This window comes from Lissotriton helveticus, chromosome 5_1 (assembly GCF_964261635.1).
Source record: "Lissotriton helveticus chromosome 5_1, aLisHel1.1, whole genome shotgun sequence".
NCBI classification, from domain to species: domain Eukaryota; kingdom Metazoa; phylum Chordata; class Amphibia; order Caudata; family Salamandridae; genus Lissotriton; species Lissotriton helveticus.
Window position 1 is genome coordinate 1410431447 of NC_136065.1, and position 72089 is coordinate 1410503535.

The following is a 72089-nucleotide window of genomic DNA, read 5'->3' on the forward strand; positions in this document are numbered from 1 at the left end:
TCAGACTTTTCAGAGGCCAAGTGTCAACACCTCTGCCTCCAAACTATTCAGCCAGGCCCTCAAATGGCATAGGCCTGTCATTCTAGTAGCATGCCCAATGTTTATAGCTATTGATGGGGAACGCACAGATGTGCTCACCAGCCTCCATTGTGGAATGGAGTCCAGTTTAAAGGCACACATAGAGTTTAAGAGCAGAGAAATGCCCACTTTCTAGAAGTGGCATTTCTAAGCTATTAATGACAAATCCACTTTTACCACAGGAGAGGGTTTACAATTGTGAATCCAATGATAGGAAACATTATGAGGAAGCTCTACTGCAAACCAATAATGCAGCTTGAAGTAATTTCTACCATCCCCCCATGTTGACATATGGGGAGAGCAAATTTAATAGGAAGTGAAAACACACATTGGTATTCTTCACTATCTGGGCAGGGAACACACATGTGCATCTGCCCTGCCTTTCACCTACCACTTATTTCACCCCTCAAGACTCATCCTAGGGGTTATCTAGGGGCAGTGAAATGTTCCATCATTATTGGCCATTGGTTTAGAAAGGCCAACCTGACCATAAGTGCATGTGTGCACACACAGGCCTGCAATAGCAGGCTTGACACATGTTTAGAACCATCATATGTGTCAGTGCTCACAAAAAGGCCTGCAATGGAGCTATTGGCATTGTAAATGACAAAATTGTTATTTGTGTGTTGGTTTTGAAAACAGATAAATAAATGGCATTGTCATTTACAGTGCCAATAGCGTAATCTCTCACAAATGTGAGACCTATTGCATTTGCACCCACACACACACAGAGAGCCACACAGAGCCACACACACACAGAGCCACACACATATACAGAGCCACACACACATACAGAGCCACACACACACACACAGAGCCACACACACAGAGCGCCACACATACACACACACAGAGCGCCACACACACACAGAGCAACACACACATACACACTAACAGAGCGTCCCCCCCCACACACACACACACACAGTGACACACACACACACACAGTGCCACACCCACACAGAGCGCCACACACCCACACAGAGCACCACACACACCAACAGGGTGCCACACACACACACAGAGCGCCACACACACACACACACAGAGCGCCAAACACACAAAGTGACACACACACACACACAAACACACACACACACACACAGAGCGCCACACACACATACACACAGAGCGCCACACACACACACAGAGCGGATGAGAGGCATTATAAATGAAATACATGTGAGCGAAAGGCTATGGAGAGATGAGAGACACTGTTGGAGTGACAGTGAAGAGCCCCAATAAAGATTGCTGTGTGCCAGTGCACTGTAAGGTTATCATTTACTATGCTCTAAAAATGAATACAATTAAATATATGAGAAATGTCTTGTAGAATGCACTTCTTTTACCCAAATTGTCTTGGGAGGAGTTCTCACACACACAGTATATACCCATCATCTATTTGTACTGTCTTTAATGTCACAGCGCTACATCTCATCTACATAATGCTACTGCATCAAGGGTCTCTTCCATTACTGTTAACTGTGGCCTCCAGGGACAGGATATAACAATAACGTTCCCAGGCACGACGCGTATCCATGACAACCACCTCTCCTCGGTCCGGGAAATCTAGCAAGGCAGCAGTAACATCCCATTAACTCTGTCAGGCAGTCATTTACAAGTCCACTGCAGTGACATAAACTAAATACATTTTGCTCACTACAGTTGAGCTCAGAAGAGCTCTGAACCACGGTCGGATTTATCAACTGAAAACTCTCCCCAGCTGTATTACACCCACTCTTACCTGCTGAGGCAAAAACTATCGCATTCAATCTCCGGATGAAGCATGAAAGCAGATACTAGAGAAACCACTTGTCCACCACTTACACGGACCACCCGTGCATTCTCCCCAATGCTGGTTGTCCGTTGCAGCTCTTTCAACGGCTGTCATGCCATTTGTCTGCAATGTTTGTACTTCCGAGTCTCACAACAACCAGTCCAAAAGCTGAACATTATTCTGGGAGTAGCCTGGGTGTGGGGGCGTACTACTAACGTTAAGGTGACCAAGGATTGGAGCAGCAAGAGCACCTTCACCAATCCGAGCATGCCACAGACAATTCCGACGTGCTGGTTGGTTGTGGAGTCCGACAGTGGTTTAGTCCGAGCCGTCCTCCTTTAATTGGCGGGTACTGTTCAGTTTTGAGCGTGTCTGATTCGGTTGGTGGTATTGCGGTCAGTTAGCCACGTACCGGGCAATGACAGCCTCTCTTGGGCAGTACATGTTACGCTGCTGTCGTCTCCCATTCTGGACATAAAACATAAAAAAAAAGTGCTCGCCATTTGTCAGTCACTAAGCCCCGTCCTATTCGGATTGGGGGGCGTGTGTTGGACTAATGACGTCACAGAGAGAAAGAACAGGCAAAAACACGCCCCCCAATCCAAAAAAGACGGTGCTTAAATTGACAGACAAACCTCTTCTCCAATGGCTGGCCGCCGTTTAGGAAGCCAGCCAATGGCCCACTACAAGAAAACATAAAATCTCGCCAGAGATACTGCGCAAGCGCAGCCTACGCTAGCCAAGACCTAAAAACATGTGTAGGAAGGGTACATGCACTTTCCCACCTCATTTACAGTGGTAAAGTGCCCAGAGCCCTAAAGCCACTTAAGGACAATCAGCAAAGCCCAGGGCGAAAATACAAAAAGTTTACGGAAACACTACCGTAAAAGTATGAAGTCTAACATCTGTCCCCCCGGCTCTTAGCCCCCCAGCCGATAGGTTGTATTGTTACGGGAATCTAATTTTACTTTACTTTAGAATACTAACCTCGAGTGAATAACCTTACAGTAGATTGCTTTAGTAGAATGCTGGGTCAAAGGTTTACAGATGGCATACTAGAGGATACGATTCATGAATATTTTGAAAACATGAAGGGGTGAGAGATAGCCACGAGTGACTTACCTAAAGAGGAGTTGATTGCAGAGAAAGTAAAATATGGGAAATTGGAGGAAGTATGCAAATTAAGTGAAAGCAGGTTGTCTCTGTGAAATCTTAAGTGATGCTCATTGCACATAGGAGTGGGGATGAAAGATGAAATGTTGTTCAGTGGTGGTCTGCTCTTTAAGGTAGACTGATTCCCCTAGGGGGTTCAGGAAGAAGCTGAACAATATAACATATGAGGGGCACTAAGGAGTGTGCAAAAGTGATGAAAGAGTGATAGGTGAATTTTGGTGGTAAGACCTAAACCTCATAATAAAAAGAGAAATTAGAGAATTTGTGGAGTGTTGCAATAGTGAGAAAATAAGGAAGTTGACAACACCACCCAGGGTAGGTAGAGAGTATCCATAGTTTATTATGAAGAAGTTAACTTAGATATATTTTGATTAGGATCAACAAGATCTAGGAAGGAGGCATTTAAAGAGCATCATAAGGTTAGTTTACCTTTTTTACTCAGTAACCGAATACAGAATTGGTTAAAATAAGCAATACATCAAGTTAATTAAATTGTGGAAGCAAGTTATTAATTGCAAGTACTCCATAAGGAAATTCTCATAGAGAATGAGGTCTGTTTGACTTCATGTGGAAATAGAGAATACCTGAAACTGAAGGGCATTAAAAATACACGTTATATTATTCAAAGACTTGGAAGTTGAAAGTCGACAAACATGACTGGAAGGAATCCTTGTAAACCTTTCAAGGGAAGGAAGTGTAATACATGTCTCTTTGTGGGGGCACTCACGAGACTCTTGAAGGTGAAAGAAGCTTTGCAAAATTGCGTAAAGACTACAGTTTGAAGGGAATGGAAACCTAAGCAGGACTGCAAGATACAGAGTGATGGAGAAGGAGACAAAAAGTTGAGTAGAATACACTAAAGCGAAAGGAATACATCATTAGGCTGAAGTACCCTGATGAGAATGTGGAGTAATATAGCCCCTGAAGTAAAACTACTCTCAATGGTGTTGACTATAGATAATATATTGCAATGATTGTTATGCAAAGATAGGGCGAGCTTTATTAATTCACATCAATTTACCTTCTTGTGTAAAAATGGAGATGTGCAGTATTCTACAACTTGTACTGGTAGAATATAGAATGTGGAACATAATAAGGTGGAGTGTGATGATGGTCCTTGAATGTTGTGGCAGTTGATGAATGGACCAGACCACTGAAGGATTTATCGTGTTGCTTCCATTGTGACCTTGACCTTTATCGCTACAATAAATGTAGTTACCCTGCGCTATCCAGTGTCCCAATCTCCTTCCCAGCTACACTACGCAAATACCATTCCAAGATGGCCACCCACTGTGTTGGTTACTAAGCAGCAATCACAGCATGGTATTGTGCATATTGTCTCATTGTTTTACCATTTCGAGGTGGATGATACATTCCTTATTAAAAAGGCAGCCATATTGGAACTTTAAAACCATGACAAATCATTCACAATACCATAGCAAAAGGCTGATCCATGGTATGGTTAATTTCTATGTATTTTTCCTTTTAAGCATGTGTCCACCATGTTTAGGCAAAAGCAGTTTTTCTTTTTTTCTACTTTTATTCTTTCAATGTATCTTCCTTATGCTTGCTTGCTTTATGTGTGTGCTTGATTTTGTATGGGTGAGTGGCAAATACAAGCCTGAGTCAGTGGCTGAATATTTGGATGTGCGAGTGAGAGAGGGATGAGTGACTGAGTACATGTATGATGAGTAATTGAGTACCTAAACTTTTGTGACTGAAGAAACACTTTCAGTTATAGACCAGACCTATTGTCCTTGTTTGTTAATTTATGACATGTTTTGGACTTTAACATTTGCTATTGAGAGGATGGAGCTGCCTTTGAAAATGACCTATTTGTGGTTATTTGTTCAGTCTTTTACTCTGCAAGCACACATTCTGCATGTCGGCCATTATTTTGATGCACTGCCTTTTCTTTCTTGCAGTAACACACTCAGTACAACAACACAGTGCTATGAAGTATATTGTGTAAGAAAAATGTGAATCTACACATTTTACAAGGACACAGTTTGCCACTTGATATTTAAGGATGGTTTCTAAAATGGTAAAATTGAAACTCTTGCATATTTAGTGTGAGCCGTCGGGACTCTTTAATGCATTATAACCATATTATGATTGTGTACAGTCCTTTCTATATTATAAATGTGTGTATGTTTGCTTCATGGTGTATATTTATCTTTGAACACAAACATACAATCACAATCTATATAATAATCCGGGGCTGTTTAGAAGTGAAGGTCTCAAAAGAATGCACATGGCTTAGTGTCTCCTGGAAGAATGGAATACAAATGAAGTGAAAACAACATAAATTCTTTAGTTATGACATACAGTAATATTGAAATGTCAGACGCTTGCAAAGGTTACTAAAATAATTGATGTAAATTGTGGTATTCCATTTTAATCAGGAATCTGTACTGGCTTGTGTAGAGTGAAGGGTTTCAATGCCATCTTTCTCTATTGTAGAAAACTTTTGCCTCCATTTCTTGTTTTTCCTTGACCAATTACAGGCAGGTGTTCCTTTTTCTGCTATAATTTCCAGCTGGCTTTTCTGCATTCCCTTTTCTCCTCTGCCTCCAATGACACGCAGATGTTGAAGCATAATTATAACCATCTGGTGTGCAAAGGATAGCTTTGATGAGCAGCGTAGATGAACACCTGCCTGTTAGTCCAGAAAATGTGGCCTAAACTGCTTTGAGGACCATATGTAATTATGATTTTTTTTATTAATTGTGATTTTTATAGCCATAGCAGTTCTAAAAACATTAATGAGAGTTGATGGCATGCTGTCAAAAAATACATAGTTATAAGCTGAAAACGGCAACTACAGTTTAAATGGATCTATATCAGCATATAGATTTGCAAACAGGCACAAATACAGCTATATTTATATATATATATAATATATATACAATATATATATATTATATATATATATATTCACTGAAAAAACATAGGTTTCACAATCGTTATAGTTAGGAATTAGCATTTAAAAAACCTTTGAAATTCACTAAAAAAACCATAGGTTTCACAATTGTTATAGTTAGGAATTAGCATTTAAAAAACCTTTGAAATTCACAGAAAAAACCATAGGTTTCACACCAGTTATAGTTAGCTGAACATTTAACTCATACAAAACCATTGAAATTCCCACACATATAAAAAACACACAGAAAAAAACAATGGTCACAGGGATGTTATAGTTAGACTCAGATTTCACTCGTACAAAAACCAGTAAAATTTTGCAGTTATAGTTACTTGAGCTAACTATACCGTATGCCCCTGCAATGCACTGCATATGTCAAATGTCATCACTGATGACATCATCAAGTGAGTGTAAGTGCTTTTAAGAGCTTATGGGTATTAATGTGGCAGCCAGCCTGTAGGACCACTATCGACGGCCTGTTGATGGCGATCCCACCTGTATCGTGATGTGCCCCTAAGTGCATGTGGGAATGGCTGTATGGTTGAGTGGATTTGTGGGTGTGTGAGTGGGCGTACAAGAGATTGTATGGGGGTGTGGGAGTGGTTCTGTTGCTGAAGTCATCAATTATGTCATTTGGAATGTCATCAGCGATGTCACTGACCATGATGTAATATGTGAGGTCCTAAGCAGTGCATTGTGGGGGCGTAACTTATAGTTAGCTCAGGTAACTATAATTGCTGGTTTTGTATGAGTAAAATCTGAGCCTAACTATAACGTCCCCGTAACCTTTGTTTTTTTCAGTGAATTTCTATGTTTTTGAAAAGGTTATTTCCTAACTCCAACACCCCTGTAACCTTTGTTTTTTGGGTGAATTTCTATGTTTTATAACTAATAGTCGTGTTTGCGGAGTGGTGGAGAAAGGGGGGTCTCCGAAGAACCCTCAGCAATCCCGCTGTGTGGGACTTATTAGAGGTAACAGGAGGGGTAGTTGGCTCCCAAGGACCCTCAAGAGCTAAGGGGATGTTATCCCCCAACTCATAGTTAACAGGAGGCACGTTTGAAGAGTGGTGGAGAAAGGGGGCATGGCTTCGAACAACCTCTCAGCAATCCCACTGCCTGGGAGTTACTAGAGGTACCAGGAGGGGTATTACACCCCCATTTTTTTTTTTTTTTTTTTTTATTAAATCTGTTTATTGTTATTTGTAAATTCAACAATACAAAAGGAACTGCTTTACAATCAGAATTGATCTTCAGTCATTCACGGGGACTAGGACATCAACAGTGTGATTCATAGGAGGCAGCATGACAGTACAATTAAAGTGATTTTGAGCAGGACACAAGTGCCAGGGTGTGCCTTCCGAGTAGTAAACAGGAGTTAGCTCTTCACCACTTTACAAGGAAAAGGACAAGCATTGCATATCCATCCCAGCCCTCAAATGATTAGCATGTGCAATAGAACAAAACAACTAACTACGACACTGTCGCCAGGTTACATTACCGCTTGCCCCAGTTCTCAACCCCACCAGCCCAGACCCCCCCTACTCCACTCCCACCCAGTTGACCCGTAAGATTCTTCGCCAGGCGTTGCATCGCCGCCGTGCCGCGCATTGCACCGAAGGATGTGTCTGCCATGGCGTTGCCTACTCCCCAGCCCCTCTCGCTTGTGGCATCAGTCTAGGACCCCGCCTCCCCCTCCTCCACAGCGTTTCCAGTCTCCTGCATAGTGTTTTGCATGTGTTCCCATCTCTCTGCCATAGGCTCCTGATGGAGACCCATAGTTTCCTCCCTTCGGATGGCTGTCCATTCCGCGCGAGCCCATGATGAGAATGACAGGATCCACGCCCTCGTGTTGGATGGGTCCCTCGCCTTCCATCTCCGGGTGAGGAGACAGACTGCCGTCACCATTCCCAAGTCAAGGAATCTGGACGACGCCTTGTCCCTGGGTGGCCTTTTAAAGTGGTGCAGGAGACACTCAGGCCAATTGCAAGGGATGATGCGGCCCGTGCTCCGTGTAAGTAGTGGATGGATGTCCCTCCAGTAGGTGCCAAGGCTCGGACAATGCCACAGAATGTGAAGGAGATCTGCGTTCACTTCCCCGCATCTAGGGCAAGATGTGTCCGCTCTGTGAAATTATTTATTTATGAGGTCTGGGGTTAGGTAGGCCCGGTGCACTATGTATTCTTGGATTTGGCGGAACCTCACATTTCTGGGAATGCGGACCGGGCTTTTTAGAATCTTTTCCCATTCTCTGTCTGCGAACGCTCGCCCCATGTCTCTCTCCCATTTCACCCGTAGTGGGGCTAGGTCCTGCTCTGTATGCGTCCATAGGGACGCAGCAAACCATTTGACTAAATGCCTGCCCCTGCCCATAACGTGTAGGTACTGTACCGTCAGATGTTGTGCCGGTTCTTCCGCGACATCGCCACATTTAGCCGCCATGTGCGCCGTTAGGGACCTGTGTATTAGGAAGCCCCCTGGGGGGAGCCTAGCGTCCACAACTAGCGTCTCATAGGGTATCAATACTCCATCCTGGTACAGGTCGTCCAGCGTCTGGACATCCATCTCGTGCCATTGCTCTAACATGGAGTGCGTGAGCGTCCCCCAACCGCCGGGCGAACCCTCCAGGGGCACAGCAGGCACATAAGAGCGCACCCCTCTCGTGAGGTGTAGTGCCCTGCGAAAGCATTTGAATGCTACCGCCAGCAGCAGTGGGGTGGGGTGTATTGGCACCGCCAGTGGATGGAATAGCGCAGTGATCCTCTCCAGTGTATACGATGGGTCAGCTGTAGCGGTATCCGCCCTTCCTCTGTCTGCAAGCCAGCCGGCAACCCATTGGAGCTGTGCCGCCAAGTAATAGTGTTCAAAGCAGGGAGCCGCTAGCCCGCTCCTGTCTGTGGGCAAAAACAATTTCCCAAGTGCGAGGCGGTGTCTAGATGCACCCCAGACAAAGTCTAGTAAAATCCTATTGAGATTAGAGAAGAAGGATGCGGGCAGGAAGAGTGGGAGGTTCGCGAAGTAATAGAGGAGGCGAGGAAGCATCACCATTTTAGCGAGGGCCACTCTGCCTGTGGGCGACAGTGGAAGCGTAGACCAGAAGCTTATCTGAGCCCTGAGCGCCGTCACTGCTCGTCCCAGGTTCCCGTCTAGCAGGTCTGTCTGCTGGCGGTAATTCTGGATCCCCAGGTATTTAAACGTAGCCTCCTGCCATTGGACTCTCGTGCCGTGGAGACTGTACTCCGGGTCTGCCATGCCCTCTCTAAACGCATAGAGGCACGACTTGCCCGCATTGACCCGGAGCCCCGAGAGGTCAGCGAAACGGCTCAGCAATCGGGCCAGTGAGTCCGGTATGTGGCTCACGTCCCGGACAAAGACCAGTAAATCATCAGCGTACAGCGACACTTGATGAACCCCGTCGCCCAGCGGGATACCATCCGCCAGATGTTGTCTCATGGCCGCAGCCAGGGGCTCTATTGCCAAAGCGAAGAGGAGCGGCGACAGGGGGCAATCCTGCCGGGTACATCTACCCACCACCACCGCCTCCGAGACATACGGTCCCATCCGAACACGGACCACGGGGCTGTTGTACAGAAACCCTACCATCTGCAGGAAATTGTCGTCTAACCCGTACGCCACCAGCACTGTCGACAGGTATCCCCACTCCAGGCAATTGAAAGCCTTTGTTAAGTCTAGCACCAGACATCCCGCCCTGGGCCAGGCCGACGTTGCTTCCGCAGCTACCCAGAAGTACCTCCTGAGGTTCAGGGATGTGGACCTTACTGGTACTAAACCATTCTGATCCGGGTGCACTAAATGCGGAACCACCGGTGCCAGCCGCTCTGCAAGGAGTTTGGCAAACACCTTGTAATCGGTGTTCAGCATCGCCAGCGGGCGATAGGAACCTAAGGACAGGGGATCTCTGTCTGGCTTGGGTAAGGACACTAAGAACGCTTCCCTCAGGGAAGGCGGGAGCCGGGCGGCGTCCACTGACGCCCTATACATCCGGAGGAGCTGAGGCGCCAGGATATCGCTGTGTGCTTTGTAGTATTCAGCCGGTAGACCGTCCGGCCCCGGCGTCTTTCCGGACGCCAGCGCTCGGATTGCGTTCCCCACTTCCTCTGAGGACAGCGACGCACCGAGTTCCTCGTTTTGGCTGCCCTCAATAGTAGGCAGGGCGACCGACTCCAAAAACCCCGCCAGCCGGTGTGTGTGGCCGGTACTGCGCGACCGGTAAAGCTCCCGGTAGTGGTCCGTCAGTGCCCGGTGGATTTCGCGCTGCGTGTACACCACCGACCCATCGTTTGATCGGATGGCACCAATCGGAGCCATGCGGTCTGCTTTTCGGACCAGCCAGGCTAGCAAGCGGCCAGCCCTGTCCGCCTGTGAGTGTGTTCTGGCCGTGTGGGCCGCATAATTGTGGCACCTCAGCCGTTCAAGTAGGACCGCGTGCTCACCACGGAGCTCCCCCAGTGTACACGCGTGCTCGCCGGCACCCTCCCCCTCTCTTTCATAGCGCAGAAGTTCAGACTCGATACGGGTTAGAGACTCAGACACCTGCGCGCGGATATTCCACATGGCACCCAGGCAGTGCCCACGGATAGTCACCTTGTGGGCGTCCCACTCCACCCCCGGATCACTCACTGTGCCCTCATTATCTTCAAAATAAGAAAGGATGGCGGTGCCCAGAGATGACCTAAATTCAGCGTCCTCTAACGCTGCAGGCTGTAGTCGCCAGGTGGGCACCGGGGGTCTATCCGCCTCCCAGTCGAGCTGAAAGCAGAGAGGATTGTGGTCTGAGTGTGTCCTTCCTAAGTACTCAGTCTTGGACAGCAGCAGGAGTAGGGACGGGGAACACACTATGCGGTCCAGGCGGACGTAGAGGCCGTGCACAGCCGAATAATACGAGTATATTTTGTCCGCAGGGTGCTGTGTGCGCCAAAGATCATGTATGTCCCAGTGTACTAACCAGTTCCTAAAGGCCTGTGCTGTTGATGTCGCTGCCACTGCGCGCAGGGGTGGGAAGGAGCGGTCTAGGTGTGTGTCTAAAACCATGTTAAAGTCGCCGTCTAATAACCAGGGAAGGCCCGCATATCTCTGGAGAACAGGGTTGAGGGACGCCAGGTAGGCGGGTTGGTCTGTGTTGGGGGCATAGATGGAACCCAGTAGTATCTCCTGCCCGTTAAGCCTCCCCCTAACAAGAGAGTACCTCCCGTCAGTGTCTACTTGCGCGTCAGTATATGTAAAGGGAACGCCAACTCTCACCCATATCAGGGTACCACGCGCTTGCGAGGAGTAAGTCGTGCCATGTACCTGCCCCCTCCATCGCCTGCGGAGCCTGTCCAGCTCCACCTGGGACATATGCGTTTCCCGGAGGAGCGCGATCCCCACCCTGTGTCGCTGCATATAAGCGAATATCGAGTATCTACGCGACGGGGTATGCATGCCGCGGACGTTCCACGTCATGATGGTGGTGCTCGCCATGGCGTGTGCTGTAGTGTAGCCATCTGGGAGGTTGGGGGGGTCGACTGGCTTGTGCTTCACTCGACTGCCCATGGTCCAGGTCGTTGCTTGTGTTCCCTGCACCCAGCGTCGCAACTGCCTCTAGGGCCTCCTGTCGCTCCTGCCGCATTTTCTCCGGGCTTGGGGCGGCCTGTCCTAAGCCTGCGCTCCGCCGGGTCCCACTCTTCCTCCGCCGCCTCCTGGAACGCTGCTCCTGCCAACCATCTTCATCTGGGCCCGTCGGTCGCGGCCCCGACCATTTTCCCATTTCCTCTAGCCAGTCCCAAACCTCTGACGGGGCCTCGAAGAAGCGCGAGCCCTTCTTGGTGACCACTATCAAGCGGGAGGGGAAGAGTAGCGAATAGGGCAGGTCTAGTTCCCTCAGATGCTTCTTCACTGCCAGATACGAGCCACGCCTCTTCTGCACTGTCGCCGTATAGTCCGGGAAGAACAAGACTTGGCTGTTGCCCACTTTGAGGTCTCCCATCTTCCGAGTCTAGCGGAGCACCGCATCGCGGTCTCGATAGTTGAGGAGTTTAAATAGGAACGGACGGGGCCGAGTTCCAGGCCTCTGGGCTTGCGCTGGCTCCCTATGTGCCCTTTCCACTACAAATTGCGGCGACAGTGTTCCAACTGGCAGAAGAGCCCGCAGCCAGTCTTCCACGTAGTGTTCGGGGCTCTTCCCTTCTTCCCCCTCTGGTAGACCCACTACCCGAACGTTGCTGCGCCGGGAGCGCCCTTCCGCGTCCTCCGCACGATCCTCCAACACGTGAACCCTGCCGATGAGGTCCTGCAAAGCAGAGGCATGGCTATGCACCACCGGCTGCAGTTCCTGGACTGTTTGGCGCTGCGCGGCGACTGACTCTAATAGTTTGCGATGGTCCGCATGCAGCAGTGTGAAGTCGGAAGTGACTTTGTCGAGTTGCGCTTCCAGGAAAGTCTTGGTTTGTACTAGAGTATTCCCAATGCGCTCCACCGCCGCCAAGACCGTGTCCATTTTGGCTGCCAGAGCTGTTACAGGCTCCATCTCCATCTGCCGCTAAGCCTGTGGCGGGTCGGGGCAGCCCGGGCCCTGTAGCTTTGACTGCGGCTTGTCTCTCAGCCTGCCCATTGCGAGCTGCTGCGCCGTGGGCATCAACACTCCCGGCGGTGGACCAGCAGCAGCGGCGGCGGGGTTCCCAAACCCACCAGGCTTTCTGCACTCGCCGGGGGGCCGATGTAACGTGTCAACCAGTGATCAGCGGGCCCAGGCGCGCCCACCTCAGTAAAGTGCGTCGTTGAGTCTTTGGAGGACAGTCCAGCGTCGAGTCTCAGATTGTGTGCCTCACTCCCAGGGGGTATGCAGGCAGTTCTCACAGGCGGCTCACCACCGCAGCAATGCAGAGGGGTCCCCCCCTCTCGGGTCCTCACCACCGACTCAGCCTGAGTGTCCCGATATGTCAACAGGCGACATACACAGAGGGGTGCGGTCCGTAGGCGGGGGCCTCACCTCCTGCGGGCAGCCAAAGTTGTCCCTGGGGTAGGGTGGCGCGCTCAGCTGCCCGCCTCGACTTCTTCGCCACTCTGCCTCGGCCTTCGCTGCCCCCACCGCACCCCTGCTGCTCTCAAATGCTCCACAGCCAGACTAGAGACAAGCGTGTGATCTACACCCCTGCAGCCGGGGACGTGTGCTGATGAACGCGTGGAGGCCTCCAGTCGTGGGCATCTGTGATGGGCAGCCCGGGGCTGTGCGCTGGTTGGCACCGAGACCACGGTGTGTGCCCCGTGCTGTAAACTGTTATGGGCTGCAGGCAGTAACGTCTCGCTGGAAGCTCCCCGAGACAGCAGCACAGGTAGGCTCTTCTGCCCTGCAGTGATTGCGCAGTGTCTGGGCTGGACGACGCTCGGGGACGGAGAGTCCAACATTAGATCGGCAGGGGGGGCAGGGGCCTCTCACTACGTGGGCTCCCAAAATGGCGCCTAAAACAAAATGTCACCTCTTTGACTCAGTCCATTGACCGTCTCACCCCAGCATTGCCGCTTCCGTCCACCGCCGGCCAGCCGTGCCTCTCGGCTGATCCCGTGTCTCTAGGCACCTCGCAGCCCCCGCCGGTCACAGCTCCGCATCAGCGCTGGGTCCCCTCCCGATCACCCGCCTCCGGGCCCCGCAGCTCACCTCGGGAGCCTCAGCAAGCGCTGGCTGCTACTCGCGCTGTGCTGACAGTAGAGGAGCGGGACTCTCCCCTTCCGCTGTTCGTCCCCGGGGCCTCGCCAGTGGCCGAGTCTTCACCTCCTCATCTCGCTCCGGCCCACAGCGATGCCGCCGGGCAGCCGCTCACCCTCCGGCTCCATGTACAAGCGGCTCCGGGCTCCCCCTCCTAGCCTGCCGGCGGCTGAACAGACCAACCGATCACCCGGTCCGGGGGCTCCTCAGTGCCTCCCCAGAGGGCTCTGTAGTTCGCAGCTGCGGTCGGGGTTCCTCCGCTGTCTCCGCGTTGCCGGAGTCAGGGCCCCTCCTCTCTTTTCCGGGACCCAGGCGACCTTCTCGCCCTCGCCACGTTTGCCCGCGGCACTCACACAGCGGCGTGTTCCCGGCTCCCCGGCTGTGCCCCACGGCTCCGGACACACCGATGAGGTCCCCAGGCGATCCCGCAACCACTCCGCCTGGCACTGGTAAGCTCAGTTCACTCCGTCCGGGGAAATGGAGGATAAGTTGGGGCCTCACTGGCAGAGCTCTAGCAAGTGGCGTCCGCCATGTTGCCCCGCTGGCCACGCCCCCCAGGGGTATTACACGCACATGGACCCTCAGGAGTAAAGTGGACTTCACTCCCCAACCAGTAGTGCACCAGGAGGTTTGTTTGCAGAGTGGTGGAGAAAGGGGGCAGGACCTCTGATCACCTCTCAGCAATCACCCTGTGTGGGACCTACTGGAGGTAACAAGAGGGTGTTGTTGGCCCCCAAGGGCCCTCTGCAGCCCGGGGTACGTCATCCCCAACCAATTGTGCACCAAGAGGCGCGTTTGCAGAGTGGTGTTAAAAGGGAGAAGGGCTTCCGGTGACATGCCGGTTGGCATTTAAAGAAAATATTTATGCATAACAGGATGAGCCCCCCTCCCTTTTTAGATTTTGCCCAGGGAAGGTGGTGTTCCCCTGGGTTGCATGGGGTCTGTGTAGCCCCCCACAGCATTCAATTTGAGAAAAGCCCTGGGAAGGTGGCACTCCCTGGGGTTACTGGGGGGTACGAGAGGGCCCCTATTTAAAAACAAATAAGCCCCGGCGAGGTCGTGGTCCCCGGGGAAGCAGAGAGATCGAACAGGCCTCCACTGCATTCATTTGTAAAGAAGCCCCTGGTAAGTTGTGGTCGCTGGAGCATTGATAAGCCCCAGGAGGCCCCCCCCACATTGTTTTAAAATAAAGGGCGACGTGGTAGCAGTCTCCGGGGCTGTGGGGGTCCAAGGGGCCCCCCATTTAAAAACAAGTCCCAGGAGGTAGTGTTCCCTGGGACAGCAGAGAAAGCCATAACAGCCTCCCCTGCATTCGTTTGTATCAATGCCCCGAGGTGGTGGTTCCCAATGCATTAATAAGCCCCAGGAGTGGGGGCCCCGGTGCTCCCCTCCTTTGTTATGCACATGCCCCCGGAAAATGGCCCACATGGGGGCGATTATTAAAGAAACACAGGAGCCCATGCTCTGTTTTTTAAAAACTTTTTGGGCAGTATCCACGGATCCCGCTGAACTTTTAAAAAACAAATGATGCTTGTTTGGCCCTGCGGGATCCCTGCTGAACACCCCCTAAGAGGCCTAGAGGGTCACACAATTGTAAGGGGTCGCGGATCCTCTACGTCTATATATATATATATTATATATATATATATGTATCCCAAAACCATCCCCCGAAGAAGGACGCGGAGGCCAAGGGGATTACAGGTCACACAGCACATTTATTTCTCCTCCTGCAATGGCGGTGAATGCATTTCGGCGTTTACTGCCTTCTTCAGCACCCAGCACTGCAGCATGTCCTGTTACCAAAATGTTCTTTCCTGCTTGCAAATATGTACCAGCTGTTAGCGCCCCTCCCCTTAATGTGGTCGACACATCCTGTTAGAGTCTTTTGTGCAATACATGACTCCAACTCCCAGCAGGCACTGTATCGGCTCGACCTGGTGGATGGCATAGGGAAGTGAGGTAGACTGTAGGTCCTCGCTGGCGTGCAGGTAGGTGGTGACAGGCTCAATGCTCGGGGGGGAAGAAAGTCAATTGTCGTGGTCTCTGGTCCCCTTTGAACCGCTACAGCCAGCGCATCACAGGCAAGCTGCTGGGTCGGGGTCGTCAATGCGGACTCATTACCCCTTCGAGGTAAAATACCTCGCTCATCCCAACGTCTGTTCTGTGTTTGCTGGCGGTCACTGGAGATTATCGATCCCTCGATACTGTCTGAAGGCTGAAAGCAGCTGGATGCCAGATTGATCTCCGTGTCTCTTGATGCAGCAGGGCCGTCCGTACTGTGTCTCTGGCAGGCACAGAAAATATCCCAAAACCATCCCCCGAAGAAGGACGCGGAGGCCAAGGGGATTACAGGTCACACAGCACATTTATTTCTCCTCCTGCAATGGCGGCGAATGCATTTCGGTGTTTACTGCCTTCTTCAGCGCCCAGCACTGCAGCATGTCCTGTTACCAAAATGTTCTTTCCTGCTTGCAAATATGTACCAGCTGTTAGCGCCCCTCCCCTTAATGTGGTCGACACATCCTGTTAGAGTCTTTTGTGCAATACATGACTCCAACTCCCAGCAGGCACTGTATCGGCTCGACCAGGTGGATGGCATAGGGAAGTGAGGTAGACTGTAGGTCCTCGCTGGCGTGCAGGTAGGTGGTGACAGGCTCAATGCTCGGGGGGGAAGAAAGTCAATTGCCGTGGTCTCTGGTCCCCTTTGAACCGCTACAGCCAGCGCATCACAGGCAAGCTGCTGGGTCGGGGTCGTCAATGCGGACTCATTACCCCTTCGAGGTAAAATACCTCGCTCATCCCAACGTTTGTTCTGTGTTTGCTGGCGGTCACTGGAGATTATCGATCCCTCGATACTGTCTGAAGGCTGCAAGCAGCTGGATGCCAGATTGATCTCCGTGTCTCTTGATGCAGCAGGGCCGTCCGTACTGTGTCTCTGGCAGGCACAGAAAATATCCCAAAACCATCCCCCGAAGATATATATATGTATGCATGTATGTATATGTAGATGACCATGTCATGAATGATGTAATATGTGACATCATCAGCAGTGGATTGCGGGTGCGCGATATATACTTAGTACAACTAACTATATAGGAGCAATTTCAATGGTTTTGTATGAGTAAAATGTCCAGCTAACTATAACACCACTAAAACCTATAGTTTTTTGAGTGAATTTCAAAGGTTTTGTAAAAGCTAATTCCTAACTATATAACTCCTGAAACCTATGGTTTTTTCAGTGAATTTCAAAGGTTTTTTTAAATGCTAATTCCTAACTATATAAGGCCTGAAACCTATGGTTTTTTCAGTGAATTTCAAAGGTTTTTTTAAATGCTAATTCCTAACTATATAAGGTCTGAAACCTATGTTTTTTTCAGTGAATTTCAAAGGTTTTTTAAATGCTAATTCCTAACTATATAAGGCCTGAAACCTATGTTTTTTTCAGTGAATTTCAAAGGATTTTTAAATGCTAATTCTATTAGCGGATAACGTTTAAATATATTAATATCCTAGTGGGACCACCTGAGCAGCCCTAGGGGGTCAGGGTGTTCCTACCCTGACCCCTTTTTGTGTTCGACACGTTTGTTTTTCTGCTTTCTTGTGCCTAATTCCTAACTATATAAGGCCTAAAACCTATATTTTTTTCAGTGAATTTGCATGGTTTTTTAAATGCTAATTCCTAACTATATAAGGCCTGAAACCTATGGTTTTTTCATTGAATTTGCAAGGTTTTTTAAATGCTAATTCCTAACTATATAAGGCCTGAAACCTATGTTTTTTTTAGTGAATTTGCAAGGTTTTTTTAAATGCTAATTCCTAACTATATAAGGCCTGAAACCTATGGTTTTTTCAGTGAATTTCAAAGGTTTTTTAAATGCTAATTCCTAATTATATAAGGCCTGAAACCTATGATTTTTTCAGTGAATTTCAAAGGTTTTTTAAATGCTAATTCCTAACTATATAAGGCCTGAAACCTATGGTTTTTTCAGTGAATTTCAAAGGTTTTTTAAATGCTAATTCCTAACTATATAAGGCCTGAAACCTATGTTTTTTTCAGTGAATTTCAAAGTTTTTTTAATGCTAATTCCTAACTATATAAGACCTGAAAGCCCACCAGGAATCTCCAGTATGCACCAGGGGACTGAATTGCAGAGAGGTGTAATTAAGCCACGGCCCTTTTTACACCTCTCTGCAACGCAGCCCCCGTGCATGTTTGAAGAGGGGGAACTGATTCCCCCTGCATACTGGGGTCGCCTGGGGGCCAACTAGCCCACCTGGAACCTCCAGTATGCGCCAGGGGGCTGCATTGCAGAGGTGTAATGAGGCTATGCCCCTTGTTACACCTATCTGCAACGCAGCCGCCTGGCGCGTTTGCAGAGGGGGAACTAATTCCCCTTGCATACTGGGTGTCCCTGGCAGCCATCTTGTGCCTTGTTCGAACCAAGGCACAAGAAAGCAGTGAAAAAAAGGTGTGAAACTCGCAAAGGGGCCAGAGTAGAAACACCCTGACCCCCTAGGCCTGCTCAGGGGGTCCCACAAGGACACCCAAGGCATAAAAAAGATATATATATTTTTTTTAAAGTCTCGGGGTACAAAAAAACAATAAAAAAAATATAAAACAACAATAAGAATAAAAAAACAGTTCTTTTAAGAACTACCTCCAATTTATATAAAAATGCTACATTTTTTAAAAACTCTGTCTTTCTTTTTTTCTCCAGGGTACGCGTACCGGTACGTGTACCGATACGTCTACCGGGGCGCGCACCCCCTCAAAAAAATAAAAAAATAATGAGTGTGTGTGTGAGTGGTGTGTGTGTGTGGGGGGGTGGGTGTGGGGTGTGTGTGGGGGGGTATGTGTGTGGGGTGTGTGTGTGTAGGATGTGTGGGTGTGTGTGTCGGGTGTGTGTGTGTGGGTGTGTGTGTGTGTGGGGGTGTGTGGGTGTGTGTGGGGGTGAGGAATGTGTGTGTGGGTGTGGGTGTGTGTGTGTGTGAGGTGTGTGTGTGGGGTGTGTGTGTGTGTGTGTGGGGGGGGGGTGTGTGTCAGAGGTGTGTGTGTGGGGGGGGTGAGGTGTGTGTGGGGGATGTGTGGGGTGTGTGTGTGAGGTGTGTGTGTGTGGGGGGGAGTGAGGTGTGTGTGGGTGGGGGTGTGTGGGGTCTGTGGGTGTAGGTGGGGGTGTGGGGGTGTATTGTGTGTGTGTGGGTGTGGGTGTGTGGGGTGTTTGGGTGTGGGTGGAGGTGTGGGTGTATGAGGTATGGTGGGGGGTGTGTGTGGGGGGGGTGTGGGGTGTGTGTGTGTCGGGGTATGTGTGTGGGGCACCCCCTCAAAAAAATAAAAAAAATAATGAGTGTGTGTGTGGTGTGTGTTTGTGGAGGGGGTGGGTGTGTGTGTGTGTGGGGGGGTATGTGTGTGGGGTGTGTGTGTGTAGGATGTGTGGGTGTGTGTGTGGGGTGTGTGTGTGTGTGTGTGTGTGTGTGTGTGAGAGGAGTGTGTGTGTGTGTGTGTGTGTGTGAGGTGTGTGTGGTGTGTGTGTGTGTGTGTGTGTGTGTGTGTGAGGTGTGTGTCAGAGGTGTGTGTGTGTTGGGAAGGGGTGAGGCGTGTGTGGGGGATGTGTGGGGTGCGTCTGTGAGGTGTGTGTGTGTGTGTCTGAGGGGGGATGAGGTGTATAGGTGTGTGTAGGTGTGTGGGTGGGGATGTGGATGTGTAAGGTGTGTGTGTGGGTGTGTGGGGTGTTTGGGTGTAGGTGGGGGTGTGGGTGTGTGAGGTGTGTGTGGGGTGTGTGTGGGTGTGGGGGGCATGTGTGTAGGATGTGCGTGTATGTGTGGGATGTGTGGGTGTGTCTGTGACGTGTGCGTGTGTGTGTGGGGGGAGGTGTGTGTGTGTGGGATGTGTGAGGTGTGTCTGTGAGGTATCTGTGTGTGCGTGTGTGTGTGTTAGGGGGGTGAGGTGTGTGTGTGAGTGAGTGTGTGTGGGATGTGTGGGTGTGGATGTGTAAGGTGTCGGTGTGGGGGTGTGGGGTGTTAGGGTGGAGGTGTGCGTGTGTGAGGTGTGTGTGGGGAGTGTGTGGGTGTGGAGGTGTGGGGTTGTGTGCGTGTGGGTGTGTGTGGGACGTACTTGTAGGTACCTAAAACAGCCACAGAACCAAAAGCTCTTTTCAGAGCTACCCTACCTGTAATCACTCAAAATTATTATTTTATTATTTATTATTATGATTATATAATTTTTTTCACTATTTTTCCCCATGGTACGCTCCCCGGTATGCTCCCCGGTGCGCGTACCGGGCGCTCCCCCCGCGGGACCCTTTAATGGCCCCCACATAAAACCTAGGGAGTCAGGGGGGTCTACCCTGCCCCCTTTTGGTCATTTCCCCCTTTGATTTTTGCCACCTCTTGTGTCTCAATCCTACCGAGACACAAGATGGCGGCCGCTGCGGACTGTTTCGAATGTTTACAGACACCCGAGAACCAATCAGCTTCCCGTGCGCAAGTCGCGTGGCGCGCCCGGAGCGCTCCCCGGTGCGTGTACCGGTGAGCGGCCATAGATATTTAAATTTTTTTGAACCTAAATTACTCAAAATCCTCTGGAGCACATATCTTGAGACATAGCAAAGGCACATCGGGCTACCAGTCCCTACAATTTTGCCAAGTTTGGTGAAAATCCATTCAGCCATTCGAGCTAAAAGTGCGACAGACCGCCCTATGGAAATTAACATGGGGAAAACACGTTTTGGGACCCCTTTTATCTCAGCCCCCGCTTGACGAATCCCCCACAAACTTTCAGGGAAGGACCGGAGCGCCGCGAGGCAAAGTTGCTGAAAAATTCAGGCAGATTCCTCAACCGGTGCCAAAGTTATTCCCAATAAAATGTTGCGATTTGGCGACCGCCAGTAGGTAATATATATATATATATTCACTGAAAAAACCATAGGTTATAGACCATATATAGTTAGGAATTAGCATTTACAAAACCTTATTTTACTCACACAAAACCATTGAAATTCCATATATAGTTAGTTGCACTAACTATATATCGCGCACCCGCAATCCACTGCTGATGATGTCACATATTACATCATTCATGACATGGTCAGTGACATCACTGATGACATCACTGATGACATCTCAAATGACATCACTGGTTTTGTGTGAGTAAAATAAGGTTTTGTAAATGCTAATTCCTAACTATATATGGTCTATAACCTATGGTTTTTTCAGTGAATTTTCAAGGTTTTGTAAATGCTAATTCCTAACTATATATGGTCTATAACCTATGGTTTTTTCAGTGAATTTCATTGGTTTTTTAACAGCTAATATCTGTAGCTGTAAAATGTATTCTTCTTTAAATCCAAAAATATATTTTATATGTTTATTAATAACTTTTTTTTTAAATATTTTTTTTTCTTCGTTCCCGCTTCGCGAATCGGGAAGCTTCCCGTTAGCTGACCTTGATGCCGCGAAATAGACCGCGAGCCGGTAAACGTTTCTTTACCGCAACTGCCGCGTTAGAAAACAACATCGTGACGCCTCCCGTCCGCATGACGTTTCGCGTTGTCGCGTGATACGTCATATGACGTGCTACGTTAGCGAACTCGTACGCTTACCGAGTCGCAAAGCACAGGTTTCTGGAAGCAAACCGGGAGGCCCTGCAAAGCGCGTAACGTAAACACAGCAGGTCATGTGACTTGGTAATAACACTTTTCATTGGTTCATTTCACTTTCGGTTTCCTAATGATGTAAGACTAGGTCATATGATCTAAAATGAACACTTTTCATTGGTTGAGAACTATTTTTTTTCCCAAATGGTGAAAATCCCTCCTTCTTTCCTCACTCTGACTTTCATCATTGTGAGAGAAAGACCCTTTGTTACCAGTGAGCAATGGCTTCTTTACTAGCTTCAGCTGGTGCTTCCCCACCACCTCCACCACATCCAAGGAAGAGTGGACCACCTGCTAAAGTTATAATTCAGCAAGAAGAGGAAGAAGAGGAACAGGACGACCTAGATAATCTCCCTATTATGGCCAGAAGATCTGTTGTACCGGAAGTAACGGGACCAGAGGGCAGGGAGATGGTGCCAAATATACAAACGAGATTTCGTGAAGTAAAACAAGTCTGCGTACATTGCAGTGGATTCATTTGCTACGGAGAAAGTAGCATCACTCTGATCAACAGAGCTATTGACAATCATGCTCATGTTTGTCCGAAACTCCCCAAACAATAAATTCTTTTTTTTGTTTTCTTGCTCCTGTTGAGCCCTTTACAATGAATCGTTTTCGTTGCCCCCTCCGAAAAAAAAACAAAAAAAATATAAAACTGTTCAGAAAAATTCAAAAAAAGTAAAAAAATGTTCAGAAAAATAATAAAAAAAATATAAAACAACAAAAACAATTTAAAAAAAAGTTCTTTTCAGAACTACCTCCCCGTTATTAAAAAATTGGTACAATATTTGCAACTGTGCCAACCTCTATTTCTCTTAGTTCGCTTCCGAGTTCGCTCCCCGGTACGCGAACCGGAAGCGAACCAAAAAATTTTTTTTAAAAAAAAGAACAGTAAGTATAAGGGAAGGAAACAGACAGTTATGTTAAAAGAAAGACAGCTATAGGGGAGTAAACTAGAGATACTATTACCCGTAATCCACTGCTGATGATGTCACATATTACATCATTCATGACATGCTCAGTGACATCATCAGCAGAGGATTGCGGGTAACAGTATCCCTAGTTTATTCCCTATAGCTGTGTTTCTTTTAACATAACTGTCTGTTTCCTTCCCTTATACTTACTGTTCTTTTTAAAAAAAATTTTTTAGATCAGTCAGAAACAGTGAAAGTAATGAAATATAAAAGACTACGTAGAATATGAGCACTGTATGCAACAACTTTGACACTTACAGAAGCCTCACCTTCTCCATGCCTCCTACACAGTTCTACATGTACATCATAAATGCAAACAGAACAGAATTAATTATACATGTTAAATGGTTTATTTTTGCTGTTCTCAGAATGTATCAAATTTCACTAAAACAGTGACTTGAAGGTATTCATCATATAACAGCGGGGAAAAAAAAACACAATCAAAATGATTGTGTTTAAAAAACCCATACAACATTACAAATCAGAATTCAGAACTCCTTAAAGTTAACTTACTTTCCATGACGGCCAAGGATGTCCTATGAACAGCTTACACTCTGTTGTGCTGTTATTACTTTCAACCCGCCACTTTCTGAAAGAAAACCTCCATCGTTTTCAAAAACATGTTACATACAATAAATGACTTCTTGCTCTCTACCACAAGTTTCAACAAGGCCAAATCTTGTCAGAGCCATGTATAACTCTTGGATTTCTTGTTAGCCAATCCCGTCTTTTCGCATTTCCGCAACTTTCAGAATTAAAATGTTGAAGATCATTTACACAATCCTGGACTAGTAATATCTTCCCCTTCTTGCTCAATCATGTTCTACATTTCCTATCACACTGATACTGCTTACTATGAAGCAGACTTACACTACCTTTATGACTAGTACAATTATTTAATTCTCTACATCACTTTTAATCACAAAGCAATGTAAAACAGTAGACAGCATTGCAGACTTACATTCCCTCTACTCCATGTTTTGATTGGCTGCTTCAATTAGCTTATAAAAAGAAATAGTTTTTCTGAACTCATTCAAAGTGCACGTATTTCTCAATAACGTCCAGTGTTATGGTAAAAAGTTATGTCTCTGTACTACACTTATCCTCAAGGCCAAATAGTGTAGGAGCCATGAGAACTTCTTGAAATTCCTCAGAGCACATCCCGAGATTCTTTCCCTAAAATTTTGGTTTTAAAAACACCAGGTAAGAGTTTTTAAGGTCATATGGCAATTTTTTTTTGAAAATTAAAACAGAATCATTGCAGAATGACCAGCCATTTCTACACTTTAAATAAGCTGTATAATGTCCTGATGTTATTGAAGGACCATCATGATATATAATTGCTACAGTTACAAAAGTCCTTCCTGATATTGACAACTGTGAAGCCACAAAATTTTTAATTAAAGTTGTCAATTTTGTTCCATCAGGCCTACATCGTTGGAACATTAAAATGACATACTGGCCATATGTTCGTATAAATAATGTGGACATCATTTCAGATTTACATTACCTACACTCCATATTGTGATCAGCTGCTTTTACTAGCTTATTAAAAGAGACTGATTTACTGTCTGGCAAAGTTAAATATATAAATCTTTCTGAGTCTACACTAGTACTACTTGATACCCTACAGTTCTCGCAGTCATGCTGCCATTGATAAGAAAGCCCAAACAGGTGATCTACATCTACACCTTCAGCATGCAATACATCAAGCATATACATTAAAAACTCCTGACAATCTTGCTGACTATTTTGAGAGAATTGTGTTTGGCCTGAACATCTGTCTAACAGATTTCGAATTTCAGACACACTTTCTATGTTTGTTCTATCAGTGCTACATTTCTCTAACACAGAATTTAACAAACTGCAAAATCTTTGATCAGAATTGACCACAATCTCTTCTTTTACATTTTGTAGAGAAAACAAAACATTAACCACTACATTAGCATAGCAGTTGACACCAGAACTGTTTTCAAATTGAAAACCAACAACATCTTCAACAGAATCCTTTTTGTTTCTGCTTATAATTTCAGGTTCATCGACTTTTCGTCTTTTTGCTACAACCTCCCCAGTATTGGTCACATTTCTTCGTTTCCGGCCTACCACACGTTTCTCAAACAAAGGATACTGAGGCAAATGTGGCGCATACTCTCTTCTCAACCTATTGTATTCCTTAACACAATCTAGATCCGCACAAATGTTTGTGACATCACACTCAATCAAGTACAATCCCGATAAAGTCCTAACTCGTGACAATGCCACATATGCCATACCCTCCTTGAACACAGAACTGCCAATATTCACCAATGCACAGTCTACACTTAAACCTTGCGATTTATGGATTGTCACCGCATATGCCAAGCAAACAGGAAACTGCTTACGACGAACATATAAGTCTTTTACAAGCAAAAATCTAGCAGAACAACGAGCAATTAGCTGTACTTCCTCAATGCCATCAAATTTAATTTTTAAAAATTCAATTCCATCTCTATTTCTGTATTTCACAAAATCAACAACATTACCCATTGATCCATTTACCAGACCTCTTTCAACATGTAAATTCCTTCTTAAAATTATACGGCAGTTCAAGCACACATTCAGAGTCTTTTCAAAACCCGCAGTTTTAGATATACTCTTCTCTAATGAATCCAATTTTGTTTTCAGATTCTCAGACAAAATAATTGTTGATCCCATATGCTCTACTCTGTCAATAGCTTCCAATTTCACAATCTCTTGCTTTTCTAAATGCAACATTTTGTTGTTGAATTTGGCACATTCTGCAAGAGTTGGCATCAAACATATTCCAGATTTTTTCTCAGTAACTTTCTGAAAAATATTCTCAGGCACAACATCTTCGTCTGGATATAAATTTGTCAGTAATCGTGCATGTAAAGCTTCTTTCCCATGCTCGGTCACTTTTCCAATTCTAACATCTTGTAGAATAGTCTTGTAAACTTCATCCTTTGCCTGACGCATATTTTCATGCAGTTCAGCATAATTGAAGTTTAACCATATATTGACGTTGCCAATACTCCCTAAGCACTTCCTGGTATCTTCATGCGTGAGCATTTTGAACACAGGTTGCCCTTTCACTGGTGTCAGCTGCAGAAGATCTCCGAAAACAATGATGTGTTTGCCACCAAATAACACATCATACTCTGTTTTGAGAACTTCTTGCATTCTCAAATGCACAAAGGCAAGCATGACATTGGAAACCATGCTTACTTCGTCAATGATAAGAAGTTTCATTTTCCTCAAGACTCTTGAAACTTCAAAACAAGCATCTCCAGATAGCTTGTGATATTCTAATTTGTTGTCATGCTCCACTGGCAGCATCAGTAAACGATGTAAAGTAATCCCTTTAATGTTATGTGCTGCCAGTCCAGTTGGAGCGGTGACAACACAAGACAGCGATGACTCTGTCCTTTCCTGCAAATAACATGAAATTGCTTTAATAAGGAAACTTTTTCCAGTTTCCGCTTCTCCACTCACGTACAGTCGGACAGGCTTCAACGACGTACATGAGCACTCTTTCTTGTCATGACTTAATCCATGATCAATTTGCATGGTAAGTTCGTCATATATTTTCCTCTGCTCAACGTTGAGTTGTCTTTCCAACTCTTCTAAGTTAACCGCATCCTCCTGAGCATGTGCCATGGCTCTTTCCACTTCATTCATAGCAGTGGCAGCTTCATTTTCGATAAGAGGTCCTCCTAGTGGATCCTGACTCAATGAAGCAGAACTCTGACTATCCTGAGAACTGTCTCTGGCAATCTCGGCTGCAATCGTTGCTTCCTGCTCAATTTCCACATTCAACATTTCTACATATTTGGGAAAAGCAGGACATTCTATGGTCTCCTTGGCAGCATTGAATGAGTCTTCGTAACAAAGGAAATCTCCAAGCAGTTCCTCTTCTGCACGCCAAGGCTTAAAAAGTTGCAAAAGTGCTAAATAGAAAAACTCCTTTTTTGCAGGAGATTCGCCACTCAATTTTCGATGGTTTATCAAGTGACATTTTCTTTGCTTGACCAGACATCCCTCACTTCCTATTACAGCATACACTCCTTTCTCAGTATCTTCTTTGATGTTCCTCTTGAATATGTAATTTTGCAGAACCTCATACAGACAAACATTCTCGAGGTGACTGCTTCGATTTGGATAATATGTATCCAACATGTTGCTCTTCAAAATGTCGGTACTGTTTGGCTCCTTTTCCGCCAAATACTCAATTTCCCGCTCAGGTTTCAGAACTCGATTACGCGTTGCAGCAAGACCAACACTCGCCCAAACGATACTCCTGGACTTGGCATAGAGACTTGCTGAAGACAACCGGTCAGAACATTCGTAAGCTCCGATTTCTCGATGCGACAACATCTTCAGACTGAAACTGTACAACTTCTTGCTGAGGCTCTTTTCATGGGAAATGTCCTCCCACATATCCTTCAATTCTGTCTTCTCTTTTTTGGTGATGTAAGATGTCACATACCGAGCCACAGCCATACAGTTATCAGCCACAAACTGTATATCCATGTTAGCATTCCACATGGACAAAATCACCGGGTTGTAGTCGTTGATGTACTTAGACTCTTCGTTCCTCTTCAAATTGTATGTGTTTTTAGGTGATTTCTTCATCACATTATGTCGCAGCGAAGACATCAAACTGTTCACTCTTCCTTTAGAAATCACCGATCGTGGAAAGCCGAAACGACATTTGGTGTAGAACTTGTCTTTGTTCCGGAATTTACGACGACAGTACTTTCCACATCGATGGCTTTGGAAACGTAGAACTTTTTCTCTTAGGCTTTTTTTCTCCTTTGCGTTTGGAACAGCACACATAGAATACTGTTCTATGAAACTCATCACTGAGTCGTCTGCATCCGTTCCAAATTTAGGTGCATCCTTGATCCACAGCAACATATGTATATGAGGAGCACCTCTTGCTTGGTACTCCTTCCTCCAGAAGAAATCCAACACCTTTCCAAGAGGTGGATTCTTCTTATTCATGATGAAAGACATCATACCTTCAAATCTATGATTGAAGTACCTACATACATTGACTGGATCCAAAGAGCACAGTTCTCCGGGTGTCTTGAATTCGATGTTTTCTACGTTAGCATTTGCCTCTCGTAGAAATTCAAGTAAGTCTTCCCAGCCATACTCAGCACAGCTCAAAGTGAGGAACCATGTGGGAGTTCCTAAGTTCCTCAGCATACATTTTAAATCACCATGACGACGGTACCAGTACTCATTAGTACCACGCTAGTACTCATTAGTACCACGCTGACACGCCATGAGATTAATCAGGTGAGAATCCAAAATACTGTCTTGGACATTGACTTTATCCATAAAGTCACTTGCCGAGATGTTTTGCATGTGTATACCACTTTTCAAGATGTGGTTCACTGCATATGACAGTCCAGACAGATCGCTTTCAAACAGGAGATGAAACAAATAAGGAATGCATTGTCGAAACCTAGGATCTCCTGCATACAATCGCAAAGTCCGGTATTCAGAAGCAGGAATTTGATGAGGTCGCTCATCATATCTTCCTCCCTGACCTGTTGGAAAAAGCTGTGGGAAACACCGAGCTTCCAAACTTTCCTCCCAAACTCTAATGGGACTCCCTTTCGCTTGTTTCATTTGAAACAACTCAATAGCATTCCCCATGACTTCCTTGGAATGCAAAGGATGAACACTATAATGTTCATATATTTCTTCACTAGTACAGGGTTCTACTTTCTCAATTTGACCAGCACACAAATCGCTATCCTCTTCCTCACTTACTTCCTCTTCTGCAACATATACATTTTTATAGTATTTATTATATTTTTTCAAATACAATGTTGCCCTTTTGACTTTCCTAACATCTACTAAATCTTGCCATATTTTCTTATTCTTTGTCGGAACCCCATTAACTAAGATAACAAGAGGTTCCTCTTCCACTTTTTCTACTCCAATTGTGTTAATGTTTTTCTTCAAATCTAGAGGCAAATAAACAACTCTTCCCTTTAATCCTCTCTGTAAATCTGATGGAGGCAATTTCCCTGTCTTTGGCTCCATTCTTACAATAGCCTGAAAGGGATGGATACTTTGAATCAAAATAGATTCATAAGTATTTAAATCCTTCAATTCAGAAGGAATCTCAACCAATTCCAGATTATTATGAACTGCTCTAGCAGGCATCTGGTTTTGATTTAATTTGTTACAACAATAAGTACACACACGTTGATCCAATCCCAAATCAAAACAATTTTCTACCATCAAGTATGTTGTAAAATCCTTCCATTCACTATTATTTTCCCTTTCACTTTTTCCATATAAATCCACTAACTTAGTCTGATTCTTATAATAAGTGCGTCGACAACACACACAAGTGAAATTTGGCCTCTCACTTGATTTCACCTCAAACGTCGCAATTTCCCTCTGGAAATTATCTGTACTGGTAACCTGTACACTATCTTCCACATTACTCTCTTCTTCTTGGTCAATTTCAACATTCTCCTCTTTACTTCCAAAGTAACAAAACTCAATTTCTTCACATATATTCTTCACATCTATTTCAGAACCATGCAAAAGAGCAGCGCATAATTGTTTAAGCATAATTGCTGGACTCTTAGCATAATACAACATTCTAACTAATTTCCTCACTTTATTATGATGCACTGCTAGCATCCTGAAATGATGAAAAACACTCTGGCATACTCTCCTGGAAAGACAAGCCAGTGAATGACCATGCAAACCTATCACTTCTCTCACTCTGCAAGGATCTAATTCTTGCAACAACTTCATTTTCTGCTTCAAACTTTTCTTACTAAATGACCGTATAAAATCACAAAGCAAATTGATGGAATCCTGTCGTACACTGCAAATACTACTACACTTCCAGGTGTACACAGGACCCTTAGGACGTCTCCCTAAAACCTCATTACCTAACACCTCTTCTATCTCTGTTCTCACAAGTTTTTCTTTTTCAACTGGACAACCATCTTTCACTTCATAAGCTCGACCACTGGTGTCAACTGCATGCACCAAATCATTATCCTGGAAATAACTCTCCTCATTAAAAAATGCCTCAGAGCTTGAACTATGCATCCATTCTCCAGAAAAAACTTCACAAAAATTACTACGATTAACTATTCTCTTCCATCTACTATTTCTTTTGAAATCATAAATTACCTTGTTTAGCTTCCTAATTCTATTGATTGTCAAAATAAATAACTTACGTTTAATTTCAAATGCCTGATCAATAACTTTCTCAACTATTTTTTTTCTCTTATAAAAAACCACTTTCTGCTGACCTTTCTTAATATTTTTTAACAAATTCCCAATTATCCTGTTGCGGAACATTCGTTTACGAATATCCCTAAACTGTTGTTTCCTTCTACTTTCATGCATAGAGTTATCTCTTACTCTAGCAGTAACATTTCTCATTGGCCTTTCCTTACCATTTGAATTCTTTCTCCTTTTCTGGACTGAAACATTTTCTGTAGTAATATTTTTTTTACTACACATATTTCTTATGACTGTTTTTCGACTCTTACCCGGTGCTTTCTTGGTGACTTGACAAATCTTTTTGTTAGAGGACTGCTGCATTATTCCATGGTCCTGCTGTCTTTGACGTTTTGCAGCCTTTCTTACTCTTTCTTTGCTAGGCATCCTAAAATCTTGAAATAATCTGCAGTTGAATCTGTGGTAAAATATAATAAAAAATGTTATTAACCACTATTACCCAACAGTAAATTAATAACAGTCATCAAAAACTTAACACACTACTTAAGTATATAATATACTGAAGCCTATCTCCAATTTTTCACTGAACAGGACTCATCTCTTCTTAACCTTGGATAAACCTCACCTACTCTGTGTCCCCTGCACATAATTAAATGTAAAGGGGCAGATTTATATTAACTAGCACATCCCCAGGGATGCACCAGTTAACGTGCACCGCTGCTCTGCCACCCACGGTGTGCCGCATTTACAATCAGATAGGACAAAGCTACATCAAAACCCTGCGCCTGCTTGAAGCAGGCATAGATCTTGACGCAGGTAGGCTGAAAGCTAAAGCAACAACTAAGTGTCGTGTGCAGAAGTTACAAAAAAGGAAAAATGGTGTTTAAACCAGTAATGAGACCATGCTAACGTAATACAGAGTAAAAATATCCAGGATCTACATCAGTTTGGGGTTCACGAACCTGGCAGGTACAAGGCACTGAGGCTTTCCACCGTGCATGTCTCATCCCAAAACATATGTTGTTTGTGAATGAAACAATTTCCCAGACCAAATGCTTTGGATTGGCTACTTCTAAAAAATTAAACACCCCTACTATCCCGGAGTTAGAGGAATATGATGGTTGGAGTAATTTTACTCGTTGTCTATTAAAGATTTACAGGCCCTACTCCGTAATTCTTCCTTTAACATTTCCAGTATAAATCCAAAAGGTTGACTGCTTTGGCAACGTGCCTTATCCACGGTTTAATAACGCTGCCTTTTGCTTTATATAAGTTTTCAAATTGTATGAAATATATACCAATAGGTCGTTATTAACCTTTAGGTACTGGTTTTCTTCATGAAGTCTGGTCGCTTCCATACACATACAGATTTTCAAAGATGATCAAGAACTTTATCTGAATGGAGAGGAATGCACTGAGACGCCAGATCATTCACTAATGTGTAGGCACATACAGTTACACGGTTCATGCAACAAACACCGACCAAATATGGCTTGCGTGTTGCAAGGCACACCAGTTCCTGCTATCATCCCCACGTTCAAGTTCTTGGAAAATGGTAGTTATTTGATGCTCAATAATGAAGATTGTTCTGGGTTAATTAAAAGTATTCATTTTATCGTAACAGTAAATGAACGGGTTATTTGCTGCAGAAATGTTCTATTTCCTCCCACACATGAACATAGGGAGTTTTCAATCTGGCCACAAATACCAACCTTGGGAGCACATTTCAACGGCATGGCAAGAATAAGAGCTATTTTGTCTCAGAGAGAGGTGGCCTTGAGTTCGGCCCGTGAAACTTTCGTGCTTCACACAGCGAACACCCGTACAGAGGTGCAGACCCTTTTAAATACAGATTCGCCTTTCCATTTCAGCAAGATGGTTCGGACTATCTCTAACGCGTCCTCCACAAAGGGCCTGGCGCACTTTTTTAAAGTTGTTACCAGTGGTCTCGTGACTTCATTTGAGAAAATCTTTGGAGTCATCCCTGCTTTCTTACATTCTATTTTTTCCACTCTGCTTCGTGGATTCCCATTTTTACTTGCATTACCAGCGGACGCTCTTGTGCTTTTTTACATTTTTAAATATGGATGTCCCTCCTGTGCAAGCTCCCGCCCTGCAGCTGCTGACACTGTTCCGCAATCGCATGCTAGAATATTATGGCACAATGCCGTTGGCGATATTAAGCACGGCATATGGATTATCTTTTCTATGCTGATGTGATTCCTTCAAATCTAAGACACTAAAGTATCGGCACGCCCTAAACCAACACAAAGAGACCTTCTTAGCAAATAATATATTATGTGTATTAGGGAGGGTGAGATATAAGCAGCCGCGGGCCGTGGAGGGAGTTACGGTGGGGCAGGGATGCGGGGAGGGGGAGGGGCAGGGTGGAGCCCTCTCCACCCTGCCCCTCCCCCTCCCCGCCTCCCTGCCCCACCGTAACTCCCTCCACGGCCCGCGGCTGCTTATAAGTGTTGCTAACTCTTATTCATTTACAGCATGTTAACATACTGTCACCATTCGCTTTTTATGTACTATTGATTATGCTGGTAATTTTGCTACTGATAATATGTGTACTTGTATAATCTAAGATACTACGCCTGAGAAGACGGCATTAGTAAATAAACATTTCAAATACACATGTGTTCTTCTTAACTCCATGTTCTCGTTTCTAAGAAATATATAACGACCGACTGTTCATGAGTTCCACGTATCCTGAGGTACTATAAGTTCATATTCTGGATTGTCTAAACATTGAGAGTTTGTTATATCCAATGTGACACTGTACCTAGCTTGCTAAGGGGTTTTGATTACTAAGGTGAGTTTTGGGACACCCTAATTCGCCGAGGTTCCAATCCTCTGTCCACAGTTCTGTGTCAGAACAGAAACCCTGCGACAGGGGCACCCCTCAACCTTACTGGAGCTTCATCACACTTGCGATACAACTCCAGCAATGCGCCAACTTTACGGCACAAATACGTCACGCATCTGTGCTGTTTTTGCCCCATGATGCGCCGCATTGTAAATGCAGCACACCATAGGTGACGGAACAGCGGCACAGAATGACTAACACATCCCTGGTGATGCGCCAGTCATCATAAATCTATCCCTATGCTTCTTATCTTGTTAGAGATAAACCGCCATATGTATCATCAAAGTTTTTTGCATTTCCTAAATAGCGAACTTTAAGGAATAAATAGCGATTCTTTACCATTCCTAGTTTGCGATGACCTATTTGCTAATTACAAATTACCCATTCATTTCCATGCAGCAGGAGGCCCATAGGAATGAAGGTGCAATTTGCGATTAGCAATTACCTCATCGCAAATTACGAATTTTTCCGACGGTGCAGGGGTGTCTCAAGAACACCCTGCTGCACCCCTGAAAAAGAAATTTGGGGTCATATGGCGCACATAAATTTTGAAAACATTCCTTTACCTCAAAAACGATTTTCAACTCATAATTTGAAAACACTGCACATGGGGAAATGACTTAAAATGTCCTTAAGACACATAAAAGCATTTTTTGATTGCCTTTGCAGCATGTTTCAGTCACCTTTAACATGCCTATGTAACGGAAACATTCAAAATCTAAATTTGCCATGCACAGGTGGGAGCATATTTACAAGCAATTTGCTCCACAGACAAACTTCTTACATTGAAATGGGAAAAATAACATCAGAGACTCTCAATTACCTTATAAAGAAGCAGACACCATTATGTCCTTCTCATCAATATTAAAACCATTGCTTTTTCTCAAAAACGATTTACAAGTCATAATTTGAAAACACTCCACAGCTCCTATGCACATAAAAGCCCTGTCAGTACTAATACTTCACATTTTCTCCAATTACAATTTCTCAAAGAAACAAAATCTATTTGTGAAACACTTGAGACAAAGCAACATTTGAAAAACACAACTTTCTTCATAATTTTCTCCTTAAAGCACACTATTTTCTATCTAAATTAAAGAAATCTTTTCTCACCTTAGCAAATACTTTGAGTTTCAAAACAGTCTCAGAAACACACCAATTTGTCTTCAGCAGAGCAAAAGGTATGCACTCCAGAGTCTGCAGCTATCAAAAGCACAGAAATGCTGTAATTCCTCACACATATCTCTCATGTCACCCAATCAAAACTCTTCCCTCACTTTTTTTCAAAGCAAAACCCTTCCCCCCTCTGCCCCCTCTCTGCTTTTTCTGCATAGCAACCACCTCTTGCAAGACCTCTCACACAACAATGTTGCAATTGAACTCTGAACTCTCAGTGCACCTGCATATCCAGAGCATTCTTTCATTTAATGATTTTTTCTTCGCCACTCAAAATACATCTTTCAACGAACTCATCCATGCACACTAACTTTCTGTTTTCAGCAATCAAAATCCACCAATCACTCTTACTGCTTCATTAACACAGAAACTCCTCAGTTTTTTTCATTTTACACTCTCATTTTTTCAACTGCCATTTCATTGCCACACTTCATCTGACTGCAGCAGAACCTTCTCTCACCATGTTTTCTGTCTGGATTGTTGGACATAGTTACATATATTGGGCTCAAAGGTACGCTGAAAACAGGAATTTACCTAACCTCTATTTACAAGATGTGGAAATTAAGTGGTTTGGCCACAGAGGATTAAAATGTCACCAATTGATACCATTGGTGAAAACCTTTATGCATTTGCCAAAACCTGACCTGTTAATTGTGCACTGTGGAGGTAATGATTTGGGCACTTTGACTGGGGTAGGTCTGGAAATGCTTTTAAAGGACACCTTTGAGCAATTGATGGCACTTTTTCCTCAGACTGCCTTGGTATATTCAAATATATGCCAAAGACAGAAATGGAGGTGGTCGAACCAATTTTGTCCACAAATTGAGAAATCGAGGAAGCATGTAAACAAATCTGTTTCAGCTTACATGAGAGACCATGGAATGGGCTCCCTGTACAACAATAACTTGCGTTACTACATGCAAGATATCTACAGAGGAGATGGAGTTCACTTCTCAGATGAGGGCAACAGAGTTTTCACTCTGAATTTAAGACTGTGCATTGGTACCTACTTATAAGTACCTAAATGTACCATAAACCCAAAAGCTCTTCTCAGAGCTACCCTACATCTGATCACTCACAATTATTATTTTACTCTAACTTTTTTCACTAATTTTCAAGAAAGTACGCTCCCCAGAACGCTTCCCGGTTCGCGAACCGGGCGCACTCCACGCAAAAAAACTAAAAAAACTGTATATTTTTTTTTGCCCTGCGAGACCCTTTCAAAGCCTCCACATCAAACCTAGGGGGTCAGGGACGATCTACTATGCCCCCTTATGGTCATTTGCCCTTTTGCTTTGGCCTCCTCTTGTCTCTCGATCCTACCGAGAGACAAGATGGCGGCCGCTACGGACTGTTTGGAATGTTTACAGACGCCGAAAAACCAATCAGCTTCGCAAACCTCCGTAACGCGAAAAGTACGCGAAGCGGAGCGCTGTTACAGATATATATCTTTTTTTGAACGTTAATTTCTCAAAATCCACTGGAGCACATATATTGAGACCTAGCAAAGGCACATCGGGCTACCAGTCCCTACAATTTTGCCAAGTTTCGTGCAAATCCATTCAGCCGTTCGATTATTATTATTTTATTTTTTTTTGCCCCGCGGGGCCCTTTTAAAACCTCCACATCAAACGTAGGGGGTCAGCGAGGATCTACTATTCCCCCTTATGGTCATTTGCCCCTTCGCTTTGGCCTCCTCTTGTCTCTCGATCCTACCGAGAGACAAGATGGCGGCCGCTACGGACTGTTTGGAATGTTGACAGACGCCGGAGAACCAATCAGCTTCGCTTCACAAAGCTCCGTTGCGCGAAAAGTACGCGTCCTGGGACGCTGCCCGGTCCGCTGTTACAGATATATATCTTTTTTTAAACGTTAATTTCTCAAAATCCACTGGAGCACATATATTGAGACCTACAAAAGGCACATCGGGCTACCAGTCCCTACAATTTTGCCAAGTTTCGTGCAAATCCATTCTGCCGTTCGGGCTAAAAGTGAGGCCAACCGCCCTATGGAAATTAACATGGGAAAAACGCGTTTTGGGACCCCCCTTTTTTCTCGGCCCCCCCTTGACAAACCCCCCCAAAATTTTCAGGGGCTGCTCAGAAACAAAATGTGCCATTTTCCTGAAAATTTCAGCCAATTCCGTCCACAAACGCCAAAGTTATTAGATATAGAATTTTCAAAAATCCCATAGAGAAAAAATCCTAACTATATATACCTACTGGCGACCGCCAGTAGGTAATATATATATATATATATATATATATATAACATACATTATGGTATTAATTTTGTTACACATCTTCCATTATTTTTACATGACAGCCCACTTGGGCGATACCTAATTTTATTCATGAATTTACACTAAATATTAGCCCATTGAGTGCTAGAATGTACTTGGTCAAATTTCATTTAGAAAGGCATATCGTGGTGTTACTTGTATTTATGATTTACTATCATTCCAAGATGGCGACCATAAATTGGTCGGGAATGACTGATGTAAGTCATCTTTCCTTGTTTACTAGTTGGATATGTAAATAGCACAATTGCAATGATCACATTTACCGTGACCAAGCCTTAGTGGCGAAACGCGTCGGTAGGGAGCTGCTGATTTCGTGCCTTTAATAAAATCATTTCAAGCATCAAAAGTAGCCTGCGATTTTCTTCAAAACGGGAAAAAACGGTTCGTGCATATCGAGGGTGTCCGGCACCCACACAGGCTCGCCGTGGCGAGAGACGAGGAACAGCCGGGAATGGTTGTTTGTTTATGTTGTTTAATGTTTCTGGTTTCCCGTAAATGGACTCCGCATCAAGAACCTCTAAAGCAAAAAACGGCCAAGTACTGTGTGTGAGGCGGCGGAGAGCAAGTTCTTTGAGCAAGTTTCGAGTTTGGCAACGTTGATCTACAAACGTACCAGCAAGACGGCGACAAGAAAACCCGGAAGTGAACTCCCGTTCCGCAGCTCCGCGGTGAGTAACGCGGAAGGTGCCTTGACAAGGGGGTGCGGGTTCGCTGCGAACTTGCCTCATTTACGGTAACGGAGTAGACGGAAAGCGGAATCGCACACGCTTTCATCTACATTTGATGCTATACGCGCTGGGAGCAGCGCTACAATTACAAGCACAGGCAAAAACGAAGGATGGCAGCTCGCTTTGAAGCTAAAAGAAAGGAGATATCGGACCGGTTATTTTTTACAGACCCTACAACTGGAACTAATACTGAAGGTCAACAGCAAGGAGAACATTTACTCCTGACTAATGAAGTTAAATTACAACAACTTTTTGACAAATTAGACAAATTGCACCGCAAGGAGATAGCCAAATGGTGGGAAGCAGAATCACTGCAGAAATACTTGGATGCACAACGAGCACCAAGAGGACTGCGAATCTATACCATCCCCACTTTTGAAAACCCTGACCCAGAGATGCTAGAGGAGTGGGCAGGTAACTCTAAAGACTGCTCAGCAACAATGATGCGAATCTTGATTAAATATGCTATAAAAGATAGAGCAAAATTACTAGAACAAATTGATCAAGTACTATCTGAATTGGCCACATTAACTACCCAGGAAAAAATTCAAGAGTTCATGACTAAACTCGAAGGGCGCCTCAAGAAATTGGAAGATGAAATAACAGCAAGGAAACAACGCAAATTTATAAGGGATTTCAAGGATTACCAAACAGGCAGAACCTTAACATTTCACAAGAAATATGATTACCTATTCCAAAAAGCGAATACCAATTCAACTGACAAAACCAAAGCCAATATTACAGTGGAAGGTGACAGTACTGCCCCTGAAGAAAATGACGTATCCAATGGCAATGTTTCTGATGCCACAGGGAGTGCATCGGGAACACCAATACGTGGAGGGGGCAGAGGCAAGATTAACTTCTTGACACAATTTCAAATGCTGAATAAAGCTAAACAAAATCAACAAGGCGGACAAGCGGACCAGGATTTTCACAGGGGCCGAGGACGAAACTTTCGAGGAAAAGCCGGAGGATTCAGAGGAACCAAAAAGCAAGGAGAAGAAAGCAAAGGAGATTCCAGCACACCCGCACCAATGCAGACAAGAGCAAGAAAAGGGACAAGATGACAGTAGTCAACCTCTCTAAACGTGAGTTAAATAACATTGAAATTGACTTATTGACTCTTGGTTTATCGTTTTGTCCGATGCGTAGAATGGATTATGTAGAAACACGCATAGACACCTTTTGCTTTATTCAAAAATTAAAACTAAGAAAATGGTTCCAATATCATACATCTAATCTGTCTAGAAATGTTGTGGTAGAAGCTGCAGAAGGTTTACCTGCCCCTGATGTGGAACATATACAAGGTGCAAATAGACTTGATACTATGGGTGACAATGCCTCTAATGCAGATAACGAGGAAGCGGCAACAGCAGTGCCATGTAAAAGTGGTTTTAAACCCAAATCAAGATTTGTACCAGTGATCCAAAGTGATGCAATTGATGTCTTTGAACGAAGTGTTACTAGAGATTTGAAAATGATACGCTACTGCACTGAAGGCTTGGCAAAATACAACTTATCAAGGGAACAATGTGAGGCAATAGATTCCCTTAGAAATGATGATTCGATTGTAATTCGCCAATCGGATAAAGGGGGAAATGTTGTGGTGTGGGGAAAGACTGAGTATTTATCTGAAGGCCTCAAACAGTTAGGAGATACACAATGTTATTGTAAAGCAACTGTTGAGGAATTACAAATTTCTCATGAGACATATGATGGAATGCTGCTGAATTGGTACGAAAGTGGTATTTTGGAAAAGGGTGAATATTTGGGTTTGAGTTGCAAATATCCGAAAACACCGGTCCTATACCTTTTGCCAAAATTGCATAAAGATCCATTAGTTCCACCTGGAAGACCCATTGTGTCCTCCATGGGGTCACAATTAGAAACAACATCTAAATACATAGACTTTTTCCTGAGACCCTTTGTAATGTCTTTACCTGCATACCTTAGAGACACTATGCATTTCCTGAATTTGATTCACGACCTGGCTTGGGAACCTGATTATCTATTAATAACCATGGATGTGACCAGTCTATACACATCTATCAAACATGAAACTGGCATCCAAGCAATAAGGCATTTTTTGAGAGCTAGATCGATCAACACTTTGGCACACAGTGAAATGCTGATTGACATGACAAATTTTTGCCTAACTAACAACTTTTTTTTATTTCAATGACCAACTGTACAGGCAAACACAAGGGACGGCGATGGGCACCTGCTTTGCCCCCAGCTACGCAAATTTATTCATGGGCTGGTGGGAGGAGCAGGTGTCCAGCAGCCAAGGTGACCAGGGGGAAAGGGTGATACTCTGGACCCGTTTTATAGATGATGTCTTCTGCATCTGGAAGGGAGATGAATCAAGTGCCAAGAGATATATCGCTAATCTCAATAACAATGAGATTAATATCAAATTAACATCTCAGATTAGCAAGGAGAAAGTCATCTTTCATGACACTCAAGTAGAGGTCAAAAATAACAAACTATCCACTAGCCTCCACAGAAAAGAAACTGCGGGAAATAGTTTACTATTTGCCACCAGTGCTCACCCTTACAGCCTTATCCAGAGTATCCCTTACGGGGAACTGCTAAGAGCTAAAAGAAATAACAGCAGCAACACCAATTTTGAAACTGAAAAACAGCTGATGATAGACAGGTTTAAAGAAAGAGGATACTCTGCAAAAACTATCAAACAAGCTGTTGATAGAGTAGATAAGGTAGTAAGAACAGACCTGTTAGTCCCTAAACAAAAGGTTGTGAATGAAGAAGAAGAGACAGTGAGATTTATCACCACATATTCAGGGCAAGCACATTTGGTGAGAAAAATATTGACGAAAAACTGGCCAATCTTAACCACAGATAATTTTCTGAGTAAGCATGTAATGGAACATCCACAGATCACTTTCCGCAAAGGGAAATCCTTAAAAGATGACCTTAGCAAAAATATGATTTCATCAAAAAAAGGAACACAGGATAAGAGTATGGCTGGTTTCGAGTGCTGTATGAAATGTAAGGCCTGTAAAGGTAGCTCCAATTGCAAAAAAGTGCAAGTACCGAATAGTTCCAAACAATTTTCCATCATGGGGCGCTTTGATTGTAACACTGAATATTGTGTGTATTGTCTGATCTGTCCCTGTGGGAAATGTTATATTGGGAGTACCAAGCACAGGGCAAAGATCAGGATATTGGAGCACAAACGAGCTATCAGGAACAACAACGAACAGTACCCTGTTGCTCGTCACTTTAAGACATACCACAACCAAAATGACAACTTATTGAAATTTGTGGTACTTGATGCAGTCAAAGAGAATGTAGGAGGGGGTGACAGACTGCGCCAGTTGAGAATTCTGGAATCGAAATTTATTATTAACTTTGAGACTCTCCATCCAGTTGGGATGAACTGTAGTGAAGAACTGGCAGTCCACCTATGATGAATTGTAAATTGTAATCGGTGTTTGATATCTCATTTCAGTTTTTAATATGTATATAAGTCAGATACATCGGATTTTAAAACACACATTTCTTTCTTACATAAGAACATGGGACGACTAATATCTGGAGGACTTGATAATTCTTTTGATTAAGGACAGCCACGACTGAAGTGCCCACTTGGGCGAGACTCATGAATTTCATGGATAAATCTGATTATTAAGATTTGCATTTTGTGAGCCCATAGGGGCAAGATTTATGTTGAAAATGTTTATATTAATTTTGTTACATATCATATATTATTTTTACATGACAGCCCACTTGGGCGAGACTTAACATACATTATGGTATTAATTTTGTTACACATCTTGCATTATTTTTACATGACAGCCCACTTGGGCGATACCTAATTTTATTCATGAATTTACACTAAATATTAGCCCATTGAGTGCTAGAATGTACTTGGTCAAATTTCATTTAGAAAGGCATATCGTGGTGTTACTTGTATTTATGATTTACTATCATTCCAAGATGGCGACCATAAATTGGTCGGGAATGACTGATGTAAGTCCTCTTTCCTTGTTTACTAGTTGGATATGTAAATAGCACAATTGCAATGATCACATTTACCGTGACCAAGCCTTAGTGGCGAAACGCGTCGGTAGGGAGCTGCTGATTTCGTGCCTTTAATAAAATCACTTCAAGCATCAAAAGTAGCCTGTGATTTTCTTCAAAACGGGAGAAAAGGGTTCGTGCATATATATATATATATATATATATATATATATATATATATATATATATATATAAAATTTCTATGGCAAAATGAAACCCCTCATTTTGTTCCTTTTCAAATTAAATGTATTAAGTGTTACCACTTTATTCCAATCTAGATGACTTCAGGTGTGCCATACTTTTGTCATAAGTAAGACTGTTAGCGTTCTAGTTGTTCTTTAGAACACTCTGGGACATTCTGTCATTGGGCTATAGTTGGGCTACATCTGGCTGATATTTGGGCTACATTTGGGCTCTTTTGTTTCTGGTGGCCATCTTGGGAGACTGCATATCAGAATTTTTTTAATGAAATATAAGAGGATTTGAGAAGTCACTCAAAATGTGCCCTAATTTTTCTTTCTTCAGCACTAATCATAATTTCTATGGCAAAATGAACCCCCTCATTTTGTTCCTTTGCAAATTAAATGTTTTAAGTGTTAACACTTTATTCCAATCAAGATGACTTCAGGTGTGCCATACTTTTGTCATAAGTAAGACTGTTAGCGCTCTAGTTGTTCTTTAGAACACTCTGGGACATTCTGTCATTGGGCTATAGTTGGGCTACATCTGGCTGATATTTGGGCTACATTTGTTTTTTTTTGTCTCTGGTGGCCATCTTTGGGCTCCATTGGGCTCCATTGGGCTCCATTGGGCTCCATTTGGGCTCTAACATATATATAGCCCAATGTAGCCCAATATATATTTTTTCAAAGTTAATTTTCGTAAAAACCACTGGAGCATATATCTTGAGACATAGCAAAGGCACATCGGGGTACCAGTCCCTACAATTTTGCCAAGTTTGGTGAAAATCCATTCAGCCGTTCGAGCTAAAAGTGCGACAGACCGCCCTATGGAAATTAACATGGGGAAAACACGTTTTGGGACCCCCCTTTTATCTCGGCCCCCGCTTGACGAATCCCCCCCCAAACTTTCAGGGCAGGACCGGAGCGCCGCGAGGCAAAGTTGCTGAAAAATTCAGGCAGATTCCTCAACCGGCGCCAAAGGTATTCCCAATAGAATGTTGCGATTTCCCTATGGAAATCAATCCTAACTATATATACCTACTGGCTACCGCCAGTAGGTAATATATATGTATATGTATATATATATATATATATATATATATATATATGTATATATATATATATATATATATATACATATATATATATATATATATATATATATATATATATATATATATATATATATATGTGTGTATATATGTATATGTATATATATATATGCACGCTCCTTCTTCTCCCATCTGGGTGATTAAAGCACTCGCAGGGGTGTTGGCTTTTTCTGCAAAATAATATTTATTGTATTCTTTCAGCCACAACATGACGTGTTTCAGCTACTGCCTTACTCTTATGTCGTTTGAAAATATACCATGGGAGAAGGAGTATAAGTTGATCGTCCTAGACATCACTAGTTTGTACACTCGAATAAACCATGGACATGGACTGGAAGCTATCGCACATTTTTTGAATAAAAAATCTTTGAAGTACACGGAACATAGCAAAATGATTCTACAATTCACAGAGTTTTGCCTAATGAATAATATATTGGTGTATGGGAATGTATACTACCGGCAGATCTCTGGTAGTGCGATGGGCACCTGCTTCGCCCCCAGTTACGCGAACTTGTTTGTGGGCTGGTGGGAGGAGCAGGTGTCCAAAGCAGGAGGGGGAATTGACATGAGCAAGGTAATTGCCTGGTACCGCTGTATTGATGATTTGTGTATTGTTTGGAATGGGACAATTGAAACAGCTTATGAGTTCATTACAGATCTTAATAGCAATGTCATCAATTTGGAATTTGGCGGGGAAGTAAGCTCTAGCTCGGCAAATTATTTGGATTTGAAAGTCAGTGTGATTAACAACAAACCTATTGTGTCATTGTACCGTAAACCTACGGCTGGAAATTCGGTACTTCATGCGGATAGTAACCACCCGCTCAAGCTAGTTAAAAGTATCCCATATGGGGAACTTTTACGATTAAAACGTAATTGTACACAAGAAGCTGACTTTAAGATCGCAGCTCTAGCCAGCCTGCGGAGGTTTGAGAACAGAGGGTACAACCGGGATTTTTTGGAAACAACCCTTAAAAGGGTGGAAAAAATTCCTAGAGAAAGTCTCTTAAGAGAGAAGAATAAGAAGAAAGCCAAGGATAGTGACAATAAATTTAGGATGATCACCACATACTCCAATGGTGCCAATGAAATTAATAAGATCATGAGAAAGCATTGGAACATCTTGAAAGCAGATGAAATCATTGGTTCTGATATACCACCTGTCCCTTTAATCACATACAGAAAAGCTAGATCGCTCAGGGATAATCTAGTACAGAGCCATTTCGAAGAAATCCCAAGCACAAGTAACACTCTAAGGGATCTTAGAGGGTTTTATCCTTGCGGGAAATGCAAGGCTTGTGCAGGCAGTAGACGAACTCTAAAGTATGAAGTCACAGGGCTTAAACAACCGAGGTCCATAAAGAAGTTCATCACATGTAGTACCACTTATGTGGTCTACTGTTTGGAGTGTCCTTGTGGGTTAAAATACATAGGGAGCACTATTAATTCCATCAAAATGAGAGTTCTTGAACATATGAGGGCTATTGCTAAGAAGGACCCGACCTAACCTGTCGCAAGGCATTATGCTGAACAACATGATAGTAACAGGGAACTTCTGAGGTATTATGGGATTGACACAGTACCAGCACACATCAGGGGAGGTGACAGGATCAGGAAATTACGCAGGCTAGAGTCAAGATACATAATCGACCTTGGGACCAAGGCCCCTAGGGGGATGAACATAGGAGAAGAACTGTCAATTCATTTGGGAGACTAACAATAATGAGTAATTTAGAACTGTAAATGAAGAAATTACTGTTATGATATCTAGTGAACATGCTAAGTTTATTTTTGTGGTCACAATAGCACTTTTGGAGGGGACTGGCTTTGCCGATACACGGCCGTATTAATTCTCAGATTAGAAGTTGAGGCGATACACGGCTTTATAACTAAACAGCTCCAAGTCACTTTGTATAACTATGGGAAAATAGACTCAAGTGTACGAAATATACACATGGGGTTTAGGAAATGTGATTTAATGTTTGATTGGCAAATGATTTTTCGTTTTACCATTTAAAGCATACAAGGAACTGTATTGAGACATGTTAAGATGGCGCCCGCGATGGTGTGGGCTCACAGTCCTCCCTTTGTTTTCTGTCTCTGAGTGAAACATGTGACCTAATGAGGATGGTGGGGTTTTTAAAAATGGCGCTTTGCGCGAGAGAACTAAACGACATAAGAGTAAGGCAGTAGCCGAAACGCGTCATGTTGTGGCTGAAAGAATACAATAAATAATTTTTTGCAGAAAAAGCCAACACCCCTGCGAGTGGTGGCGAACTATATAAGGCCTGAAACCTATGTTTTTTTCAGTGAATTTCAAAGGTTTTTTAAATGCTGATTCCTAACTATATAAGGCCTGAAACCTATGGTTTTTTCAGTGAATTTCAAAGGTTTTTTAAATGCTAATTCCTAACTATATAAGGCCTGAAACCTATGGTTTTTTCAGTGAATATATATATATATATATATATATATATATATATATATATTTATATATATAATATATATATTATTCACTCCTCCGAATCAACGAAAGTAATGGGTGCACACGCGCTGCCTTTCCACAATTGAATTTATTATTAGTTATTCCAGCATGAAAACAAACAAACGATCAACGCGTTTCAGTGCTCCTGGCACCTTGCTCACGATCACTTTTTTTACATTTTTTCAAGACTTTTAAAGTAACCAATGACATTGGATGTTACCTCACATCCTGTTTCACTCTAGGCATTGTGGTATTTGTAGTTTTTATTAAAAAGAGTCTGTTTTGTGAAGGTGAACCAGCTGGTTGGAAGCTTGTGCACCAGTCATGGGTTTTTATTTATTCATTGCTTCATGAATAATTGTTTTTTTTTTTTAGTTTTGATCTTTAATCCATGTTATGAATGTTTATATCCCTCCAGTGGGATTCATTGTTGGTCAACCAGTTTGTTAGAGCTCCATTTTTCACCTTTATGTCTTTTCCATTCCCTCCAGTGGGATTCGGTTTACTTACTGATTCTATGATTTTGTGTGGTGTCGCTCATCTCTCTCTGTCCTTCACCAGCTCATTTTGGTCTCTTATACGAGGTGAATGTACAACTCCTCCGATTGGTTCAGGCCATGTGGGTGTAGAGTTCTGAAATTTAGGATGTGGCGCGATTCTTTTTTGCGCATGATTTTCTCACGATCTCCTCCACGTATATTCTTAGGTATCGTTTCTATTCCAAAAAATTTTAGTTTTTGCCAATCTGCATTGTGCTTCTGCTCCATATGTTTTGCCACCGCATTCGCTCTGTCCTTATGCGTCGTTGCTCTGGCATGTTCCATTATTCGTTTTTTCAGCTCTCCCTTAGTGCTTCCCACATACATTAGGGGGCATGGACATACAATGCCATAGATTGTGAATTCTGTCGTGCAGGATATTAGTTGTTTTATCTGCCATTTTTTGTTGTGAGGTAGCGGTATCTCTTTGGTGGGTTTGGCAATTTGACACATTTTGCAGTTATAGCATTTTACGAAGCCTGTGGTTTTTAGCCAGTCTTTCTTTTTACTTGTGTTGCAATGGCTGTGGATCAGTTGATCTCTCAAGTTTGGTGCTCTTCTGTAAGTTACCACCGGATGTGAGCCCACTATCTTTCCTACTGTGTCGTTGATTCGGAGGAGTGAATAATATATATAATATTGAACGGCGAGGTTCCGCCGTAGGGAACGCACCCACATCGAGCGCTCAGAGGGCTGGGAAACCAGGAACCGGCGTGTGAAGATATATATATATATATATATATATATATATATATATATTATCCGCAACTTGGCTCGGTTCTGGTGACCCCTGGCGCTCTCCCACCGGTGCGTTTTCCTCAGCAGAGCCCTGCTGATTCTACATCAAAACACTCCCTTCACAGGAAAATGAAAACGCACTCGAAGAAATATCCTCGAGTGCGTTTTCATTTTCCTGTGAAGGGAGTGTTTTGATATATATATATATATACACACACACACACACAAATTTGGATTTTCCTTTATAGTTCACAAACTACTGCATGGATTTACACCAAATCACCTAAAGGCACTTTTCTGGACCAACAACTATATTTCTGCCAAATTCGGTGTAATTCCGTTCAGCAGTTCTGGCTGTAGCCGTGTCTAAAGGTCCTATGGGAATGAACATGGCCAAAACACCATTTTTGATCCCCCTTTTTCTAAGTTCCCACTTGACAGATCACCTCAAACCTTTTCAAGCACAACAAGAATCAGAAGGAAGCTTTTTTGGGAAAAGTTTGTGAAGATTCGTTAAAAAGCGTCAAAGATATCGGCAAGTCAAAAAATTATTTTTCTTTGGAAACTAGGTCCTAACTATAACTAACTACTGGTGACTGCCAGTAGGTAATATATATATATATATTATATATATAACATATAATAATATATTATTTATATACTAATATGTCTATATTTGAGTATCAAAAATGCTTCAACTGTGGACTTCTAGGGTGTGCAGGCATTTTACTATTTCACTGCATCTGTATGACAGTGGTGCAAAAATTATCATCTTTTGTTGTTATCAAGTCAACAAAAGCCATTGATTTACAAAACCTTTGAAATCTTCCTACACCTTGACATTTTTTATCTTTGTTACTCTAAGAATAAACTAATCTACATTCCTACTAGCTAACCTCAATGGAGGAATAATGCACCTAATCCATAAAATACACAGTAATTGTGCTACATAATTAGTGCATACCCCCTAGACTTGTAGCCATTTCATCAATGAAGCCCCAGTAGTGCAACGGGTAAACAAGTATCACTGACTTGCGTACATATATGCATCAACGCCTCTATTAAGTATAGGACTGATGCATGTGCAGCCATTTCTATAAAACATGCTGCTTGCACAAACAATTAGCACCTAGACAATGCAAAGTGGGACATATACATGCATGTGAATGAGGGAATGCCTTTGCCTATGTGCCTGTGACATATCACTAGCCCAAAAGTATATAATCATTATGCTGACTACTGTTCTTTTCTGATAGGTTTATTATTGTTTATTTATCCAACTAACATCTTTTTTATAAGTATGGTACAGTTTATGTATTCCTTCTTAAACAAGAAACAATTGTAATTAGGGCTCCCAGTTTTCTGGTATTTATTTTTTTGACATCTCTATCTGTATTTATCCATATTATTTTTATTTTTTTTCATCTGGATTTATCCATATTTACTTTGGGTTTTGTGAAAAAATAAATCTGAAACTGATATGTTTCTACTTTTATGTAACGAATGCCCCTTTACTAAAATTCCTTTCTCTTTTAGCCCCTTACCTATCACTTCACACAGGTATTGGCCTGGCAGTCATGGCAGAGAGTATTTAGAATCACTCAAAAAACAACCCTATTTCCATTTGAATGCACAATTAACAATAAATACAGACAGGAAGAAAACACGTTTTCTGTCTGCTTGTAAAAACAGAAAGCAGGGAGCCTTATTGCATACCAATATGGTTCCTGTCACATAAGCACTGCATCAGTATTTATTGAAAGATAGTTTGTCACAACTTCATTGATCATTTCACATTTTCAAGGTATACATCTAAAACACAAAGATACCCCATCTAAGTAGATTATTTTGGGGCTCTTCACAAAATTGGAAACAGGGTACAGACAAACTTCTAATTGAAACCTACTACTGCTAAAAGGAAATAGTAGAAATTCCAGCACCAAACAAGGCCACTGATACTGCAACACCCTTCCATAGAAAGTGATGAAAGTAGGGGATTAAAAGAAACCTATAGGAATTAATGTTATGTTCAATTAAATTATTTAAAAGAGTTGAAAATGTAAATGAAGATCATGTCAAGATACATAAAATATATAACAAATATAATATATTTATGTAGTTAATGACAAAATATATATTAACAACCTTTTTCAACTTTAAAATTAATGTAATATTAATTTTAGAGAAATAAAGTTAAATTACTTTTAAATAATTTTGTGCATAATTTCATATTTATTAATGCATAAAAAACCTAAAACGAATTTGGGTGCACATTTTTTAAACTTAAACTTCAGAAAATTAATGTAATTTAAATATATCTAAATGAATTGAAGATTTTATTCAAAATTAGGTTAATAGTGCTGTAGAATGTATTCCTTTTGCTCTTAATTTAACCCTTTCCATGGTGGGCGGCCGGAGTGATTTACTATTGTTTTGGGTCCCTTTTTGGCTCTAGTAACTTTAGAAATGCAGTTTGTGAATAGCAATGGGCTTACTCTTTTGTGGGTGAGGGCATATCCCCCATTAACTCCTCTCTAACAGTTCCTAAAACCCTCCCCACTCTTCCCTAATCCCCTCTGCCATAGTTATTTCCTATTTGATAAGCCAATCCCCTCTGGCCCTCCCACATTTTCTAATAAAACATATAATTATGTATAAGGAGACCCTCTCAGTCAGGGAGGAGATCTCTGTAGCGAAAAAGACAGTAGGTGGAACCGCCGCATGCAGGTAAGTTAGTGAATAGCATTTGTAGTAAGTTTAAGGCACTATTGTACAACTACAAAACATACTAAAAAATGCTGTTGGTGTACAGGCCTTAAAAAACGTTGCCATGTGTACTAATTGCTGGCTGGAAGATTAACTTTACAGGAGGATTTTAGATTTCTCCATTCTTATTCAAAGTATCAGTGTAATTCATTACATTTCTTCTTCTAATGCTATTGTCTCACTATAGACGGTGCTTAATTTGCTGTATTTGTTGCCTTCCTCCTTGTCACAGTATAAATAGGGAGGTCAGAAACATACATTTTTCAATGGCAGCTTGTGCAGCGGGAAAAAAAAGGCCCGCAGCACAACCTTGCACTGTGTGGCAGGCACCTACCCATAGTAGAGGGCCAGGTGAGAAGGTCGAAATGGAAATGCTTTCAGAAAGTGACCTCCTAATCCCGAAGGCAGAGCAGAGGCTGACTCCGCCGTCATTATGGATTGGGATTTTCTCCGACACACTCCTTGAGCCCATTGGTACAGCATCAGTTGGCCCCTCGTTCCCGATGCCTCTGCCTGCAGCATCGTAATGTGGCGGGTGGACCGCAGGGGCAGATTTTGGGCTGACTGCAACCGATAGTCGGTCGGTAGCAGTCCGCCCGACCTAGTAAATGGACCCTTTTTGATTATAGGGACTGCAACATAGAGAAATGTGCATTAATTTAGAAAAAAGGCGACAGAGATCATTGTTGCATATACAATAACGTCTATGCCTCTAGCAAGCTCCTAATTGTATTGATTCTATGTGGCCTTAGCATTTATCCATTCTGGAAACCCTGTAACTTCACCGATGTGTTCTCTTTTCAAATGTGATCACCTTTGAGAGTTTTACAATCTCTTTGATCTTTAATGACCTTTTCTTGGGTGAACTCCTGTAAGCTCTTAAAGGTAGGCAGTATATGTCCTTCGGACTAAGTGGCCTCCCTAGTGTGGTAGACTCAAGTTCATCTTTGGGCACTTACATTTATGTTTTTGCCAGAGCCTGCTATCTCCTCAGCCTCTGCAATGCCCTATCCATTGTTGCAGGATCAGCACCTTATGAACTACCCTGAAGGGCTATCTTTGCTTAGCAAGTCCTCTCATGGTAACATGCTTTTGTCTTTTGACAGTTGCTCACAATTCTATAAGGTCATTCACAAGAACACACTTCATGGGAAGGTGAAAACCAGTTACTGCTCTCTTCTGGATAATAAACCCCTCCCAACATGAAAAGGTTCCCACAACAGTTGGCGGATACCCAACATTAGTGTGAATACCAGCTTGTCTACAAAAGTGGCCATCATGGCATCTTTGCCACTCAGGGCCATATGTAGGTAATCCCATTTTACCGATTCTAAAATACCGAATTTTACTGATTCGGTATTTTAGATTCGGAAAATGGGATGTAGGTAAAAAATCTGAAAAATATACCGAATCGGTAAAAATCGGACTCTCCGATTCGTTATTTACCGAATCGGTAAAATCCGAATCGGTAATACCCATGGTGGCCCATAGGAATGAATGGGAATTACGGATTCGGTATTTAACGATTTGGTAAATACCCAATCGGTAAATACCGAATCGGACATACAAAATACAACCAATTGAGCTTGTCAACCAATCAGGTTCATCCACCACACCCCCACAACAAAGCAACAGAGGGACCAACCAATCAAATGCATCTACCCCACCCCACAACCAGGAAGTGGCCACACCCATGCAGGTGCAGAGTAACTGAACATTCTGGAGAGCTGTGAGACACTGAGCAACTGACTGCCCTGAGCTGAGCTGAAGTGCATGATGGAAACCCAGGACTCACAGAGGGAAGGAGCAGAGAGCAAAAGAAAACTAAAATTCAGCACAGCTGAACTGCAGGTGCTGGTGGAGGAGGTTGTGAGACACCACACCCAGCTATTTGTAAAACAGTCTCTGCAGGTTGCAGAGGCTGTGAAAAGGAAGACCTGGCTGGGAATCCAGTCAAAGGTGAATGCCATCGGGGTCACAACACGGGAAATTGATGACCTTAAAAAACGGTGGTATGATCTCAGGATCATAACCAAAAAAAAGCTGGTAGCACAGAAAAAAGAAGCCAGTGCCACAGGGGGAGGAAGGAGCAGGGCACCTGCCCTAATAGACCTGGAGAAGCTGGTGGAGTCCACCCTGGAGCCCGAGAGTGTCCATGGGATAGGAGATGCTGACAGCTCAGTCAGAGCTACATCAAAACAAGGTAAGCTGCATGGACATCAATCCTCCCCCCCTTCCCTGTCCCCCTTCCCCAATGTGGTTGTGTGTTTCCAGTACAGGTTTTAGGATTTACCTGCAATGCATCATGGAAGACGTAGTCATAGAAACATACATCACTACATTCATCACAGAAAACAGCAAGGCATGCCACACACTACATCCATGAGCAGGTGAGGACATTGTAATTGTGTGACAAGAATGTGATTTAATAATGACACACAGGTGCACAGCACCACTGAGCCAATGTCCATATCTGTCCACAGGAGAGTCATCACGCAGGACAGTGCAGGAAAGGGAGAAAAGGGTACCCCAAATGGAAAGGAGTGAGGACGCAGGCATTAGTGCAGAGCAAAGTACTGAGCCGCCACCCGAACACACAGCACAGGCAGCATCAACACCAGAGCGAGCTACCACAGCACAGCCTTGTTCACTTCTGCTGTACGACTCACCACAGCATGACCCACCAGCACTCTCTCCCTCACCAGCTACAGATTTCTCAGAACTGGTAAGGCCAAGGAGGCATGATGTGCCCCCTCTCAGAATCTTGGAGACGTCCGATGATGATGATAGGGAGGGTGACACCCAAACGGCTCCACTGGAGGCAAACCACGCTGGGCAGCAGTCCGCACCTGAAGGTGTGCATACTGGTGCCAGACACCGGAGGGTCCGGGAGAGGAGCACAACTCAGGATGGAGAGGGGGTATTCTGTGGGCTGGAGGCCACAATGGTCAAAGTGCAGTGCCTGCAGGCAAAAGCAATATTATCAGTTCAGAGACAGGTGCGCCACTTAAACACCAAGATGGGCAACATAGACCGGGGTATTAGCTCCATGGCAGAGAGCATATAAGATATGGCAGAGGGAATGAGGGACATGTCGCAGTCCATGATGGCTCTCTGTGAAAAACTAGATTCAGACCGCACACAGAGGCGCCGGGAGAGGCAGTGTATGCAGCAAAACACCAAGGCGATGAACCGTCTTGCAACAGCCACCTCCCTGATATGTCGGTGCTCTGTGACCATGCAAGAGGGCCTTGTGCACTGCTGAACAGATGTGTCTAGTGGGATGGGGAGAGTGACATCTGCCATGGAACTGCTACTGACCAACCAGTCAGCCAACGCTGGACACCTAGGTGTGGGGGACACTGAAGACACCACCAGCAGGAGCAGCAGTAGCACACCCATTCAGGATATACGAAGAAGCAGCAGGCGCCAATCTGCTGGCCCTGGCTCAACAGCCACTGTTGAAACCCAGCCTCGGGCATCCAGCACTGTTGTGTGTGGGCGCAGACAATAATACTGCCCACACTCCACAGGACATGTCAGGGTGAAGTAACCCGTGACCTCCCAGTGAGGTTGTCAGACATTGGAGTACCATGGTGTGCCATTAGTAATTTGCAGTAGTGCCCATTAAACTACGTCATTCATATTCAAAGCCTGGCTGTGTCTCCTTACTTACTTAGAGATAGCTGCGTGTAATCTCTGTCCTTCTCAGTCTACCATCTGTTGCTGGCACTACTCCTGCTGCATAGGGCTCTGGCTGTTCTGGTCCATCATCAATGTCCTCATGATGAGTCAAATCAACTTCTGTGCCTTTCTTGGTGGCAAGGTTGTGCAGCATGGCACAGGTTGCAATGATTTTGCAGCAGATGAAGGGTGTGTACTGACGTGCTCCTCCGCTCTTGTGGAGGCAGTGGAACCTGCTTTTCAACAGTCCAAATGTGCACTCAACAACGTTGCGTGTTGCTCTGTATGCCACATTGTAACGTCTCTCACTCCGGGTTGATGGGTTTATGTAGGGTGTGAGTACAATAGACCGCAGGGCATAAGCGCTATCGCCTACGTGGGAAAGAGAGTGCCATTAGTTACATAGCATTTCATACATTCAGCTGTAATGATTATCAGGGTGTGTCACAGTGATTTACCTAGCAGGTATCCTTCCCCAAATTCACCAGCAGCCAGGCGTATGTAGATCCCACTGTTCTGGAATATGTAGGAGTCGTGGGTGGTCCCTGGAAACTTGGCCACAATGTCAATAATTATGCTGTCAGCGTTGCAGATCACCTACACATTTATTGAGTGGGTGGACTTTCTGTTCCTGTAGATGTACTCAGTGGCAGCAGGTGGGCAGATTGGGATGTGGGTGCCATCAATGCAGCCGATGACGTGTGGGAAGCGTGCCGTTTGATAAAAGTCAGTCTTGGTCTTGAGCAGCTCCACATGTGTGTCAGGGAAGCTGATCTAATGATGCATTCTCTGCATCATGGCCTCTAGGAAGTTCCTGAAGAAATGGGACAGGCAGCTCTGGGACACCCCACCTACTGCAGCTATAACCCCCTGGTAACTCCCAGATGCAAGCAGGTGTAGGCTACAGAGCACCTGCACATGGGGTGGGATGGTGTGCGCCCTTGGTGTTGGGTGCTCCAGGAGTGGGTGCAGGTCCCTGATCAAGTCCAGTATGGTTTGGGGGTCTAGCCTGTACCTTTAATGGATCTCTGCCTCAGTAAGTTGGAAGAGTGTGATCCGCTGTCTGTAGACTTGCTCGTCCTGTCTCCATTCCCTCTCTCCTGCTGCCTGTAGTCGTAGACGCCTTGCTATGACTTAGAATGCCGCCATTGTGGTCACAGAGTTGCATTTTGGGTCCTTTTTTATAGCCTGCACCTGGTTACCACCTGCTTTCAATCCATGGTAAATACCGACTCTTAAATACCGAATTTCATGAAATTCGGTATTTGTGAAATTACCTACATCTCAAATGTCATTTTTTGCCATTTCTTTTTTACCAAATCGGTAAATATGAATTCGGTATTTTCCAATTCGGTAAAATTCCGATTCGGTAAATTCCGAGTGGGTAAATTCCGAGTGGGTATTTACCGAATCAGGCTTTTTGGAGCTCCCACATCTCAATTGCCCAATACCGGTCGTTAACAGCCAAAATTCGGTAAAATCGGTCATTACCAACCGGTATTGAGCTACCTACATATGGCCCTCAGTGTTGTAACTGGTTCTCCATTGAGAGACTCTTTCAGGAGATCCCTGATAGCGTTAACAGTTACTTTAACCAGAGCTTTTGGAACATCATTCATTCATGTCAACAAGTGACATCGTTGTTAGCCCCACAATCGTCATTGGGCCACTCTCGATCCCCAATACTGCCTGGCTCTCTCTGCAGGTTGTATATCAGTGGATGGCTTCTTAATCCTACTTGGGTTTCCACTTTCAGGCAGTCAAAACACAAAACATAAAGCCCAAGATTTACAAAGTTGCCATGCAATGCAACGCAGCAGCCAAAGCTTCTTTGCAGCGCTACATTGAGTGAGAGGGAGAAAGCAGAATAGCATCACAACTAAAAAAATATTGCACTATCCAGCTCTCTTCCTAGCACCAGCGCACAAACAGGCTGCCTAACACCAGGCAAATGCCTTTGCACCATAAAACTTTTCTAACTTTCGTTTTGTGCTGTACAGTGCAACACACATGCAAAGTTGGAGGAATTTATTTTTTCACAGTTTCACACCTGACTCTAGGAGGTGTTATTTTTTTATGCAAAACCTCATCTACTATTATTTGTAGACAGGGTAATGCAGCAAAAACTATGGGTGGCTGCTTGAGAAACCCCATCTCCTACCTATGGAATGCACCCTAGAAGCAAACTAATGTAAAGCAGTATAAAACACTGCTTTATTCTACTTTCAGGCAGCTTTACAAGCAAAAATAGTTTTGCACTTGAGAGTAAATTCCAAATAAAGTTTTTGTGTCAATTTGCATCACTTTTGTAACAAAATATGCGCAAAATTGTAATAAATGTTCCCCAAAATCTTGCAGATTAACCAACAATCAGATCTTAAGGGAAATTTTAGTTTCCTGGATTTAAGTCAGTACTTCTCAATTATGGTCATTTGAAGAATCAAAATTGCTATACCACCTAAGTTGCTGCGATTTTTCCAAGATGCACCAGGTCCAGTGCCCAACTCCTTCGTTTAGAAACGTGAGGAGCACATACAGACATTTATTTGGTATAAGAAAAGCAATTGATTGTTAAGAAAAAAATCAAGGACACGCAATATACAAAGGGGTCACGGCGCTACAGTACTTCAAACTCTCCGGGTAGCACGAGTGCATAAAGCCCAGGTATTAATACTTCCCAACAGTTGCACCAACACAGCTTTCACCACTTTACAAAATTAGATTCACCCAGAGTTACCAGATAAATATATTTTCAAAATGTAAGGATAAACTAATTATAAAACAGTGCAAAGTTTGATAGACATAAAAACAAATAAGATACTGAAAATGTTACCAGGTAAACTTGTTTGGAAAATATGTTAACCTTTCCAGTATATTTTACTGTTCCAGTAGTAAATTTTAGAAAACATTTGCCATACCATGCATTCGAAATCTTATTGTGTCCTGATGCTTATAAGAACTGCAAGTTATGGCATCAACATACATTTTCAGATGTTTCTATATTTTCATTAGTGATAGAGAAATGAAGTCTCTTCAACCAGCATAAGATCCTTATATGCTTTACATATTACATATATTATAATCATTAGGTTTCACAATTTTTATACATAGTTAATTGCGAACAATTAGGAAATAAGGCCTATGTTATTTATCTATACTAATATTATAAAGAGAGAGCTGAAACCTTTGAGGCGGGTAATCTCAAGAAGTACAGCACCAATCACAACACCCAATACAGCATTGTAAAGGGGAGTTGCAGCAGATGGACATAGGCTATACATCTGGCCACCATATACATTGCAAAGGTCAAACAACCTTAGGGGTAAAGTAGTCCCTTCTGGGCGTTGGCGTTCTGCTGTCAGCGATGGGCGTGTCAAAGTAGCGTGGGCGTGTCAAAGTAGCGATGGGCGTCTCAAACTACACTTTGTGGGCGTCACCGTTGGCAGAGGGGCCTGGCCCAAAACAAAAAACGATAATAAAATATGCGCGCACATTCACGCTCCATTACTGATACTGATAACACTCACAGTACTTGCCGCGCTAACTAAAACAAAGCTTTACTCATTTGTGAGCCTCGGCGTTGGCAGAGGGGGCTGGCATCAAAAAAAGTCGCACGGCTTTCAAAAGCGCACTATTCACTCGGCGCAACATTCACGCCTTTGTGGGCGTCACCGTTATCAGAGGGGCCGGGGCTGGCACAAAGAAAGGGACATGGCTTTCACAAGCGCGAAATTCACTCGGCGCCACATTCACGCCTTTGTGGGCGTCAACATTGTCAGAGGGGCCTGGCCCAAAACTAGAAACAATAAAAAAATGGCCGCCGATTTCACTGTGCAAGCCCATTCACGCTCCATTAATGATAACACTCACAGTATTTGCGGCGGGAACAAAAACAAAGCTTCACTCATTTGTGATCCTCGGCGTTGTCACAGGGGGCTGGCATAAAGAAAGAGGCACAGCTTTCACAAAGATGCCGGAAGCATTGCGGAGAGGGGGAATAGCGTCCTTGGAGATGTGGCGTTTAGCAGTGACGCTATGTGGGCTGTCTAAGTGCACCAAGCAAGTCTCTGGGGAGTGCGTGAACCTACTTAGGCACACGCCCTTAGTGTGCATGCCAGGACTGATCAGGGGCGTCGGCAGGAGCGGACACACACGTTCGCATTCTGCGGAAAGGACAACAAACCGCAGAGCACACGCTCACCTTCCGCGCAACAGAAAGACGGGTTCTGAGCAGCCGCACAGGCAAGTCGCATGAAACAATAAATGTACTATGCCATGAACTTTTTAAAAAACTTTGCCTTGCCTATTCTAACCATTTAAGACATTCTTCTTCGTATCCGGACAACGTCGGGACGGGCTGCTAAAAGGATAGAAAGCAGAAGGAAGTATGCTAACAACAGAGGTATGAAATCAATTGATGAAACTAATGTTAAGTACTCGAGCCCCAATCAAATTTTGCTAACAACATTTCTACAGTCGTTTGGGGAATTTTTTTTTCTTGCTTTTTCTTTTTCGTCTCCTTTTTCTTTCTTCAGTGGTGGCTCATCTTTGGAGATGTGGCTTTGGTCTGTGATTCAGTATAATGTAACTCTATAATACTTTTTTTTCTCTGTTGCTTCTCACAACCCTATCAGGGTAATGCAGGGTTATTTCATATGTCGATTAGGCATGATAAAAGTAGTGAGTAGGTAACATTCCCAAACTAAGGTTATCCTGCATACTTACACCATCATATAAAATGGTAGTACAAACTCTGACATGAATTTCAGCTGATTTGGGGCCTTATTATGACTTTGGCAGTCTCGGAGCGGGCCGCCACTCAGCCACTCCGATCCGAGACCACCAAAGCCATAAACAGCTGCCGACCAGAGTACAATTTATTAATACAGTTCTTTGGTGGTCCCATGGCGGTGCCTTTGAAAAAGGTACTGCCATGCACACAAGGGAGCCAACATTTGCCCCCCTGCATGCACCCCATGGCGCAGAGGTGCAAAGGGCCCTGCAGGTCCGCCTTTGTTTCCTCACACAGCACTTTTCTTGGCAGTAGCACTGCCATGTAAAGTGTGGCGATGAAGAAACTCCTTTTATTGCTTGGCAGTGCCGCATCAGAACCACCAGCATATTAGGGGCCTCAGACCGCTGGCCCACCACCAGGGATCGTGGTGGCAGCAGCCGTCCTATGGCGATCCAAAAGCTATAATCCTAATGTGGCAGGCGACGGCCACCATGAGTTCTGCGGTCTATTGGACCACCAAACACATATGAAGGGCCTGAGATCTAAAAAGCACAACCAAGCTAGTAGCCAGACAATGGCTTGTTCTCTGCATAGCTTCCCTGAAGTGGTTTGAACTATAGTGCTGTCATTTTAGAAATCATTGAAAACCCACTAATATTTTCTATATCTATGGTTTTGGACATACTTGTGCTGACCCATAGGTGAGCCTTCACGCCAAGCTCCTGATCCAGCGCTCCTATTGAAAAAACTGTCTCAATAACGCTACCTATCACCTCAATACTCACCATTAAGTATGAATCACTAATAACGGCCCATAACACCAATGAAACAATTTTTAAAGCGTTTGAATCAGGTGGCCTGATTACTAAATTCCATTCACATATTATCTACAAAATGAGATACAACTGCAGTTTTAACTATGATCACCATGGTTTTAAACATCACATATCTTTAATCAAGCGACTAAGGCGATTGAATCAACTGATGGTAACTAGATCATATATAAACAAGACCAGCTTGTCATTTCAAATCTATTTTTTATTATCTTTATTATCATAAAGAAAAAGCATTTACGTTTTAAAAATATTTATTTTATAAGCAATCAAGAAAGCAGCATTTTAGTGAGGAAATGAATTAATAAACTGACATTTTTAAAGCAAGCTCAGAACCATGTATTATTAGCAAAATAACAGTTTCCATTCCCTAAATCTATTTCCCTGTCTGATTCTCACTCCACCTAGAAAGGAAAAATCATTTAAAGTCTGCTGTCCTTACGTGCGCCAAAAGTCTGACAGCATGTCACGTCAATCAGGAATCGGAAAGAAGAGAGTTTTTTTCTCCGCTCCAAGTGTCAGGTTTTATACCTTTCTTTCTAGCTAAACTTTCTACAATTTACATCTTTTCATAAAAATCCAGGCTTCTCATTGGCTGTGCAGTGTCGGTCCACGATAAAACATTAGTTCGCGTCCGTTACTCAACCAGGACCAGGCTTATACTTAAGCCCTATTGTCTCTCAATACCACGTATTCCGACTTCCTCGGGAATGATACATTTTCCTCGAACCTCAAACTTTAACTTCCTAACCGTGGCAGATACAACAAGTTCCTGTCCTTGAGCCTTTTTCTCCGAGAGCACATTTAATTCAGCTGAAAAACTGCTTTTCCAAATTACGTGATGATTCTGCATAAAAGTCTTTACAGCCGCGCATGTGCAAGGATTCGCTCTGGACAAGCTGAACAACCATTAGGCCTCACTTTTGGAAACTATTATTAAACAAACACAAGACATCAATTAATTAAAGAATTGAAACCCATTCTGTTACCCACCCCCTTTACTAATTAATCCCGTTAATTATGTTACCTAGCTGAAGCACATATAAGCAGCATTATATCTACCTTTCCTTTAAGAACTGCAGGAACTCTTTTTGCTTTTTGACACAGAAAGACATAACATAAGCACACAAAATAAGCACATGCTATTAGTTAAACAGCCGCATTTAATACTGACAAAGACAATAGACAAGGTTAGTTTATTATTTTTCTTCTTCGCATTTGCAACATAAAGCACATTAGTTATCCCACGTGTAGTGATGCAAAAACTCTTATACTATGTTGATTAGTATTTTCACCACAAACATATTAGTTCAGTTATGATTTTGGGAGATTAACTTCGCAAGTTTGAACAAAATATTGTTCTGTACCTTGCTTCATCAACTCCCTCATCTGGTGATTTTTAAATCAGCAAACAATACTCAAAAATTTATACATTTTCAACCCTTGAACATGTTTTGGACTTTCTTAATATTAGTATTTTTTAGAGTTTAGATTCATTTACTTTTCTGCAAATGTCATATTGAGCTCTTCGAAACTCTTCTAATTCTATTTCTTTTTCTTTCTCCTTTCTAAGTTTGCAAATTCTTTTCTTTTCCATTACATGTTTTCTTCTCTTGTGTATCATGCAACTAATTTTTAACAAAAGTATCACTATAGCTATGACTATTAAAGGAAAAACTATTTTACCTATAATTGAACTACCAATCTCTTGAAACCAGTGTTTAATAGCTGCACATCTTTTGCTTAAGCGTTCTGTAAAACTATCATCTTCTAAAGGTTCTACTTCTTAATGTAATTCGGTTATATTTCTAATATACATTTTTATATTCTGACTCTTGTCTGGGATATATGTACAACAATGTTGGACATGCAAAATTCCACAGACTCCACCCTCTTTTGCTAGCAAAATGTCTAAAGCAAGACGATTTAGCATTACCATAGTCCTCATGGCAATAAGCTCTGCATTCACTAATTGAAAACCATTTGCAGTATCAGTTGACAATCTATCAACAATTGTAGACATTTTTCTGATCTTAACTGCATTCAGGGTTATACCCACCACGTATTACTACCAAATATGTCTCCCAATATTTCTGAAAAACTTTCCCTTCTAAATCTATTCAGGTGATTGCTAATTTCAAATGAACCTTTTGCATTTCTATCGACATGGAACATTTTTGGAAAAACTAAACCTATATAACACGTCCCATACCAGTGATCAGGAAGATTGTAATAAGCTTTGTTCCCACATACAGAATATATTCCAGGAAAAATTGGATCTTTCCCTCCTTTAAATCCCCAACCCCCTATAATACGATAAGTGTCTTCACATTGACTTGCACCAACAAAAAATTATCAAACAAAGTATTATTTCTTCTAATACAGAATTTTCCACTAACAGGTGTATCTATGTTAATTACAACATTCTCAATTCTACCATTAAGTTTTTCATCTTCCATTTGCCAGAATTTTGACTTAGTATGTTTCAACATCTCATTTCGCTTGTAAATTGCCCTTCTCTCTTCCACCAAATTTAAAAACGACTTTTCTTCTGCTCTCAATTTACATGTTAAATTATTTCTAAAAACATACTCATAAGTGAGTTCACTAGTTACTAGGAAAAATTCCCTCTTCTGTTTAGCATATTTCACTTTATTCAAGCTATCTACAACCTTTAAATTTGCATAAATGTCATCAAAATCAGAGTAATAATATTCCAAACGACCAGTTTGATAAAACAAGCTAGCTATCACACTACAGGTAATGCCATAAGTAAGAGGAAGCATATTTACGCCTTCAGACACAGAAGTAGATAATTTTACACAAATGTAGCAATCTTTTGCATCCATCACCTTAACATATTCAGATAAAAGTCTAGAAAAGGTATTACTAGAAAAATCTCCTACAGATCTATCTTGATGAATTTCTGGTTTGTGTTCAATGATTCTATTAGTCTTTTCAACTACATCATGATTAACCACAACTTTACTAGTCATATTAGTTTTATACATTTCTTTATCAATTCCAAAAGGAAAAAGACAGCTAGAATTAACCAGACTAAAATTATCAAGACTACACATATTGAAGACAATTTGCAGCATCTTCTAAATATTGAGCATATCGAATTATTATTATAAGAAGGCATCCTTACTAACAAACAAGAACCCTAAAAATAAAAAGAAAAATTAAAAGAAAAATTTAAAATTAAAAATTACTAAATATATACCCCTCTTTTTTTTTTAACAAATAACTTTATTTTCGAACAGCTTTTCTTCGACCTTATATCATACATCAATGTGTTTTCCATCTAACACAATTTCTTCGACCTTGTGTCACCTAATGAATGAAATCAATCATTATCACTTGCATCATCAAAATTACTTTGACTATTTACCTCAACTATTGGAGGAATGATTATATAAGTCCACTCAGGTGACTTATACTTCTGATTTGGCTTTATTACTCTTTTTGCTCTGCTATTTATCACTTCTATTCTCTTGCCTGCTTGAACTTTCTTTGACTCTTCTTCTTTTTGACTTGTGATCTCATTAACTTGCTCCTTTGCTAATTTAAACTTTAGGCTTTTATTTTCATCTGGCCAATTATCTCCCTTTCTTGATAATTTCTTTTTCGGTTCCACTGAATTATATTCCACTTTCCAAGCTCTTTTCATTGATCTTTTCACCTTCGATTCATCTCCACTTTCATCTGCTTTACTTTCTGTGTTTTCAGCTGATTCATTAATGATCAGTTTTACTGTATCAGATTCTTTTTCAGATTCAGGAACTTCTTTACTCGGCAGTTTCACTCTGATAGGAACATCATCCTTATAGCTGGTACTTGGAATTTCTTCTTCTTCTTCTTCAATTACTTCCAACTTCCCAGTTTCAGAATTTTCGTTCCTGCTTCCAGAGCTTCCAATCTGCTTTTCAATACTCTCCTGATCTTGATCTTGAATCACTACTTCTTCAGCTTCTTTTTCTGCTACTTGATCTAGCAGGTCTCCATCATTTTCATTATCTTCAGAATCTTGTATCACAATCTCTTCATTCAATGCCTCATTCGCATTTGAATTTTCCAGATGTCGAATTTCCTGTCGATCTTCAGGATCTGGATTTCGATTTCTTTCAGGTTCTTCTTCTGAATCTGAATCAGCAGTTGTATCACCTTCGTCAGGATTCTCAGGTGCTGGCACTCGTATGGTATGGCTAGCATGAATCCATCTTTTCAATCCCTTACACTTTACTGCATTTGTTGTCACTAATATCACCAGTCTTGCCTTCTGCCACCTAGATACTAGGCAGTTTCTTCTTCGGTGAACTTTTGTCCTCACCCAGTCTCCAGGTAACAAATCATGTGCTTGTTCTTTCTCTTTTGTAATTACTTCAGTTCCCACCTGATGGAACACAGGAGTCACCACATCAGATAGATTTTTACAGTAATCCATAATGATGCTATCATTAATGCTCAACAGTTTATCAACTGGAACAAATGCTTGCCTCATGACCCTACCCATAAGAATCTCATGAGGGCTCAAACCTGTTTTTCTATCTGGAATGCTTCTCAAAGACATCAAAGCAAGTGGAAGTGCGTCAGTCCACTTCATTCCTGTAGCTAAACACATTTTTGCTATTCTGTTTTTTATTGTACCATTTACTTGCTCAACAACACCTGATGCTTCTGGTCAGTAATCACAATGCAGTTTTTGCTTTATGTCTAGAGCTTCACAAACCAATTGTAGCAATCTGTTTTCAAAATGTGTGCCACGATCTGTCTCGACCGTTACAGGAAATCCATACCTTGGTATGATTTCTCTCAAAAGTAATTTTGCCACAGTAATTGAATCATTGCGGCGTGTGGGGAATGCTTCCACCCATCTTGACAACAAACAGACTATCACCAAAACATATCTGAGTTTGTTGTGAGGTGGCATGTCAATGAAGTCAAGCTGTAATCTGGTAAATGGACCACCCTCCCGTCCTATGGTTCCCATGCTCACAACAGTTTTTCTGTTTGGGTTAATCTGTTGACAGATTAAACATCTCTGACAAAGTGATCTGCAATTATCCTGAATTTCGGACTGTACCATGTTTGCCTAAATAATCTGATCATTGAATCTCTGCCAATATGTCCTGGACCATGATACATGCGTGCCATGTCAGAAATCATGCTGTCTGACATTACTGGTCTGTCATCTTTGTAGACCCAAACCTCATCTTCTTCTCTCTGTCTGCATCCTGCTTTTAACCATGTGTTTTTCTCTTCATCATCTGCTTCATCTTGCAACTGTTTTACTCCCTGCCAAGTCTCAACTACAGATGTTAGCATAAGTGAGTTCAAAACATGTTCATTTGCTTTTTCCCGATTAATTGCCATATTTTCTTTAGCACAGAATTTTGCTATTGTGTCAGCATATGAATTTCCTTTTGTTATGTAATCTTCACCCTTTTTATGAGCTGTGCACTTTACAACTGCAATTTTTTCTGGAAGTTGAATTCCGTCGATCAGTCTCTTGATCAACTGTGCATTTCTGATTGGTGAACCCGCAGAAGTTAAATAACCTCTTTGAGACCAGAGCTGGCCATAGTCATGGACTACACCATATCCATACTGACTATCGGTCACTATGGTTACTTTTAGCTCTTTTCCCAATTCACATGCACGAATCAAAGCAATCAATTCTGCTACTTGAGCTGAACGAATTCCTTTGAGACAAGAGGCTTCAATTACATCCGCAACTGTGAACACTGAATATGCTGCATTCAGAACACCTTCATCTGTTCTCAAGCATGAACCATCAACAAATAGAACATAATCTGATTCAGCTAAAGTGACATCTTTTATGTCCTGTCTCGGTTTAGTGCAATGTTCTAATACATCCAGGCATTCATGATCAACCTCATCTCGGATTTCTGTTTCAGTAGTGTCAGGTAATAATGTGGAAGGATTTAAATTCACACATCTCGCAATTGACACATTATCTGAACCAAGGATAACCTTTTCATATTTTGTTAACCTGCTGTTTGTCAAATGTTGTGTTCCGCTTCTTGTGAGGAGAATATCAACTGAGTGTGGTACATATACTTTTACAGGAAATCCCATTATTATCCCTTCACTTTGTTCCAAACTCACACTAGTTGCAGCTACTGCTTTTAAGCAACCTGGTAATGCTTTTGCAACAGGGTCAAGAACAGCTGAGAAATATGCTATTGGCTTTCTCAGTTTTCCATGTCTCTGAATCAGAACTGATAATGCACATCCTTCTCTTTCACTGCAATACAGCTCAAACTCTTTCTCATAGTCAGGCATTCCCAATGCTGGAGCTTCACACAAACTTCTTTTTAACTGTTCAAAAGCTTCTAATTCAGTATCTGTTAGGCTAATCGGGTCTTTTATGTCTACTTTTATCAGTCTCTGCAGTGGCTTTGCAATTACTGAGAATCCACTAATCCATTGGCGACAATAACCAACCATTCCTAGAAACATTCTAACCTGTCTCTGTGTTTTTGGAGGTTGCATTGCTTGAATCATTTTTATTCTTTCAGTTGTCACTTGTCTGACTCCTTTCGCAATTCTGTGACCAAGATATTTTACTTCTTGTTTGCAAAATTGTAATTTTGCAGGTGATACTTTATGTCCCTCATCTGCCAGATGATTTAAAAGAGTAATGGTATCTGTTACACAATTATCTCTTGTTTTGCAGCCACAAGGAGATCATCAATATACTGCACTAATGTAGATTTTCCAGGTAAATCTAGATTTTCCAAGGATTTCTTTAGCAACTGATTAAAAATAGATGGACTTTCGGTGTACCCTTGAGGGATACGACACCATGCTAATATACGCTCTTTGAACCTGAACGCAAACATTTGCTGGCTTTCTGGATGCAATGGAACAGTAAAGAATGCGTTACATAAATCAATAACCGTGTACCATTCTGCATCATGCGGAATCTGATATAAAATTACCGCTAGGTTTGGCACAACTGGGCAACATGGAACAACAATTTTGTTAACCTTTCTCAGGTCTTGAACCATCCTGAAAGTTCCGTTTGGCTTTTTAATTCCCATAATCGGTGAATTACATGGGCTACTCTCAATTTCCTTTAGAACACCTTGTTTTATGAATTTGTCTATTACAGGAATAACTCCTTCAATCACTTCTGCCTTCATTTTATACTGTGGAATGTTTGGATAATCTTCTCCTTGTTTTACTGATATTTTTACTGGATCTACATTTTTCATCAGACCCATTTCATCTCCAGTGAAATCCCAAATTTTAACATTCACTGTGTCTTTTAATTCTTCAGGTAGATTATTCTTATCAAATATAGGAAATAGTTTACTTTCTTCTGCCTCAACCATTGACATTGTTAATTTGTAAAGCCCATCTTCTTCTGGAGTTTGTAGCTCAATACCATCCGGTGAGCAATATATTTTACAATTCATCTTACAGAGAATATCCCTACCTTAAAGATTTACAGGACTGCTATCACAAACTATGAATCTATGCATGTCTTTAAATTTACCTATTTCAACTTCAACTGGTAAGTGGACAGTGGCAGTGTCCCTGCCGCTTTTACAACTTGGTTACCCGGCGCATTGGTGATTGACTACCATTTTAATTGCACAAGCGTGTGAGCTCATTTTTAATTTATCAGGGGCACTGTGTGAGTTTGAGCGTGTTCGCTCCCCCGTATGCTGTTGACCTGCATAATTATTATTGCTCACCGGTCTGGGAAACTATGCATTCTGCATTCTGCTCTGCTGATGCTCTCACCTGAAGGCAGGCAGTAGCAGCAACGGCACGAACAGCGCTGGACTCGTCCCTCCTTCCCGCCTCGTTCTGACGCCGGTGACTAGCACCGTTCGAGCAGAGGGCGTGGAAGGTCCGAGCCAGCTACTTCCGGTAGCGTTGTGCAGCGCTCTAGTTGTTGGGACGCTGGGGGGATAAAAGGCACTGGAACCTGGGCCCCTTGTGGTAAGTGGACAGTGGCAGTGTCCCTGCTGCTTTTACAACTTGGTTACCTGGCGCATTGGTGATTGACTACCATTTTAATTGCACGAGCGTGTGAGCTCATTTTTAATTTATCAGGGGCACTGTGTGAGTGTGAGCGTGTTCGCTCCCCCGTATGCTGTTGACCTGCATAAATATTATTACTCACCGGTCTGGGAAACTCTGCATTCTGCATTTTGCTCTGCTGATGCTCTCACCTGAAGGCAGGCAGTAGCAGCAACGTCACGAACAGCGCTGGACTCGTCCCTCCTTCCCGCCTCGTTCTGACGCCGGTGACTAGCACCGTTCGAGCAGAGGGCGTGGAGGTCTGAGCCAGCTATTTCCGGTAGCATTGTGCAGCGCTCTAGTTGTTGGGACGCTGGGGGGATAAAAGGCGGATGTGCTATCGACAGCGCAGCGGGCGCGACGAAGGCGCGCCGAAGTTGCGCCTAAGTTGCGCCTAAGTTAAGCCCGTCTGCGCCCGTCCGCGGCCGGGTGCGGGCCAGGGCCATGCCCCCTGCCTCTTCGAGAGTTCACACATGCTGGAGCAGAGGTGACTTGCTGTCCTTTCGCAACAGGTGTCCCAGCAGCTCCTGTCTGCATAGCGTAAACGTGGACGAGAATGCGGGTTGTAGTCACTGCCAGTTTACTTTTGACCTGGCTAGGACGGTTAATATAGAACATCATAAGCTGGTCTGCGGCTTTCTAAATGTCCGGTCGCTGCGTAAGCACAGACTGGATATCTATGATCTCCTGAGCGAAAAACAATGGGACTTAGTCTTTTTCACAGAGACATGGCTGGACGGTGACTCTTCCCCAGAGGCCCTTGAAGCCATTCCGGAGGGTTATACCCTGGTAAGGCAAGATAGACCAAAGGGAAGAGGGGAGGAATATCCATTGCTGTCAGGCAGGGCCTACGTTGCCATCTAGAGCCAACGGCCATCACAGACAGTGAGGCGGGTGAGTTCTCCATTCAAGTCAATGGAGGGTACAATGTGAAGGGTCTCCTGATATATAGGCCACCAGGCCCATCTACCAGATTCATTGATAGCCTGGTTGAAGGTATTACAGAGGTAGCCCTGTGCACGGATAAATTCCTGGTGTTGTGTGATCTCAACCTACACCTGGATGACCCTGTGGATAAGATGGCTGGGGACCTCTGTAAAGCAATGAGCGCGCTTCAGCTTGAGCTGTTAGGTAAACTTCCCACCTATCTGCGGGGCCACTTATTGGACCCCATTTTTGCCAACTGGGGACAGGTGGAGGACGGGACCCCCGTACCTATTCCTTGGTCGGGCCACTACTTGGTGCCCTTCTCGATCTACATCCCGGGAACTAGAGTACCGGAACAAATAGCATTACATCATCCGAGACGGAGATGGGCTAACTTTTCCCAAGCCAGGTTTAATGAGGCACTCATGATGGGGGGTGTCCCGGGGGGAGAGGATGTGGAAAAAGCTAATAATAACCTGAACCAGCGCATTAGGGTTGCCCTGGATCAGGTTGCCCCACTTGCCCTGAGTAGAACGGAGGGACGTGCCCTGAAAACGGCATCTTGGTGTACAGAAGAGGTGCGCATGGCCAAGAGTGTGTGCAAACGTGCAGAAAGGCAGTGGAGATTAGATTTTGCCACTACAGCTAGAATGGACTATGTTGTCAGTAGGCGCAATTATCATAGATTAATTAGAAAGGCAAAAAAGATGTACTATGACACCAGGATCAGGGAAGCAGAAAACTCCTCGAAGGAATTGTTTTTAATCTACAAATCGCTCTCGGTTGGGAAGCCTGCAGCAGTCCCAGAAGAATTCTGTACGGTGGACAATTGTAACCGAGTAGCGGAGTTTTTTGCCAATAAGGTAGCAACTATCTATTCGGCTTTCCCAAGCCAAGCTACCATTGACCCCGAGATTGCAGCAGTGTGCGGGGTTAGGAGAGGACATCAGGTGTTAACTACACTGGTCACCCCGCCCACTGAAAAACTCATCCAGATCTGTGGAGCAATAAAATCTGGCTCCCCAAGAGACCCTACTACACCTAGGCGCCTGATGGGCAGTCTGCATATACTAGAGCCGTATATCCGCCACCTACTGAACATTTATTTTGGGACCCAGACAGTCCCTGACGCCTGGAAACGTGCAGTAGTCCTTCCTCTCCAAAAGAAATCCAACATCAGCTATGACCAGTTAGACAATCTTCATCCAATTTCTCTTCTACCATACATGGCGAAGGTTGCTGAGAAGATTGTAAACCTTCAGCTGATGGCCTTTGTAGAGGAAGCCTCCCTACTACATGACTCTCAGTTTTGCTTCCGTACTCGCCATTCGACGGAGTCAGCATTGCTCATGGCAGTAGAGTCTATACGGCAGGGAGTGGATGAGGGCCAGACCATGGCCCTGATCCTTTTGGACCTAAGCGCAGCATTCGACACTGTAGCTCATTCCACCTTGCTACAGTGTCTGAATGACGGAGGGGTATCAGGGGCTGCGCTTGGGTGGATTCGGTCTTTCCTAATGGGCAGGTGCTTTCAGGTCCGCCAGGGAGAATGCTATTCTAGGGAGATTGGGCTGGACCAGGGCGTGCCGCAGGCCTCGTCCCTGAGCCCGACTTTGTTCAATCTCTATGTCTCCCCGCTGGCGGCCATAGTTGAAAGCCATGGACTACGCCTTGTGTCATATGCCAACGACACGCAGCTGGTTATATCCCTCTCACGTGTGCCTGGTCTGGTGGCGGACAATTTCAGAGTGTGCATGCAAGAACTGGCAACCTGGATGTCCGCCAACTGCCTGAAACTTAATGGCAGTAAGACCGAGGTGCTCGTGGTGGGGGGATGCCCATCTTATGGTCGTCGGCATGGTGGCCACCCTGCCTAGGAGAGACACCTGTTCCCCGTCAGGAAGCAAGGAATCTTGGGGTGTGGCTGGATGCTGATCTTGCCTTTGGCCCCCAGATTGGACGAGTGGTAGGGGCCTGCTTCGGAGTTCTAAGAACTCTGAGGAAGGTCTTGGATCTCTTGCCCATTGCGGCCCGCCGGACGCTGGTGCATGCATTAGTCACCTCACGCCTTGACTATGGCAATTTGCTGTATCTGGGGGCCACGGGAAAGGTTCTTAATCGCCTCCAGGTGCTGCAAAATGCTGCCGCTTGCCTCATTCTGAAGCTTCCTAGAAGATCATCCTCTAAGGCAGCGCTTCAGACCTTACACTGGCCTCCTGTGAGGAGCAGGGTGGAATTCAAAGCCCTTGCCATGTGTCACCGCATTCTGGGTGGCAAAGCCCCTGCCCCGTTACAGAGTCTGGTCACCAGGTATGAGCCCACTAGGAATATGCGCTCCTCCTGCACAGGACTTCTTAAAATCCCTAAAATCAAGAAAGCGCGTATGGGGGGAAGGTCTTTCAGATACTTGGCTGCGAAGCTTTGGAATGACCTACCGTCAGAGCTACGCTTGGAGTCCTCGGAATCCATGTTTAGAAGGACACTGAAAACTCACTTATTCAGACGGTAGACGGTTGTGACGGCTGCTTGGACTGCGTACTCCACTTATCATAGCGCGGGGACGAGCCCATGGGCGTAAACCAGGCGCTTTACAAATGCCCCTAATAATAATAATAATAATAACTGGTTCAGTTAAATCTGTTTTAATTTGTTGATTAGCTACACCTACTACTTGGATTTTGTCCCCGGAGAGAGGCAGGTTTTTTATTTCCACTGATCTAACAGTAGAATGGGTAGCACCTGTATCCACTAGGAAAGTAATTTCTACATCATTTACTTTACCATTTACAAATGGACCAGACTGATCTACCTCAAGAGTGGCTCCAAGCACACACTCTTCCTCCTCTCTCGGGCACCGTCAGAAGTAATCATCAGATTCACTCCCACCATCTTCTTTTAACCAATATTGTTGTGACACGTTCGACACATTCACTCTTGGTGGTCTGTTTACCTGTTCACCTCTGTATCTCTGCACATTTACACAGTTTGGAAGTGGTGGTTGTGGTATCTGACTTTGCTGATTCACTACCTGTCGCTGTAGCTGTTGCTGCAGATTTATCTCATTCTGCATCTGTGGATTTAATTATGCATTTTTTAAATAATTTCTGGGCGGATTCTTACACTCGCGCTTCCAGTGTCCAATTTCGCCACAATTAAAACATGGGAGTTTCTGTTTTAACTCTTCTATATTTCCCATCACTTTTGGCTTATTATGATTACCTTTAAATTTTCCTTGATTCTGGTCAACATTTTTATTTCCCAAATTTGCCAATTGTTGTTCAGACACTTTTACCTGTGCCCACATAGCTTTTTCTTTTAGCTTCTTTTGTTTAGCATCTATTTCATCACTACAGTATTTTGCTTTTCTCAGGATCTCATCTACTAAATTTGATTGCCAACCAACTATTCCAGTTCTTATAATTTCACCAATTTCAGGTCTCAAGCCATATACAAATCTGTATATAAAATGGCTCATATCCTTTTCACTTAAATTCTCAACTGTATTGTTTAAATACCAGCAGTAGTCTCTCATAGAATGAATGAACTGATTCTTTTGGCTCTTGAGTTGTTCTATGTATTTTAACCCAATCTATCTCTTTTGGGGGAATCTTGTTTTTCAAAAACACAATTACTTTGTCGTACATTCTCATTACCTCTTTTGAAGGAGCACCTGTTATTCTATCTCGAGCAAATTCTTCCTTGGGCCAATCTACAGAAATTTTGCATTCCGCCCAAAGATCTGATGGGACAACTATGTCAAAGAATCCATCAAGATCAACCCACAAAACTTTTGAAACTTTCACAAATCTATCTACCTGTCGATACCATTCTACAGGTTTTTCTCTTAACCGAGGAAAATCATTAGTGAACATTAAAATGTCCTACCTTGTCCATGGGACATGCACATACCCTCCTCCTGGTATTTCTCTCATCGGGAGTTCATTTACTACTTCCTCTTCCTTTTCTCTGACAGGAAAAGCTAAACTTGTTCTGTCTTCATCTCTTTTCTTTGTCCATTTTATTCTCCATTTAGCTAAATCACCCCATTTTCTCAAAACCACAATTAAGTCTTTTATATGAATGATTCTTCCTGTGGTGTTCATGTTTTCAATATCTTTTACAGAGAAATCCACCCTATAATGTTTCTGCAAATTCTTTTGCTTGCTCAAATCTACTTCTAATTCAGCAGCCATCTCCTCTATTTGATCATATTTATTTTTCGTTTTCCAAGTTATGCTTTGGCAAATAAATAATAATTCATCATCCTGATATAGCTTCAAACTGTCAGTTCCAATCGTTCCAATTATTAATTCCTCAATATCTGCTTTCAATTTTGCAACATCAAGTAATTTACATTCTGGGGTTTGTGCTAAATCTATTTTATTCGGACTCTTTTCTGGAGTTCCAGAGTCTGATTCTGCACCAGATGGAGTTTTACTTGTCAAATTTTGATTAAAAGTTAAGTCAGGCATCATTAATTTTTCTCGATGTATGTCAGACAAATCTGAATAAAATTTTTTTGTTACTTTCTGTATTTCTGAATTTAACGGCACAGTCAAAGCTGAATGTCTAATTACTTTTTGATCAAATACTGGAAGAACAGGTCCGATTGTTACAGGTACTGTACTGCTTCCATGCTTTTAGTTAACTGCTGTATTAATTCATTCGTAGAACGAATATTTTCTGAGGTACTCTGTAATTCCTCATATCTTTCTGTTCTTTTTCCATTTAGGGTTACATTTCTCAGGACTGGGGTTTCATTATTATAAACTGGAGTTTCATTTCTATGGACTGGTGTTTCAGCCTAATTTCTATTCTCTCCTGATAAATTTGAACTACATCTTGTTTCTACTCTTTCAGGTGTTTTTCTATGATCATGATTTGTTTTATGAGAAGCCTCCTCAATAATTTCTCTTGGAGGGGCACTTGGAGAAGTCCATGAACAAACTGGTTGATGAGGTGGTGGTTTTCTAGTATAAATTTCTTCTAATATTGCATCTTCTGACTCATTTTCTTCAATAATATTATTTTTCTTTTGAGTACACTTTTGTCCAGTTACCTCACTAATTAGTCTCATTGGGTACAAACCATCACACATATCTGCACTTCTCCATCGACTCATTCTATCCTGATGTGTTTCTCTATTACGATCTAGTCCTCCTCTCCTTGATATTCCTCTACTTTCTCGTTGTAACTCAAACATTTCATCCTCCCATTCAACTAGAGCTTCAAATTGAGTAGGTCTAGGCTTAGGTACGAGTTTCATCATCTTTTCTCTTAAGTTTTTCAAAACTGCCATATTAAAAGATCCATCTTCTGGCCATGCTAATACACCATCATTTTTAGTATACTCCATCCAATTTTCAATCCAAAGACAAGTATGATAACCATATTCA